This window comes from Schistocerca piceifrons, chromosome 3 (assembly GCF_021461385.2).
Source record: "Schistocerca piceifrons isolate TAMUIC-IGC-003096 chromosome 3, iqSchPice1.1, whole genome shotgun sequence".
Taxonomy (NCBI): domain Eukaryota; kingdom Metazoa; phylum Arthropoda; class Insecta; order Orthoptera; family Acrididae; genus Schistocerca; species Schistocerca piceifrons.
The window spans coordinates 696875369-696947457 of record NC_060140.1 but is presented as its reverse complement, the minus strand read 5'-3'; the positions used below and the strand labels follow the sequence as shown (position 1 = coordinate 696947457).

The window sequence follows — 72089 nt, the reverse complement described above, 5'->3', positions numbered from 1 at the left end:
TATATTTTTGACATTTGGTGCTATTTGTATTTTACACTCTGACAACAGCAGAGAATTTGTTAATTCTGTCATAAACGAGCTGGCTGTATTTTGGTGTGAGCATAAACTCCTTCACAGGGAAACCGGGGCACAGCCAAAGCCAAGGTTCTGTTGAGCCCACCAACCAAGATGTTGAAAAAATATTGGCTTCATGGATGTAAGACATTATTAGCACCAACTGATCAAATGGTGTTCACTTTGTACAGTTTATGAAAAATTGGGCATATCATTCTGGTATCAAGCAAACACCTTACAAAGCTATGTTTGGCACAGAAGCACGAGTAGGGCTTATGACTTCAAGTTTTTCTCTAGATGTTATTAAGGAGATACAAGATGAAGATAATCTTAAAGAGGCTTTAAATAAAATTAATGTGGTAGACGCGGTAAATGAGACACTCAGAGGAGATAGTGGTTATGGCTAGTAGCAATGGACAGATTACAGCTGCAGCCAGACAAGAAGATGCAAAAGCTTTGCCTGGTACAAGTATACAGTCTCCAACAGCAACAGCAGCCAATCAAGAGGACCCAGAAGCTGTAGCTAGTACGAGTGCAGAGCCTCAAATAACTCCAGCTTGTCACGAAGATCTAAAACCTGAAGCTATTACGTAACGACAATCTCAAATGTGAACAGCTAGAGAATACGCTCATGAAAATCTGACAAAACAGGCCAAAAGAATGAAGATGGCTTGCGATTCAGTACACACCACTGTAGAAATCAGTGACAATATAATCATACTGATTCCTGTTGTCAATAGAGCAAAAGCAGATCTCCCCAATATTATTGAAGTTGTTCTTCAGAAAGATGAACATAGCTTGCACCAGACTGGAACGAAATATGGGATACTCCACAAATTGTATTGCAGGTGCATATTTCTGGATTGATTTCAATAATTAAGGACAAATGTCTGACATATTCATTAGTTCATTGATTTAATGCTCTGAAAATGTTGTAATATATTTTATAATATGTATTAAGTACCTAATCGTCTTTCAAACAAGCTAATTTAAAGTTCTCTTCCAGTTCCGAATTCGACGTGTCCAAAGAGAATTTCTTGCTGCTGGAAGACGTGCCAGAGACAAAGGTATCATTAACAACTGCTGCAAAGATGGCAGCCTTAGAATCATGACAAGGATTTGTTCGCTGTATGTGTAAGAAGGCACGTATTTCAAAAAGGTGCTTTTGTAGGAAAAAGGGAAACCTTTTGTAGGCGACTTGCCTCCTACAAATAATTGCATAGCCGTCTGATATTATGTGTTAACGAAAAAATATTTTTTCGCAAAAACTCACAATGAGAAGAAACTAAAAAAACAACAGCTAAGTAACAAAAACTAGGAGACTCTATAGTCTTATGGCAAGGATAAAAAAACAACACATGACCAGAAAGAAACTCTTGTGCACTTTTGATATCACTTTGCACCAGACATGAAAAATATCACTGCTACACAGCCCCCCCCCCCCCTTAAAGTGCGGAGCCACAGGGATATCTTGATACTTGAATTTTATTCGACATCCAGCTCTGGTGTGCATTGGGTGTCAAGGGGGCGGTGACATTGTTGTTTGTTGTGGTGATTCACCTGCCTCGGACGATGTAGTGAGCAGTGTTTCGGTATGCTCTGCGTCCATCATGTGTTGATGCATAGGCATGGTGTCAGAGGTTGGAGAGGGTAAAACCCATGCTGACTTGACATGTTCAATCGATACCTTTGTTGGAACACGATGGTACATTATGTCCACGGTATGCTTATTTCTACTCAGTACCTGAAATGGGCCCGTATATGGTGGTTGTAAAGGCGATTTGACTGAGTCTGTTCGCAACATTACGTGAGAGCAATCGTATAAGTCTTTGTGTACAAACACCTGACGGTTGCCATCGCGAGAAGGTGGCGGGCAACGTATATTTGTGAAGTGACGTTTTAGCTGCTGCCCTCTGATCCAGGTAGTGAGGTTAGTAGTAAATAATCTGCAGGAATCTGTAGCGGCTCGCCGTAAACCATCTCGGCAACTGATGCGCCAATATCGGGTTTGTGAGCTGTCCGCAGGCCTAACAACAGTAATGGTAATCCTTCTGTCCATCTCTCTTGATGAGACATCAATGCTGCTTTGAGTGTTCTGTGCCATCGTTCGACCATACCATTATTAGCAGGGTGATAGGTAGTCGTGTGGTGGCGTTGGAAACCGCACATTTTGGATAGCTCGAGGAACAATGTAGATTCGAACTGACGTCCTTGGTCAGTTGTGACATGAAGGAGGCATCCAAAACGGGCAACACACGTACACAGAAACGTCTTTGCAGTAGTTTTGGCTGAAATATCGACTATTGGAGTTGCTTCTGCCCATCTTTAGCACCTATCTATGGCCATAAACAAATATCTGTAACCCTCTGAGTGTGGAGAGGTCCAACCAGGTCCACGTGAACGTGTGCGAATCTAGCAGAGGTACCTTGAAAATCTCCAATATCAGCACGCACATGTCGTCCTACCTTACTTTGTTGACAAGGAATGCAAGATCGTACCCATAGGCGCGCGTCTCTTTTCATAGAAGGCCACACATAGTGGTCTGTCAGCAGCTTGATTGTAGCGTTGGCTCCTGGGTGCGATAGTGTGTGGACAATGTCGAATGGCGTCTTGCGCAATATTTCTGAAATGAATGGTATTGGTCTGCCTAGAGAAAAGATCCCGCAAATACGTGAAAAATAGTCAGCCACTAAATTTTCTGCGCCTCAAAAATGGCGTATATCTGTCGTGAACTGACTTATGAACTCAATATAATGGAACTGTCTTGGTTAGCACCTATCACTGGTGTTTTTAAAAGCCGATGTTATGGGTTTGTGGTCTGTAAACACAGTCACTGGTCTAGCCTCTATTTGTGGGCGGAAGTATCTAATTGCTTCGTAGATCGGGAACAATTCTCTGTCATACGGGCTCCACTTCTGTTGTGCAGTCTGTAACTTTTTAGAAAAAACCGTAGTGGTTGCCATTGCCCTTCTACACGCTGGTGTAGCGCCGCCCCTATTGCTGACTGGCTCGCGTGTACAACAATAGCTAGCTGTGCGTAGTGAACTGGGTGAGCGAGCAACACTGCTTTGCTGAGGCTTGCTTGAAGATCATTAAATGCTTTGTACATTTCTTGTGTCCACTTCATTATTCGTCGACCTTTGGCGTCGCGTCCCTTGAGTGCATCAGTGAGTGGTGCTTGCACCGTAGCCGTTGCTGGCAGATGACTTCTATAAAAATTTATTACTCCCATGTATCGTCGTAGCTCTTGGTAGTCTGTCGGTTTCGGAAGGGCCTGCATCGCCGCGATCTTCTCTGGCAGAGGCAATATACCTTCTGATGACACAGTATGGCCGAGGAAAGTGACTTGGTTCTTGTGCATGTCGCATTTATTTTCGTTTAAAACGACTCCGTAGTCAGATAGACGCTTGCGAAGTTGACACATATGCTGTTCATGTGTTTGACTATCCGGAGAGAAAACCAATATGTCATCAAGATAAGCAAAGCAAAATGTTAATCCTATATTACTTCGTCGATAAAACGCTGGCAAGTCTGTGCTGCGTTCTTAAGTGCAAAAGGCATAAATAAAAACTCGAATAATTCAAATGGTGTCTTCTGAACATCTCTTGGAGCCACCGGTATCTGGTTGTATGCTTTCTTGCAATCGAGGACGCTAAAATTTTTCGCGCCGGCCACAAGCACATGTGGAGTCCTGTATATTAGGTACTGGGTATCTATCAGCAATGGTTCTTGAGTTTAATGCTCGGTAATCCCCACACGGTCTCCATGATCCATCTTTCTTGCGTGCTAAGTGTAGGGGTGAAGACCACAGACTGTCTCACCGGCGAATTATTCCCGACTGTAGCATTTCCTCGAATATCGCCTTTGTTTCCGTCAATCTCTCTGGTGCGATTCTACGTGCCCGTCGTGAAACTGATTGTCCTGGCGTGGTACGAATATAGTGAACAGTACTATGTTTAACCTCTTTTGTCTGTCTGTCAGAAATCTCTGATTCTTCTCTTCGTCATGTAGCTCTTCGGCCACAGAGTTGCCAATTGCCTGTAGCTTCTCACAAGTTGTATGCCCTTTAGTGCTTGATATTGCACTGTTGTCTGTCAGATTTAACAAACGTTTTCCTTGTAAGTCGACCACCAACTCGAAATGTGCCAGAAAATCAGCGCGCAAAATAGGTTCTGATATACCAGCTATCACAAAAGACCAGGTAAACTGTTTGGAAAAACCCACATCAATCTTGCACACATTACATCCGTACGTGTTAATCACCGAGTTATTCACTGCCTTCAAACGTGGCTGTATGTCTTTTTCGATGTGTGGCGCATGTCTGACAGGAAGCAAACTAATGTCTGACTCGGTATCCGCCAAAAACCTTGTACCCGTAAGTACGTCTGATACATACAATCTTTTCGAAGGAGGAGGCATATGTATTGACTATTGCTGTCGCTGACATGAAAACACTGCACTGTTTCTGTACATACCTTGGTTGTCTGAGTAGGCGCACGGTGATGTACATCTTGTTTATGGTACCAACAAACCTTACGCTCGTCCTCTTGTTGACTCCGTGTTTCACGCCCAGCCCGCTCTCTCTCTCTCTCTCGCGCTTAAAGATAACTTGTGGTCGCTGTAGCGTGCGTTGCTGCGTTCGCAAATCCTCTATTGCAGTTTTTAAATCTCTAATTTCGTTTGAACTCTTTGTTGTTTGTCGCATTGCGACAGTGGCACAGTTTACTGTTATATCGTCAGTTTGGTCTTGCTGGTAACGGTAGTTATCGTACGTGGCATCTGTCGACGTCATTGCGACTATTGCAATAGGGTCGTGCATCTCGTAGGTTCTGTCTGCAGCGAGCAGCAGTTTGTCAACTGATCTTTCGTCGTATATAGCTAGTGTAGTTCTTACTTGCGTTGGTAGCTGTTGTTGCCATACGTGGAGTAACAATGTATCAGAGACTGTCGAACTATCTACCAGGCTGCATAAATGACGCCAGTATTCTGACAGGGTCGTATCTCCCCGTTTCTCTTGGTACAATACTTGTTTGACTCTGATGTTGACTGACTTCACAAACCGAGAAATTAATTCTTCTTTCAGTCTACAGTATGCTCCTTCTGTAGGCGGGTTCACTATAATGTCAGATATCAAAGCCGAGGTCTGATGGTCCAAATTACTTATCACCAAGGTGAACTTCTCGTGGTCACTGACCATTCTTTGTTGTAGAAATATATTTTCCATTACCACGAACCATGTGTGCGGCTGAGAAGGCATGAATGGGGGCGCTGGTAATTGCAACCGTTGAGTTGGTGAAGCGTTGAAACCAGCGGGTAGTTCCATTGCTGTTACTTGCTGTGGTTGTGCTGCAGTAGTCCCAGTTTCCGATGATGTTGCCTTGCTGGTGTGTGCCATGGTTGTTGAACCAACGTCATTCCTTTGGTCCGGTATATGCTTGAAGTTCATATCTTTCGAAATATGCAACTGTAAAGTTTTTATCTCATTCTGAAGCCTATGAATTTCTTCCGTTATCGAACCGTATCGTTTGCCATCGTCGTTCATTGCTTTTGCAGTTAATGTTCGACGTAGCTAACGAAAGGTTTAAAGTTCCTTAATTGGAGGTTACCAATTATGTAGGTGACTTGCCTACAACAAATACACTCCTGGAAATGGAAAAAAGAACACATTGACACCGGTGTGTCAGACCCACCATACTTGCTCCGGAGACTGTGAGAGGGCTGTACAAGCAATGATCACACGCACGGCACAGCGGACATACCAGGAACCGCGGTGTTGGCCGTCGAATGGCGCTAGCTGCGCAGCATTTGTGCACCGCCGCCGTCAGTGTCAGCCAGTTTGCCGTGGCATACGGAGCTCCATCGCAGTCTTTAACACTGGTAGCATGCCGCGACAGCGTGGACGTGAACCGTATGTGCAGTTGACGGACTTTGAGCGAGGGTGTATAGTGGGCATGCGGGGGGCCGGGTGGACGTACCGCCGAATTGCTCAACACGTGGGGCGTGAGGTCTCCACAGTACATCGATGTTGTCGCCAGTGGTCGGCGGAAGGTGCACGTGCCCGTCGACCTGGGACCGGACCGCAGCGACGCACGGATGCACGCCAAGACCGTAGGATCCCACGCAGTGCCGTAGGGGACCGCACCGCCACTGCCCAGCAAATTAGGGACACTGTTGCTCCTGGGGTATCGGCGAGGACCATTCGCAACCGTCTCCATGAAGCTGGGCTACGGTCCCGCACACCGTTAGGCCGTCTTCCGCTCACGCCCCAACAGCGTGCAGCCCGCCTCCAGTGGTGTCGCGACAGGCGTGAATGGAGGGACGAATGGAGACGTGTCGTCTTCAGCGATGAGAGTCGCTTCTGCCTTGGTGCCAATGATGGTCATATGCGTGTTTGGCGCCGTGCAGGTGAGCGCCACAATCAGGACTGCATACGACCGAGGCACACAGGGCCAACACCCAGCATCATGGTGTGGGGAACGATCTCCTACACTGGCCGTACACCACTGGTGATCGTCGAGGGGACACTGAATAGTGCACGGTACATCCAAACCGTCATCGAACCCATCGTTCTACCATTCCTAGACCGGCAAGGGAACTTGCTGTTCCAACAGGACAATGCACGTCCGCATGTATCCCGTGCCACCCAACGTGCTCTAGAAGGTGTAAGTCAACTACCCTGGCCAGCAAGATCTCCGGATCTGTCCCCCATTGAGCATGTTTGGGACTGGATGAAGCGTCGTCTCACACGGTCTGCACGTCCAGCACGAACGCTGGTCCAACTGAGGCGCCAGGTGGAAATGGCATGGCAAGCCGTTCCACAGGACTACATCCAGCATCTCTACGATCGTCTCCATGGGAGAATAGCAGCCTGCATTGCTGCGAAAGGTGGATATACACTGTACTAGTGCCGACATTGTGCATGCTCTGTTGCCTGTGTCTATGTGCCTGTGGTTCTGTCAGTGTGATCATGTGATGTATCTGACCCCAGGAATGTGTCAATAAAGTTTCCCCTTCCTGGGACAATGAATTCACGGTGTTCTTATTTCAATTTCCAGGAGTGTAATTGCATAGCCGTCCAGTATAATGTGTTAACGAAAAAATATTTTTTCGCAAAAACTCACAATGAGAAGAAACTAAAAAAACAACAGAGAAGTAACAAAAACTAGGAGACTCTGTAGTCTTATGTTAAAGATAAAAAAAACAACACATGACCAGAAAAAAAACTCTCGCGCACTTTTGATATCACTTTGCACCAGACATGAAAAATGTCACTGCCACACATTGTCACTTAAAATGTCATGACAGTTTGCCTTACAATAACAAATAATCAAAATTTAATTGTTAAATTTTTTGGTACATTTGTCTTTCATTAAGACTGTAGCAACTTTTGACAAATGTATCAGTAGTTAATATACTTTTACTGTATGATTATTTTGTTTCCACTTTCGTAACTAATACCGTTAATGTGGCTCTGTAATCTTCCTTAAAATGTTTCTTCAGTGTATGGTTATTTTTGTATTTTTGTATATTAATGAGTTAGATGTATGATCAATATTCCAATAAATATTGCATTGCACAATACAAAAATGCTGTTTTTTACTTCAATCAACATGTAGTTGCACTTAATTTTAATATTTGCCCCTAAATAAATTTAGTTACAACTAGAATTTACTGCTGCTCAAAAGCGAAAATCAGTTAAAACTAGTTTTAACTAGGCAAAACGCGTTTTGATGAAGTGGCTCGGTAAAAAATTGTTTTAACTAGTAAGAATGTGTTGTAACTAAAAACGCGTTTTGTCTGTAACGTGTGTGTTGTATATGTTACAGACAAAACACACATGCACACACACACACACACACACACACACACATACATATATATATGTATATATATGTATGTGTTGTGTGTGTTGTATATGTTACAGACAAAACACACACACACACACACACACACACACACACACACACACACACACATATATATATATATATATATATATATATATATATATATATATATATATGTGTGTGTGTGTGTGTGTGTGTGTTCTTATGTATACAGACATAAATATATCACGACACACATAATCAGCAAAATGTAAATTATTACTATATGTTAAATACCCAATCACAAAAATATGTCTTTAACATTACCTCAAAGAGACAGAGACATGGATATTAACACTTTCATGACAATATGATAATCACATTCTCATCTTCACATTTTCACAATGTTATACTTTCAGCATCACATTTCAGTAGTCTACACCACACAATGAGTAATCTCCACCATCTTACAGTCTGACAGCTTCACTTTATAGCAACACGCCTTTCAAGGTGTTTGTGATGAGCAAAAAAGGGATAGCAGCAGCAGAATCGTTCTTATATAATAAGACATTACATTTATTTTACATTTGTTCTTACTGGTTTAAGGAAACATTTATGAAGGCCTGCCTGCTTGAACAAGATCCTCTCTCCTGTTTAGTTTCTAGGTATTCATTTAAACTACATAGGGTTAAGGTAATATTATGGAAATCGAAGAGAATTAGATGAAGATGACATGGGAGATATGATAGTGAATGAAGACTTTGACAGAGCACTGGAAGACATAAGTTAAAAGAAGGTCCCAGGAGTATACAACATTCCATTAGAACTACTGCTAGCCTCGGGAGAGCCAGTCCTGACAAAATTCTACCATTTGGTCAAGATGGATGTGACAGGTGAAATACCCTCAGACTTCAAGAAGAATATAATAATACCAACCCAAAGAAAACAGGTGTTGATAGATGTGAAAATTACCGAACTATCAGTTTAATAAGTCACGGCTGCAAAATACTAACAACAGTTCATTGCAGACGAATGGAAAAACTGGAAGAAGCTGACCTTGGGGAAAATCAGTTTGGATTCTGCAGAAATGTTGGAACACGTGAGGCAATACTGACCCTACGACTTATCTTTGAAGACAGATTAAGGAAAGGCAAACCTACGTTTCTAGCATTTGTAGACTTAGAGAAAGCTTTTGACCATGTTGACTGGAATACTCTCTTTCAAATTCTGAAAGTGGCGGGGGTAAAATACAGGGAGCGAAAGGCTATTTACAATTTGTACAGATACCAGATGGCAGTTATAAGAGTCGAGGGACGTAAAAGGGAAGCAGTGGTTCGGAAGGGAGTGAGACAGGGTTGTAGCCTTTCCCCAGTGTTATTCAATCTGTATATTGAGCAAGCAGTAAAGGAAACAAAAGAAAAATTCGGAGTAGGTATTAAAATCCACGGAGAAGAAATATAAACTTTGAGGTTCATAAATGACATTGTAATTCTGTCAGAGACAGCAAAGGACCTGGAAGAGCAGTTGAACGGAATGGACAGTGTCTTGAAAGGAGGATATAAGATGAACATCAACAAAAGCAACACGAGGGTAATGGAATGTAGTCGAGTTAGGAGCAAAATAACTGATGATGGTCGAAGTACAGATGATATAAAATGTAGACTGGTATTGAAAATAAAGCGTTTCTGAAGAAGAAAAATTTGTTAACATCGAGTATAGATTTAAGTGTCAGGAAGTCATTTCTGAAAGTATTTGTATGGAGTGTAGCCATGAATGGAAGTGAAACATGGACGATAAATAGTTTGGACAAGAAGAGAATAGAAGCTTTTGAAATGTGGTGATACAGAAGAATGCTGAAGATTAAATGGGTAGATCACATAACTAATGAGGAGGTATAGAATAGAACTGGAGAGAAGAGAAATTTGTGGCACAACTTGACTAGAAGAAGGGATCGGTTGGTAGGACATGTTCTGAGGCATCAAGGGATCACCAATTTAGTATTGGAGGGCAGTGTGGAGTGTAAAAATCGTAGAGGGAGTCCAAGAAATGAATACACTAAGCAGAGTCAGAAGGATGTAGGTTGCAGTAGGTACTGGGAGATGAAGAAGCTTGCACAGGATAGAGTAGCAAGGAGACCTGCATCAAACCAGTCTCAGGACTGAAGACCACAACAACAACGTCAACAACAACAGGCTTAAGGTGACTAAATAACCTTTTAATTTGTTTCTGAAAACAGATGTCTGTTCAGTGCATTTTATTCTGAGTGGTATTTATTGTGTAAAATGCGCCCAGCAGTTATAAGATGTTTTTCAGGTAACTTGAGTCGCTTCCTGCATAGATGATAATCATCCCTATTTCTCATATTGTAATTGTGGATATCTCTGTTCAGCTGGATAGTACTATTTGCATTCACATGCATAATTGTTTCAAATATATTTGGTGAAGGGAATGTCATGATATTACGTTCCTTGATTTTATTTCTGCAGAATTGTCTTAGGGTCAGATCTGCAATGCATCTAACCATCTTCTTTTGAAGCTTCATTAACTTATGGATATGCACATGTGCAGCATTTCCCCAGACTAAAGTGCAGTATAATAAATGGTGGTAGACTAGATCATACAACATTGTTAATATTATGCCTGTGTTTAGTGTCTCAGACATCTTCCTGATTAAGAATACGTTGGTGCTTACTTTTGAGCATACTTTGCTGATATTGTCGTCCCATGTCCAATGCTTATCAACGATGACTCCCAATAACTCGTAATTCCTTACTTCTTTGAGATCTGCATTACCCAGTTCAAGGGAAATATAATCAGTCTGTGCAGATTTATTCACTTGTAATTGTCTAAATGTTGACTTATTCCCATTTACAAACATATTATTTTCACTGAAATGTTTGTAAGTTTCACTCAGATTTGCAGAAGGACTTGAGTCCAGTTGTTTTCTATGAGTGAAGTATCAGCTGCAAACACTACTACATTGTCACCTTCTGTTGATGTTATATCATTTACATACAGATTGAAAAGAAGGGGGCCCAAATCGGATCCCTGAGGTACACCATAAATAACTGCCAGAAAATTAGAGTGTGTGTTCATAGTAGCGCCACTCATTTTGGCTTCTACACACTGCTCTCTGTTTTCCACAAATGGTTTCTTACCCCTGATACCATAATAGTTCAGTTCGCAAATTAGTTTGCTGTGACAAACACCATCAAATGCCTTTGCGAAGTCAAGGAAAATGCCACAGGCTTTTCTTTGTTGATGTAATGCTCCAATAACATCGGCTACAAAGTTAGTTGTGGCTGTAGTGCTGGATCTACATCTTCTAAAACTATGCTGTGCCTAGTTTACAATGTTACTCTTCTCTATAGAATTTAATATTGTACTTTTGAAGATTGTTTCCATAATTTTAGATAAGACAGGTGTGCTAATAATTGGCCTTTAGTTTGCAGGATTTCTCTTATCACCATCCTATAAATGGGCACTACCTTACTCCTTTTCAGAAATTTAGGAAATATCACATTTTCGACAGTTGAGTTTATTACATGAGTCAGAGGTCTCACTAACCACTGAGAATAGTACTTTCCTACACTGGTATGTATCCCAGCAAGACGTTCTCTGATTTTGATCTCTAGTGTGTGCATTATTTTTGCCAACTCTGTTTCACTTATTGTCATCAGAATACTACAGTCTGCAATACTGAATACTTGGCTTTTGGGACCTATTGTTATTTCTTTTTCCACTACTTCAACATTATGTATATTAAAAATATTGCTGACATCATTTGAATCCATGCTTTCTGTACCATGTTTCTCTAAAATTATATTACTGCTACCTTGCCAAACAGGCCCTTTCCTGTACCCATTTATGAATGACCATACAGTCTTAGACATATTTGTAGAAGTTGAAATTTGATTCTGGTAAAATTTTGATTTAGTTTCTCTTATAATTCTACTATAGGCTCTCTTCTTGTCCTTATATGTGTCAGTGTTAGCCTTAGTGTATATTATCTGGTAATTTTCATATGCCGTTCTCAGATCCTCATTTGATTTTATATCTGATATGAATCATTTCTTATTAACTCCCATATTTAGACTTCTCGATGCAATGGGACAAGCAACATTTATGTAATAGCTTAGTGGTGAGCAAAAATACTCACTTCTCTCCTCAACATTATTTATTGAGTCTGTTTCCTTCCAGTCTTCCCCCTTTCATAATGTTTGTAGGCTACTGAAAATTTCTGATTTTAGCCATCTAGATTGTAGCATAATTTTTTCACAGTTAACATGTATTCCTGACATTTCTAGGTCTTGTCAATAACAGCCTGAGATAGCAGTGTTTGTTACTTGATCTGTTTGTCTGCTCTGACGAATATTAGTAGTTACATGATCTGTCAGTGTTTGTGAGGTATGGCAGCATCTCGTTGGCCTTTGTACCTCTAACTGGCAGTTTTGTACACTGGGCCATTTGTAGTTACTAAAAGCCCATATCCAGTTGCATATAGATTAGCCTACCCTAATATTGGAAACGAACAAAGGACTTTATCCACACAAGGCTCTAAGAGAATTTGTATACTAAAGGATTGAACAAAAGTCAAACCTTACTTCAAGTACTGTAAATGAACAAAAGAACTATTTCAGTGTAATATGTATGTAACATTTGTTCATTCAGTTTTAAGAGAAAATTTTAATCATATTTATTTATATGTTTTTAAATGGAAGCATGGTAAATTATAGTAATTTAAGATTTTGTTTAATGTCAAAAGGCTATAAGAAGCCTAAAACTCAAACATGATTGCAGTGGTGCTGGTTAATTCTAAAATACGTACTTTTTCCAAATACAAGGTGGTAATGCACATGAGATGTAAACATGTGAAGTAGCATTATGAGAGGGAGACGATGTGCAGGCATAGTAGGAGCTAACACATAGGTCAGCGACCTCAGTGCATGTGCAGAAATAGTTCAGTCCAACATGCTGCTTAGCACACCGGATGCAACACAAACTTGGCACCTAGCTGCTAAATAAGCTATATTCTGTAGGTTTTAATATATGTTAATTTTATTAAAATGGAGGATTCTACACTATGAGGATAAAATTAATACAGTAAGGAGGTTTAAAATAAGAGAAGATTTACAGAGGAAGAAAGACTTGCTAACTACAGAAATATATCTACAAACTACTCTACTATTTACTGTATATACAAATTTACACGGTAGTTATATACACAATGGATAAAACAATGTAAGGAAAGTATCTATATACAGTAAAAGAAAGAGTAATTGTAGAATATGATCACATTCTGGACAAACTACGAAAGATAATGAGTTTTTGCTTGTCTATAACAGAACTTATTAATTGCAGGTGTAATCGTAGTATAAATATGGAAGGAATGAAAAACGAAAGTCGAAACGATGACCATGCTCTGAACATTTGTGCTCTTATAAAAGAAGGAGTGGTTTTGAGGATTAAAAAGGAGTTGACGTACTGTATTTACATATCCATGTACTTAAAGTAAAAAGATATGTGTCGGAGGAGAAAAATCATATGTTAGTCAGGCATTGACCAACTACATTCTTAGTTTATAAGTTGTTATTAATTATCTCTTCCAGGTAGCGATGCAAGGACATGGCCTGGCAAAGACAGGGAGGAGAATTTAGTATCTGATACCAAAGAAAACGGCTCACACTGCAATGTTAGTAATTACATGCATATAAATATGTGTATGAATGTGGCAGTGTGTATATAAAGTGATTACAGTATGTAGAATGTTGTTAAATGAAGTTTAGTTCATTACAACCAAAGCAAAAATGGGTCAGACCACATATTAAAAAGTGTAAGCTACCGATATAAGCATCAAGTATGAGTATTCATGATGCATTTACACATGTTCACGATTTATCTGAACGTTCTTCTCAATATTTTTCGGCACAACTTTCATAGCTACATATTTAAGTATGTTATATCCATAAGTGTGGTATCTTGATGATTAGATAGATTAAATTACACTCACTACTGGTACTACAGGTACTTTCAAACAAGTAATATTGATAATTGATGTGACATGGTACTGTCAGATTTCTACAATTAGTTCAGCAAACACTCAGTAAGTAGTTTCACAAAGATACAAAAAGTGTGCACAAAGAGTTTACTCAAGTATTCTATGCTGTGTAGACAACAGATGTTGGCAGCAGAGAAAAAAATTCTTCTTTCCATTCCCTGTCACCTTTCCTTGTGGATCAGTTGATGCTTTCGTAATAGACTTGACAGAAGTGATTCCAAGTAAAGTTATGTTGGCTTATTCTCTTTCATTAGCAATGTGGATTTATAGGTGCATGAGTCAAATGAAATGTGAGGACAGTGGTTCATCAGACAGTATATATGTATACTGTCCTTTCAACCTTGAAAGCGAAAAAACGATTTTAGTTGGTACTCTGTGTAAGGTAATACTATTGCATGAACTCAAAGATTAAAGGAGTTATCTGCTCAAGATAAATCAATATGAGACAAGCAGCCTTCGAACAGTTAGAGAAAATGTCAAGTATGTGCATTTTTAATTTCATAACACGTTGTTATGTGCTTTCTAAGGTAAAATCTTAGGGGACAAACAGTGGTACTGATATGTTGTATTGTGCATAAGTTATAAATGTTATAATGAAACTAGATGTGAATATGTAGAAATTGTACCATATATGTACCAGACACGTCAGCAACATTTAGATGTAGGCTTATGTATGCTTAGGTTAAATCAAATGATGCTGAACTGTAATGCTTATTTTGTGTATGTTATGTGGAACTATATGTGTATCGAAACTTCGTAGCAGATTAAAACTGTGTGCTGGACTGAGACTCGAACTCGGGACATTTGCCTTTCACAGGCAAGTGCTCTACCATCTCAGCTAACCAAGCACCCAACCTCACAAGGTTCAATTCCGCAAGTACCTCGTCTCCTGCCTTACAAACTTCACAGAAGCTCTCCTGCAGACTTGCAGAACTAACATTCCTGGAAGAAATGAAGAGTGCTACTTTTGCATGGTCTGCAAGGGAGCTTTTGTGAACTTTCGAAGCTAAGAGACGAGGTACTGGCGGAACTGAACCTGTGAGGGCGGGTTGTGAGGAATACTTGGGTAGCTCAGATGGTAGAGCACATGCCCGCCAAATTCAAAGGTCCTGTGTTCGAATCTCGGTCCAGCACACAGTTTTAATCTGCCAGTAAATTTCATACGAGCGCACACTCCGCTGCAGATTGAATATTGCATTCTATATACATGTATTGACAAAACAGATCCAATTATCAAACACTTAGCACGTTCTATAAAAAGGTCATATTTACGAGTGTTATAGTGAGTGAAAGTGTGGGTGCCTGCAATGACCGAAATGTTTTTGGTTTGTTTGTAACAGCGATGGACGCCAGACTTTGCTACAAGGGACCATATAAGGTAAAAACGTTTATGGAGTTACCTGAAATTTGGTGAGATCTCGATGTGATGCTGAATGTACAGGCTAGCCTTAAACATTGAAATATGTGACACACGATGTGATTCCAGTAACACAGGTCAGAAATGATGGACCTTTCTCTTGCAATATCCGAAACTCATAATCACGCACATGCTACAGAGCAGCTCTTTGGGTATTTTGACGACATGTACAGTGAAGCGCCAAAGAAACTGGTATGGGCATGTGTATTCAAATGCAGAGATATGTAAACAGGCAGAAAAGGTGCTGCGATCGGTAACGCCTATATAAGAATTAAAGTGTGCAATGCAGTTGTCAGACAGGATACTGCTGTTACCATGGCAGATTATCAAGATTTAAATGAGTTTGGACGTGGTATTACAGTCAGCGCACAAGTGATGGGACACAGCATCTCTGAGGTAGTAATGAAGTGGGGATTTTCCTGTACAATCATTTCAAGAGTGTACCGTGAATATCAGGAACCTTGTAAAGCATGAAATCTCTGACATCACTGCGACTGCAAAAAGGTCCTGCAAGAACAGGACCAACGTGATAGAAGTGCAACCCCTTTGTAAATTGCTGCAGATATCAATACTGGGCCATCAACAAATGCCAGCGTGGAACCATACAACGAAACATCATTGATAAAGGCTTTCAGAGCCGAAGGCCCACTTGTGTACCCTTGATGAATACACGACACAAAGCATTACACCTCACCTGGGCCCACCAACACTGACTTTGGACTCTTGATGACTGGTAATATGTTGCCCGGTTGGACAAGTCTCGTTTCAAATTGTATTGAGTGGATGGACGAGCATGGATATGGAGAAAACCTCATGAATTGATGGACCATGCATATCAGTAGGGGACTACTCAAACTGGGAGGCTTGTATTGGTGTGGGGCATGTGCAGCTGGAGTGATATGGGAGCACTGATACGTCTAGATACGACACAGACAGGTGACATTAACGTAAACATCCCATCTGATCGCCTACATCCATTCATGTCCATCGTGTGTTCCAATGGACATGGGCAATTCAATCAGGAGCATGCGACATTCCACATCCATAATTGCTACAGAGTGGCTCCATGAAAACTCTTCTGAGTTTAAACACTTCCTCTGGCCACCAAAGTCCCCAAACATGAACATTATTGAGCATATCTGGGATGCCTTGCAACGTACTGTTCAGAAGAGATCTCCAGCCCCTCGTACTCTTGCGGATTTGTGGACAGCCCTGCTGGATTCACTGTGTCAGTTATCACCAGCACTACTTCAGACATTTGTCAAGACCATGACATGTCGGCACTTCTACATGCTCGCAGGGCCCCCTATACAATATTAAGCAGGTGTACCAGTTTCTTTGGCTCCTCAGTGTAATTCACCATTATGTAAAAATTGTAAAAACGTACTGTACTGCCTAGCCACGTTCCATCAACGGACTTATGAGGTGCAAATGAAACAAACATCGCTTAACATATGTGACCGTAGCACTGCGAGAGGCATGTAGCGGTTTTTCCACAATGATAGCGCCACAGACTTTAACTTTGAACATGTGCTTTGTGTGCTTTGTCATGGCATGGACATGGAAAATTAAACTTTCAGCATATGTAAATAAAACTGTAAAATAAGTGCGAGCTGGCACATCCAGGGTATACATTAAAATAAGGTCGACCATCAATAAAGGTATTTTAAATTCTGCTCAGGCCAAAGATACAATATAAGTTATAACTGAAAAAAATTTAATATGTTATGATTTTATGTAGAAAGGGCACCGCTATTGTATACTGTCGTCCATTAATCGTGGACCACGTCATTAAACAGTAGGGTCAGGGGGGGGGGGGACGATGAGCAGTTATATTGGATCATACGTTGATTTATCAATATACGTTTTGCTTATTCTTATCCATTCATTTGCCTGAGTAGTTTATGGGAAGGATTAAAATGTGGAATACCCATAGCAATTAACCTCACAGAGAAAGTAAGAAAAGATTCTATCTAAATCCGAATCCCGCTCCAACTACTGCTGGGTCTGGATGCTGATGAGTCTCCTCCATTTGGTTTGGTCCTTCCACCACTTTTCTTCCTCCACTTGCTGCCAGATCACACCTCTCTTTTCTACAGATATTCTCACTCCCATTTTCCATCATGGGTGCCCTCTAGGTCTTTTCCCATCCATCTTTAGTTCTTCCATAATTTTGGGGAATCTCTGCCCATGCATCCTTTTAACATGCCCATACCATCTTAATCTCTTTTTTTCAATTTCTTCTCTCATACTTTTTGTTTAAGGTCCTTTCTAATCTGTACATTCCTTACTCTGTCCATTCTTGTTTTTCCTTTAACTGTTCTGAGAAATTTCATTTCCCCTGCTTACAGTCTGCTCCAGTCCCTTTCTGTCATTGTCTATGTTTCTCCACCATAGGTGACAATAGGGAAGTAATAATTCTTATACATAAGGCGTTTTGCTTTTTCTGAAACTTCCTTATTCCAAATCAGGTGTTTTCTTGTTTGGTAGAAATTGCTTCCCTTCTGTAACCTCCTATTGATTCCGTTAGTTATTCTTCCATCCCTAGAAATTTCACTCCCAAAATAAGTGAAACTTTCTACCACTTTGAGGGGTTCTCCATTCAAGGTAATATTTCCGTTGATCCCTTTCTCTCTTCCAAATACCATTACTTCACTCTTATCTTTATTTATTTTTATCCATACCTTTTCATTATTTCCTTCCACACATCAAGCTGTAACTGTACATCTACCTCTTTATCACCCCATATTACCATATCATCTGCAAAAATCATCTTTTCGTCGTTTTCTTTTACTGTATCTTTAATTGCCCTGTTCATTCCCTCCATCACAATATTAAAAAGTGCAGGAGATAGAATACTTCCTTGCTTAAGTCCTTGTCTTATTTCGAAGCATTCAGAGTTCGCCAATTGTGTTCTAATTGTACAATTGTGTCCTCTGTACATTGTCTTTATTACATTAATGTAACCATCTTCTATATCTATCTTCTTCATTTCTTCCCATAGTCTTTCCCTGTTAACTGAGTCATATGCCTTTTCTATGTCTACAAAAACCATTATCAGCCTTTTGTTATACTCCCAACTTTTTCCATCAGTTGATGGATAGAAAATATCAGGTCGATCATGCTTCTTCCTTTCCTAAACCCATGCTGTTCTTCACTCAGTTCCTTTTCTATCTTTTCACTTATTCGATTTAGTAAAACTCTTTCAAAAATCTTGGCTGTATGACTCATAAGGGTTATTCCTCTGTAGATTTTACAAATTTTTTTATTGCCTTTCTTGAAGATAGGAACAATGTCTCCTGTTCTCCAATCATCAGATATTGTACTATTTCTCCACCGCTTGATAGTACTCTATACAGCCACTGCATTCCCACTGGACCTGTTGCTCTTATCATGTCCACTGATACTTCATCAGGTCCTGGGGCTTTCCTGCCATTCATCTTCTTTCCAGCTTCTCCCTTTCTTCCCGTGTAATTTGTCCTAATTCTGCTTCCCAGCTTCTCTCAATTTCTCCATTATTTGTTGTTTCCTCAAGTACCTGCTCCTCAGCATTTAACAGTTTCTTAAAATGTTCTTTCCAAGGATGTTTTATATTCCCTGGATCTTATGGCACCGTCCTCTGTTTCCATCTTTACTGGTACTTCAGAAGCCTTCCTTTTATTTTTCATCATTTTATAGAACATTTTCTCATTCCTCTTCACATCTACTTCAAGTTTTTTTTTGTTAACTCTTCCCATGCCTTTTTCTTTGCTGTTTCCACTATCTTTGCACTTCTTCTTATCCTCTATATATCTTTTATGGTTTTCGTCATTTTTAGTTTTCCACCACTTCCTCCAAGCTCCATTTTTTCTTCTAACTGCTTGGATTGTGGCATCATCCCACCAACTTGTCTGTCATACTTTTTCCTTTCCAGATGTTCTACCACAAACTTTTTGTGCTGCTTCTACTTAAGTGTCTTTGAATGAATTCCATTCTTTTTCTACATCACAGAAAACGTCTTTTGGAAATTTTTGTGTTATTAGTTCTCTGTACTTCTCAGCACATTCACTCTCCTTCAGTTTCCAATCCCATGTCCTCATCACTTTCTTCTGTTTTCTATTTTTCACACACTGATTCATTTTCCATTGTCCCACCAGTAATCTATGGTCTCCATCTGCACTCACACTTGTAATTACCTTCACATTTGTTACTTTCTCTCTACACTCCCTATTTACTAGAATATAATCAATTACACTCTCGTTTCTGCCATCCCAACTGTATCTGGTGATAACATGACTTTCTCTCTTCATAAATCAGCTGTTTGCTGTTTTCATTCCATTTCTCTGGTACAAATCCAGGAGTCTTTCCCCTTCTTCATTTCTGCCTCCATATCCAAAACATCCCAACACTTGCTCAAATCCCTTTCTGTCTTTGCCTACCTGTGTTAAAATCTCACATCACTATATTAGCACTCTCTCAATGATTTTCTAACACATTTTCAAAGTCCATCTTCTTTTCTTCGCTACATCCCACTTGAGGTGCATAAATCTGGATTAAGAACATTAATTTTCTTATGTTTGCAAAAATTTGAATCAGATGTTTCATCAATCTTGTTCTGTGTTTCTTTTCCTGTCTATGAGTGAGTGAGGGCGTGGGTTTCTGTTTAGTTCGCTAATAATGAGAAATTCATTAATTCCTTTACTACAAAGTGCAGTTAGTTTACCAGTTCCTTATTTCACCTAATGTAACTATCTGTGTTACCAGTATCTGTAATACTTTGAAGAAGCAAGCTCGGCATCGTTACATCATCTTCAAAGAAGAAAAGGAGGTAAATAGCTTGAAGAATCGAAGAACTACCATCTAATAATCCAGTATTATATGCTACAGATTTTACATGTAAACGAAAAATCATCAGCTTGACTGTCTGGAGTGTGCATCACTATGGGTCAATTAGCTAAGACACAAAGTCCCTATCCAACTCACTATTGGTACGCCTCTTGCGCTGCACCAGGAAATTTCCATCACAATTATTGTTCCTAAAATTAATTAATCAGTAGAGACACTGAGCAGGGTTAAACGCCGAATTAAGTGTAGTAAACTTTTAATCAACATTGGTGCAGTCAGCAACAAGTGTTAACAATGAAGACAGAACTGAATTAATTTTATTTAAGACGTCTTGGTGCATTTTCCTAATAGCATCTACCTTTGTGCAGGTTCCAGAGTTTTGCAGTAATGTGAAATCCAATTAACGTTTTCAACCTTGCAAAGATGCAATATGAAGAATGTGGTACAGAATCAAAATCACCTACTTCTCCTGAAGACCTATATAGATGTCATTTATTAATTAATTCTTGGACATTCATTCCATTGAGTCGATATTTCGTTAGAAATTGTGGAAGAATCAGAAGAAACAGGAAATAACTTAGGCGATTCCGTGAACTGTGTTTGAAACGATAGTTGGTTTGCTAATTGAAGTCCAGAACGAAAACAAAATACCACCCAAGACCAAAGAGAGTATGTACAGTAATAGCTTTGCGTTAGAAGGAAAACGCTGTAAAATGTAAATAGTTTGGTTAAATGAAGGAGGAAGAAAACGCTGAAAGCTATGCAGTGCGCAAAGCCAGTTTTGTTTCATAACATATCAATATGAATTGTACAGATGGAAGAAAAATTTACATGAAGTACAGAATATTAGCCGAAATGAAACACACAGAAGTATCAAAGAAATACTACTCAAAAAATTTAGAACTGGTTGTGAGAGAAAAGCATAATTACCAAGAGAGCTCTACGACAGTGGGTACACTGAATGCAAAGTGGGATGAACATTACTGATATCCTGGCTTTTACGACCTGTTTGAACAGATTCAGTAAATTATATGGAAAAAGGAAGTTGAAAAAGTAGGAAGTTTACCTGAAGTAAATGTCTGGAGGATATGTCATTGCAAGGTAATATTACAGAGTAATTTATAACTAACATAAAACGAAGCTTCTTATTGCGTCTAAAATGCTGTGTATAAAGCCAATGAGTCAGATTTGGTGAAAACCGCAGTTTACCATTTCAAGCGAAAAAAGACAGAGTCGCTTGTGCAGACAGTGAGTGCCCATGACACATTCAAATACAACAATACGAATGATAACATCAGCGGATTAAAATTTGCACAGTTTTGTCTCTGTCTTCAGGAACATCGAGACAAATAGGCACCAATTTTTTTTAAAAAAAATGGACTGTTTACTTGCAAAAATCCTGCAAAATCTGGAAAAATTGTAGGCCATAATGGTCAGTGTTACATCCGTAGTGACCTTTTAGCATTTTCAGAAAATAATGCATTTCTTCTATTGAATCTTTATCTGGATACAACACAACTTCTGTCATTAGGTAGACGACGAAATATGTATAATTATATTCAACCCACAACTAGTAATGTGATTTAGCCGTTCGATAATGAACATGTGAAGCATTTTTCAGAAAATTGTCAGACAGCACAATTTCCGACATCTGCTTCTCATTTCGTGTTTATGTATGGTACTGTATTGTAAATTTTCAGTCGTTTCTTAATTGTCAGTTTGCTACACCACATTTTACAGGATTAAGAATAGTTGTTAACTCTAAAGTCATAAATAAATTAGCATTTCATGGTACTATTCACTCAAAGACTAAAGGGAAAAAGTGTTATCACTACACCACAATAAAGAGATATACTTACAGCACTAACTGTTCTGTGGTAAAACGAATCTCAGCAAGCTCACACTCTCAGCTTCAACAGTTTTTAATGAATTTCGTCACTTCAAACGATGATGTATTACTGTGTTACAAATAACTGATTATTAGACGTTGCTTAATGCTAAATGATATTGCTGTCTAACTGTTTAGGAACATTTTTCCATTTTGTAAAGTATCTATTTATTTAGGTGAATCCTAAACCCTTTATGCTGTCATGGAGCTAAATTTCTAAAATTAACAAACTATTCCAGATCTGTGTTGTCGAACGAACCAGGGCAGAATGACAGCAGAGCCACCTATCGGCATTTGCTGAAGTTTTTCGGCGTTGGTGGGGAAAACAACATAGTGCAACAAAGAGTAGAGCGCCTTTCTACTTTCGTAACTTTTACGTGTGGTGTGCTCGAGTGCAAGTTTCCTGTTTCCATGCGTAAGTGAGTAGTTGTGGGGGGTGGGGGGGATGGTGTTCCTGTAAGAAAATTGATGCCTCTGTAGTAGTAGTAGCTTTATTCATCCGCAGATCTCTTTTTACCAGGATATAGGAGATGACAAAGAATTTACAAGTTTAGATAAATTTAAAATAAGCTAATTCGTATACACATACATTTACAGAATTCTAGTTAGAGACAATCACTAGATTTACTCCTGGTATACAATACTTTTCGTACAAATAACTTATTAGATAATGTAATGCCACACTGTTCACTCATATCTCACTATCAGTCACTGCACACACTATACACACATTGTTTCATAATACTTCACTGACTACACACACACACACACACACACACACACACACACACACGCACACTGGTGATCTCTGAGTCATTTTCTGTACCGCAACTTCCCATTTGCTATCATTAAAAAGTGTGTCAGCATCCCTCCATAATGAACAAGATGTTGAGCTCAGAAATGGAAGAGGTGTTAGTATTGTGGTATGCATAGCTTGGGGGTAAGTATTTCTAGAAAGGAAAGAAGAAGGAAAAAACAAAGTGAAGTTGTTATGTGGAATGTTGGATGTTTTATAATCATTATTATTATTATTATTATTATGTATTGTTATAACATTTTTTATCAAACCCCTACTCTGTTTTATCTAAGTAATCTTCAATGTATTAAATATATTGCATAACAGGTACTTTTAGCTGCCTTTGTAAATAAGTGTATTTTTGCAATTTCTTTAATCTCTTTTGGTAATTTATTGTACAGTTTTATTCCTTGGTAGAAAATGCTGTTTTGAGTTTTATGTTTATTTTTTCTTGGTAAATGTAAGTTGAGTCTATCTCTTATTGCATGGTCATGGACAGAGCTGTTTGTGCAGTAATTAAAATGTTATTTTTGATGTGTACAACTGACTGGTAAAGTATTCACATGAAGCAGTTAAAATCCCTAGTGTTTTGAATAGATCTTTACAGTGAGCTCGACTAGTATTTTTGGTTATTATTCTTATTGTTCTTTTCTGGAGTTTGAAAAACGTGTTCATATTTTGTGCGTTTGTTCCCCAAAAAAGAATGCCATAGCTAAGAATGGAGTGTACATTTGAATAATAGGTAACTAAAAGACACTGAATGTTACACACTGATGATGGGATTCTAAGGGCGTAACATGCTGATGACATTCTGTTTGCAAGTACCTTTGTGTGTTCACTCCACTTCAACTGAGATACAATATTCATTCCCAGAAATTTTGCATTTGTTACACAGTCTATAGAGGTGCCATCTACACGTAATTTAACATTGTCATTTTTCCTCTTCAAACTGAAATTCATGGCATTAGATTTCTTTATGTTCAATGTCACTTTATTGCTTATTGACCAATCATAAACTTCCTTGAGAGTTTCATTTGCTTTTTTGGCAAGGAGTTCTCTTGTTTTCTCAGTAACTATAAATTACTGTCATCAGCGAAGAGAATTTTTTCACCATGAGTAACACTACTGGGGCCAGCCGGAGTGGCCGAGCGGTTCTAGGCGCTACAGTCTGGAACCGCGCGACCGCTATGGTTGCAGGTTCGAATCCTGCCTTGGGCATGGATGTGTGCGATGTCCTTAGGTTAGTTTGGTTTAAGTAGTTCTCAGTTCTAGGGGACTGATGACCAAAGAAGTTAAGTCCCATAGTGCTCAGAGCCATTTGAACCATTTTTGAACACTACTGGGAAAGTCATTGATGTATGTCAGGAGCAGTATTGGTCCTAATATGCTACCTTGTGGAACCCTAATTTAATGTATTTTGATTCTGATAAGTCTTTTACTAAATGTTTAGATCTATTTGAAGTATGTGTTATCTCTACTCTTTATACCTCTGTTAGGTATGCTCGAAACCAGTCATTAGCTACCCCTCTTATTCCTAATGCTTCTAATTTATTTAATAGAATCTTGTGGTCGACTGTATCAAATGCCTTAGAAAGATCCAAAACTATGCCTGTGACACACTCATTTTCATCAGGAGCATCAAGTAAAACTTTTGTGAATTCTACTATAGCTATTTTTGTCACTTCGGAAACCAAACTGTAATACGCTTAAAAGAATGTATTTATACAGTTAATTCATTAATCTGTCTTTCATAATTGCTTCTATTGTTTTTAAGAATGCTGACAGCAGGGAAATGGGCCGGTAATTTTCTATGACTTCTGCATTATCTTTCCTAATCAAAGGTACAACTCTTGCCTGTTTTAACTGCTCTGGAAATGTCTCTGATGTGAAGAATTCATTTATTACATTTGTTAAGGAGCCTTGTATAATCGCTATGCATTGTTTCAGTACACACATTGGTACTTCATCTAAGTCTACTGATTTTTTATGTTTTAGTTTTTGAACAGTTTTATTAACTTCATTCTCTGTGGTTGGAAGTAACATCATTGTATTTAGTGCAACATTATTTACAGGTGTTATATTTTTTGGGGGAATTTTTGCTGTAACTTCTCTGCAATACTTGAAAAATGCTGGTTTACATAGTTTGCTAAGTGTTGTGCATCATTTATTACCTTAGCACCCTCCCTTAGCAGTATGTTATTCTGCATTTGTTTGCCTCTCCCCATTTTTTTATAACATCCCAGACTGCTTTGCTTTTATTCTCTCCATTGCATATTATTTTGTCATTAAATGACTTTTTCAGCAATCAGCATCTTCCTATAGATCTTTTTGTATCTAGGATAGAAATTTAAGAATTCTGGATCATTGTGAATCTTTTTCACGGAACTGATGTTTTTATGTGTTCAGGAGGAGTTCTTAATACCTGCTGTTATCCGTCTGTTTTTGTGAGATGTTGATAAAGACACGCATCCTTTTGGAAATGCTGTTTCAAAGTTCAATTTAAAGAATGTGGAGAATTTAGAGAATTTCATATTCACATTGGTTTCCTTATACACTTCATCCCAGTTTAGTTTTTCTAGCTCTTTTGAAAAATCTTTTATTTTGATTGGTGATAGATGTCGTTGGTAGGCTAGGCTTGTAGTTTAGGAAATAATTAGTTGCCTGATTTTACTGTTGTTATTTGACAGAGATGGTCTGATAGTCCGAGATCTTTTACAGCTACATCACATTTTTCCCTGTCCATATTTGGGGGCACATTAGAGGTGGCAAAACATAACGTGATAGAAATAACCGGTTACTGAGAAGTAATGGTTACTGCGATAACCGTTCCTCCGATTCTGGCAGTTATTTCAATAACTGTTTAGTGTCAACAGTGCCTCGCGCCATCTGTTGACCGAAGATCGTACTGCGCATTTGGAAGGTGTTCTATAGACCATGGGAATAACTGTGAGACTGCGCGCCATCTGTTGATAAGAACTGTGTACTATTTCGTGGGCCTTCGTTACTTTTAGCATAAACAATTAAATAAAGTTAATGTCCGAGTCGTGACTGATAGGAGCTGCAGTACAGGCATTAACAAGTACGGTCGTTCCCTTAAGCCACCACCTTACTTGTTAATTTAGCTTGGACGGGTAGTACAAGGAAAGTTACTAAGGAATTCGAGCGACTATGGAAATAACTGTCAGAGACCGGTATTCTCCTCTGGCAGTTATCGTTATTGGCTCGTAGTTCTAGTTCTCTGGTAGTTATCGCACAGTCTAACATAACAGTCGCGACACTTACTGCTGTAAAAGTTGTTGCCGTTTGACAGATGGAGCGACACTAGCGCTCCAAGCGGCAGGTAAGGTGAACGTCAGACGCGTCGTAAGCATAATGTTTGTTTGCATCGATTTCCTACGTAATTTCCGAATTATTCGAGTTATTTTCTTGCCTCCAAGAGTTTGTTTAGCACCAGAAGGCATATATGTTTCTATTAATGATTCTAAAATAAGCGCAAGTATGGACAAAAACCATGAATAGAGTGGCAAGCTACAACACATTCGCGAAGAAACACTTGTGACATTGGACAGAATTGCAGCTTAGCACGTTGATATCAAAAGAATATAAACACACAGATTCACATGTAAGAAGCACAGACATGTACCTCTACATGCAAAAGCGATCGACAGCTCGTTTATCGTTCTGTAGCCCTACTGTGTGTGTCATTGTCGCCTGTTGCCACAAGTACGACCTTAATCTTTATATTATTCTAAGTGGGTCAAGCAACTGCCAAATAGTGGCAGAAATATGCTGAAAACATTATAATGAGCTGACTACATTACATTTCACGAAAAACCAAATATTTGAATAATTTTCAAACATTGTGTCTGTAGGCACTTTCCTTGTCCCGTAATAGTTTCGCTCGATCTGCACAATCTGACACTTCACACGCTTTTGTAAGACACGAACAGCTGCACTTAACCTAACCACTTTATCGTCAAAGCACGTCTGTGGTGACGATTCGCACGGAATGTCAAACAGTGTGGGTACTGCATTCCACACGAGTTTGTTATTGTCTGCGTTCATGAACTGGTTTTCTTCGAAATGTAGCCGACAAAACCTAATATTATTATACAGGCAAACTGGGTCTTTCTTCATAAGGTCTTCTCGTCTGCTATTAACTAGCCATTTTCTGCTACTAAAATGAAACATTCATCATTTATACACATATAGTTTGCAAGTGAAGCCTGACGATTCAGTTTGGTAACATGAGGGTATATACCTCTCAGGATCCTTAGGAAACCTAAAAATAGACAGCTGTGATGTCTTCTTCCTGTTGCTGCTGCAATTTATTGCGCTACAAACGTTCCCGATGGTAAAAATCATTGTATAAATCAAAATAAACAATCACTATTTGCTTTCACGATCGCGCCGAACTCACAGTTCAACCTACCAGCCGGTTGGGGCGCTGCTCGCGCTGTAGGCAACAAAATCGAGGCGAAGTGTCGCGACTGTTATGTTAGACTGTGGTTATCGGGCTACCACCACAGATGACCTGGAAGCTGGTAACGGAATAACGTGTCTAGACGTTCCTGACTCGGTGACTCCAGTTAAAGGTCGTAGTTCCAGGTGATATTTCCAGAGAGGATAGTAACTGGAGGGAACAAATATTTTCGTACTGCTACGGAAATAGCCGCTGGCCATCGCGAATGACAAATTACATGTCAGAAAGTGTAACATAATACAGTGGAATATAATAATTATTATCATCATCATTTGTCAGGAGATTGTCAAAATATGTGAATATATCACAGTAACTGCTAATATTTACAGAATTGGTACACTGACAAAATAAAACACAGTTACATACTTTATCGTACACAGAATACCTGATCTTGACTGTTGCAACCAAGTGCTGTCAAAACTGAAATATAGCAGAATTTTTACCTAAGCTGGTCTATCAGTCTCTGTTACGATATTCATCTACAGAATAGAAGGAGGGGTCAGTGGAAGCGTCTGATTCCACCCGTTTGCTTCGACGTAAAGGTGTTGTGGTGTGTGAATGTCATTACGGCACGGTGTTTATGAGTTGGTTTTTGTGTGTGTGTTGGGGGGGGGGGGGGGCTGTCGATCTAGGTTGCAGTGCCGGAATTTGCTGGTGGTAATTATTTTTTTTTGTCTAGCTGTGATGTTTTGTATTTATGAAGTATTGAATGTGATTTAATTTATGTAGGGATGATTGATTTGTGGACTTTTGGGATTGTGGTTTTATTTTTCGCAGTTGTAGGTGTTGGTTTTTTGGCATCAGTAGCTGTGGTGGACCTATATAGGTCACCAGAAATGACCGATTCCCATTTTCATAGTTGTGTGTGTTGATGTTTTAGTATCGTCATCTGAGGTTGACCTATGTAGGTCAAGGGAAATGTCTGAATCCAATTTTCGTACTTTTAGTTGTGGGTATTGGTGTTTTGGTATGGTCACCTATAATTGACCTATATTGTTCAAGGGAAGTGTCCGATTCCTGCAGATTTTTGTTGGTGGAGCAGAATGCTGTATTTTTTTCTTTTTGTTCTTCATTTTGTGTTTTGGGATCACGGTGTGTTTTTTTTTACTAGCTTGTCCTCACCCTAAAACCCCCAACTTCCCGCAGTTGTCTCATTGGTTTGATTGTATTTTTGGTGGGAAATGTTATTGTATTATTTATATGTATCTTCGTGTTTGTTGCCATGTGTATGTAGTGACGTCATAGACACACTTAAAATAGCCATTTCTGGCATATTGATGATGGGTGGAATCAGACACTTCTGTATCAAATAGTCTTTCAAACACACTGTAAACCGTGCCTTATCTGAAACCAAGTTTTTAATGGTTGCTGACTTGCTGGCAGTTTATTGAAAATGCATGTTCCTGAATATTGGACCCCTTTTGGACCAAGGTAAGTAATTTTAGGTCTTTATGTAGATTGCTGTTCCCAGTTCTAGTACTTATATTATGTATTAAGCTATTGGTTGGAAATACTTGTAACAAATTTCATTAAGGAATAAATATACTAGGAACCAGTGGTTAGAATACAAAGTTCCTTGAACAGGTTCCTACATGATGTTCTTGAATTGATACCACGAACGATTTTTATTACACGCTTTTACGTGCGAAAAACTTTTGCTATGTTTGATAAGTTACCACAGAATATGCTCCCTTATGAAATAATAGAATGAAAAAATGTGGTATGCCCTTCCCAACTGAATTTATTATCGAGTTGTAGTCCCAGAAATGTAACACTGTCAACCTTTTCGATCTGCATGTCTTCATATGTTACAAACATGCTGTCGCTGGAGAAATCGAGCAGTTTGCAAATCTGACATAAAACTTGGATTAGCGTACTCACACTTTCCCCAATAGGACTAGCTTTTACAGCACAGGAGTAAACGAATCTGTCACATTACGTATATTTTTTGTTGTATTACAAGGCTGTACACTTTATTCTATTATGTGAGCAGCACAAGAAATTAAGCTTCGAATTTAACCTACAGTACTCAGTTTACATACTACTTCATACTTAAAAACCCACGTTGTTAACATTTTACTTAAACAGTGCTTTGGCGAAGTTCCGCGAACTTTCTGTCGCAGCTGCGAAGATGATATTTCTAATAGCGACCGATAACCTACAAACATATAATATGAAACACTAATAATCGTTCTAACATCAACTAAAATGTACCCGGAGTTAATAAGCTAAGGTTATGACACGATTCATACGACATTCCTGCTATTTCACACTACTCGCAGTTATACTGATAACTAAACTGATGGATTCCAACTATGTCGTTATTTAACTGCCGGAGTATTCGGTATTCGCTAGCGAAAAATAACTTGGCAGTTATTAATAACGGTTAACGATAACGGTTATCAAAGAATAACTGGAACTGTGATAACGGTTACTCCAGAATAACCGTTTGGCCCACCTTTAGGGCACATGGTCAATTACTGATGAAGTCGTTGTAGTGACTCTTGTTCCACTGTTGACCAATAGGTACATGCCAAAACTTTGAAGGATGTTGATGAAGGTGCTGCTATATTCATTTATGGTATTAGTGTTGATGTTAATGTCCCTACGCATAAATATGTTGACCGTTGTACATCATGCAGTTTGAGCTAGCAGTGGCGCCAATTGAGTTGCTCTTGGAAGCCGGACCGGAACAGGAAGTTTGGTAGGTTTCAGTCTACTGTTTAGTTCCGTAGTGCTCAGGAGTTCATTTGGATTGTTGAGGTGTTAACATGTGGGGTGTTCCATGTCGGTGGTAAAGTATTATTATTGTTCTTTGTCTTTCGGACCTGTTAATATTCTATGCGTTGTAATCTATAGAACAGTTCCATGGAACAGACTATTTAGGTAGGACAACTGTGTGTGTGTTTTCAAATGATTAGGATGGACGCACACATGGAAGAAAGTGATGAAAGATCAGTGGAAAGAACGTTGACAGCAGATGAACGCAGCAAATTGGAGAATCAAAATAGCAGACTAGTTCCTCAGTTTCTGGCAACGAAATTAGAATTAGAAGCAAAGAAGAATTGGGATCTTTTTTATAAACGAAACGACACGCGTTTTTTTAAGGATAGACATTGGACTGTTAGAGAATTCAGTGAATTATCAGAGTGTTCTGCAAGTGAAAAATCGAAAGTTCTTTTAGAAGTGGGTTGCGGAGTGGGAAACTTCGTTTACCCATTAATTGAGGAGAAATTGAATTTGTTCATTTATGCATGCGATTTCTCGCCGAGAGCAATAGAATACGTGAAGTCGCATTCGTTGTACGATGAGACGAAGATAAAAGCGTTTCAGGTGGACATAACAACTGATGAAATATTTCATTATTTACTATGTGGATCAGTCGATATTGTAACATTGGTCTTCGTACTTTCTGCTATTCATCCAGATAAGTTCTTGCAAACATTGAGGACATTATTTAAATTGTTGAAGCCAGGAGGAATTTTGCTGTTTCGAGATTATGGTCTTTACGACATGGCACAACTCAGGTTTAAAGCAGGAAATAAAATAGCGGAAAATTTTTATATGCGCCAGGACGGTACAAGGTAAGCACATTTTACATTGGTTGATATATAGTTGATTTAATGCTAACAGATCTGATAGTTAATTTCATGGCTGGTGGCCAATGGAAGAAGGTTGCATTGCCAAGCGTGTTAAATTACTAAAACTACAGTAATGTTGTATTCATACACAACTAGATTTGATGAGGGTGATTAACTGCTTAGACAACTGTAAAATTAATTTGACTTATTCGCATTGTAACTGTGGTACAGCAGCAGTGGGTACTTTAATGAAATTTCCAACTTGTCGTTTACAGGAGCTATTACTTTTCGGTTGAAGAAGTTCACCAGTTAGTGAAAGATGCTGGATTTCAAGTAACCACTAATTCATACATTTACAGGCGAACAGTTAACAAAAAGGAAGAAATTGATGTACCCAGAATTTTTATTCAAGGAAAATTCAGAAAAGTTCCTTCATAATAGGTAAAGTAATAGTTTTATAGTTTATTGGAAAAAAGGTATTCTTTCGTTTGGTTGGGAGACTGTAGTAACAGATGGTATTACAGTTCATTTCTGTGTACTCAATGTACCATATGTGCCTCCTCCCCATGCCTCTGTGCTGCCCCACATCTAACCTCCTGACTGCACCTACCTGCCCTACCCACTCTCCACCTTTCCCCGGACACTCCCCAGCAGCACTTCACTGTCCCCCACCCCTACGCTACTATCTCTCCTCAAACCAGCCTTATCCTCACCCCCACCCAGTTGCCACTCCCTTTCATTGTACCTATCAGTGACACAGCATCTCTGCTTTATGTTGAGTAGCAACCTTCCTTTTCATAATGTTGTTACATTCCATCCTGGATTTTCCATTGTTTGATTTTCCTTAGCATGCAAATTAATGCATTATCTACCAAGCCCAACATTTTAGCTTTGGAATGATGGAATCCAACATAGTGTTAAAGGAAGTTTTGCATTAACAACTGGCACTACAGGTGAGCAAACAAAACATAAAACATGTTTGAGGAATGCACACACTGAACTTGAAACTAATTTCCTGCACTTGCACATTAAAGAGTTTACAAATGTTGCAGGATGTTGTGGTTCTTGCTGTGCAATAAAGCCAGTTTGTAAATGTTGTCAGATGTAGTGATAATTTGCTTGAACAAAGTTATTGAGAGCACGTTCTATCAGATAATCATAATTTGATATTTTTAGTTGTACAGCTGAAATGAACGTCTCTCTCTCTCTCTCTCTCTCTCTCTCTCTCTCTCTCTCTCTCTCTCTCTCTCTCTCGCGCGCGCACGTGTGCAAACAAACCATAAAATAAGCCATAAATGTAATGCCAAGGTCTCTCTCATCAGGGCGGTACGTCTCTCTCATCATGGCTTTAGAGCAGTGGTCATCAAACTGCGGGCTGTGTGGAGCCCAAATAGAGTATTTGTGTGGCCTGTGATTGAGCTGTATTTGATAATACACATGCAGCAATTAATATCCAAATCCATAAACATCAAATCTAGTATTTGTGTGGCCCACAGTTCTCAGCCGTATTTTATAATATGCATCTTGTGGGTGCATTGTCAACAGTATTTGTGTCTTCAATTATTTTGAAGATAGCTGCATGTGATCCATATGTAGTGTTTAGTAGTGGAAGTGCAGGTAGGTTTAAGTGCCTGCAGAGACAAGGATTCCCTCTAGGTGCATTCTCACTGAAGATACTCATAAGAATCGAGGAAGTGTTAACTGGACAAAGCTCAGGCAGAAGAAGAAAATGCAAGAGTGGGCTAGGCAAAGGAGTCGGGGGAAGAGATTGCTCCAGGAAGATGAGGAAGAGAATAAAGATAATGGATATGGACAGCATTAGTCACTATAGGTACAACGATATTTTCAAAAATTGAAATAAAAACTTCTAATGTGAATTCCTGTAAACTGCCTTTTTTGGATATAGTGTACCTTTTCTCAGAAACTGTAAAAGCTAACATCCTGAAATTTGCCCTAGTTCTAAGAACTACTCAAGAAATTTCTGTTAAAATTTGAGAAAAATAGAGCAGTTCCAGGTAGCACAAAAATGAAAAATTGTCAGAGAAACTATGACCTTCAACAAAAATCTGTTCCACACGTTTTATTAGCATCTGACGAAGATGTAAATTGTGAAATTCAAGTTTTATTGCTCGGTTAGTTTACAAGGAAAGATACATCATAAAAACAACGGCAATCAAAAATTCAAAGCAAGTTATGTACAACATACTGTTTCAACGGGGGGAGGGAAATGTTTTATTGTTGGTCTTCCAATATTGACAACTCGTGGACGTGACTCATACTGATCAGCAGCTAAGATATAAATTTCAGACATGGATTTGTGAATGCATATTATACAGACAGTTATCTTTAAATGAAGTAGGCCTACATACTTCTAGCAAGGAAAATGAAATTAAGGCTATTGTAATGCAACAAAATGAGAACAAAATAAATGACATTCCCAATATTTAGTAAAAATTTCTGATCATGTAATATTGCATAATTAATTTACATGAGGAAAATTACTGCTATTAACCAATCAGTTGCTCACAAAGGCCTCACCAATACTTAGGCAATTACAGTGTCAAAACTTTTGGGTTCACTGAGGTTTGTGGCGATTTGAAATGATCAGGCGACACGAAATGTTCAGAGTGGTGCCAGCTTCTAACGATAGCCAGCATATCGTGCTCTTACTATCGCTAGTCTATTGTTGGTTTATAATGTACTAATATATGCAGATTACTAAGTTAATGATACATGCGGCCTGAGGTACCTCCCCACAATGTTGTTATTGGCTCTTAAGCAAGAAAGTCTGTTGACAACTGTTAATGATCACATGATTTGCGATTAAATGGGGCAAGGTATTGCATTGCTGTTTGTATCCATGGCCAGAAATTGGAAATCAATTCTTTACCTACATCAATTCTTTACCTACATATATAATACATGTTGATAAAGGTCATGTATTTTTTAATCATTACTTTGTAAGCTCTTACTGGTGCAGCAGGTTGCTCACTGCTGTTTCAATATACATTACGCAGTTTGAACTTGGAGGCTGGACAGGGGATTTGGTTATCCTAAAAAACTTCGAACAAAATGTCATACATTGTGCAGTATTTGCAACGGGTTACTGACTGCTGCTTTTTATGGAAGTTTAACATCTTGATATACTTTCAGAATTGTTATGAATCTATTGTTGGTTACTGATACGTATGCTTTTAATGCATAGGCCGGAATGATCACCACAGTAAAATAAGGGAAATCAGAGCTCGTACGGAAAGATATAGGTGTCCATTCTTTCCATGTGCTGTACAAGATTGGCATAATAGAGAATTGTGAAGGTGGTTCGATGAACCCTCTGCCAGGTACTTAGATGTGATTTTCAGATTATCCATGTAGATGTAGATGCATCCCCATACCATCTTCACACACACACACACACACACACACACACACACACACACAGAATTAGGCCTAGCCTTGTAGCTATGAGAAACATATAGCAGCATTACTGTGTTACCTCTCAACAGTGAATTTGTCTCCTAGACTTGAGTGTAATATTCAGTTCTGTGATGTGAAAGAGAAGCGGCTGATTATTGTTGCTGACTTTAGCTCTATCTGAGTGTTTTATAATAGAGAAGTTGAAGAATAACAGTATATGCAGGTTTTACAGTATTTTTTTCATTACAGGGTAGAGAGAGCAGCAGTGTCAAAATAGTGCTGCAGACAAGTTATTTGTGCTGTGCCTTATGGCACTCAATGGAAGAATTTGGGTTTGGCAGATGCCTGGTGAATGTTACCTGCCATGTCCACTATTAGATGCCTGGATACTTCTGATCAGAAATGTAAATATATTACATATGTGATGTTGAAGAAAAGGCCATAACATTTTGACACATGGTGTGAATGTATGGGTAGACTGCTATCTGTACTGTTTGGATAGTGAATTGTGTGCCAGCTGGTCTCGGTGGAAATTACATTAAAGGTAAGCATTTATAGATTACTACATTTGAGTTTCGTGGAAATTTTGTCTGAGTTGGTGGTTGAAATTTGCTGGTTCATGCTAATAATGGGTTTTTCATTTAAATTTGTTGGTTCATTGTAATAGTGTTCAGAATACGGTAATTCTTACCAGTGTGTGTAGTGGTGTGCATATATGGGTGGTGGAGCAGTGTGTAATGCAAGCAGCAGCGTACTAAATGCTGCAGCCAGTAGTGTAATTATGCCTTGTCTATTTGTGGATTAGGAGGGGGTGAGGGTACTTAGACACTAGTGTTCAGTGTTGCAGTACAAAGTTAGGATTGCCAACTGTCTCGTGAAGTATAGGTTTTTCTGTATTTGAGGATTGCAAACATTATCCCATATGAAGCTTATATTGGTTGCTTAAAATAATACATTTAATATTTCTATGTTGATGTACAGCATTTGTTACTCATTTCTTCACTACTAGGTGTGGCCTGTATGCTGCATTGACATACTGAAGTATCAATTATTCTTACAACATGTTTTTCAGAACAGGATATGGTACATTGCATCACTGATTCATTGTTAGACAATGCATTTGTTAGTTAGCTTTATTTAAATTGAAGTTACAAAAGTTGACAATTTTGAACGTGGCTGTATTTAAATGGGGCAATACTAACTCCAGGTCTGAGACGTGTCTAATTTACTGTTTAAGTCAATTAAATGTGTTTATCTAGAAAAATTAGAAATGTCCCTCACCAGCATGTCAAAAATAATTTGTCCAAGGCAAAATGCACAAGATATAATTTAAGTTTACCAGGATTTTTTTTTTCAGAAATTTCTAAAAATGACTGTTCATTAAAGAAACGAAATAGGCATTAGTCTACTCCAGAATAGGACCAGGGCCGTACTTACATGTTTCGGTAGGAATGTTGTTAGTGTTGCCATAGGCAGAAACTATAATTATCCTTCGTAAGAGTTGTGTGAACAATAGTGAAATTTATAATCATGATTGTCAGAGATATTCTGTTGCTGCAATTTAACCCGTGCTGTTAGGATTCTGACTAACCACACTCTTGGAAAAAGTGGCAAAAAATTTCCTATTTGTGTGTTTCTGCTTCGTAAGTGGTGTTATTGGATGACTACATAGCATGGCCTATGATCTGAATGTCTGTCATTGCTTGGTGGGTCACGTGATACGGCTGACAAAAGTGCACCATGCAGGAAATTCAGTGCTTTGGAAACTACCATGCTGTATTTGATGGAATTCATACTTGTACTTCCATAATAAAAAATATGCAGTATACATGTTGCCCTGCATCAAAGATCTTTCCAAAACATTGATAAGCTTTACAGCTCTGAGGGATAGCATGTTGTCACTTATTTGGGTGGGGGGGGGGGGGGGGTTAATTTACATACATCTGGGAAAGTGTATTTTCACTCACTCAGTAAAAAGCCTCATCGTGCTGGGAATTTTTTTCTTGTCCATACATACTCCCAGATCTTACAACACGTCTCGTATTGTGGTATGAATTGTATCAAAATTTGCCAAAATATTTGTCTGCAATGATGATATAATAGTTCAGATGAACTACTGTGATATATTTTCATGTCTTTCGCTCCTATCTGACTGTTGCGTGTAAGATACAATAATTGCTGAAAATATTATTGATGATAATGCCAATTATTCGTCGTATGTTTCAGATGGAGAAGTGAATTGGGTGCAATGAATTAAAGGTAAGTTTGGGTGATGGGGGGAAGGGGGCTCCACTCCAAGGAAGTGGCACAATCTGGATTTTCATATTTGGGTTGGATTATGTGATGATATAATAGTTCAGATGAACTACTTTGATATGTAATCTTATGTCTTTCGCTCCTATCTGATAATCATGTTAAATTATTAAATATTTACACTATAACTTCGAACAGTGAAACCACCTATCTCGTCTTGTTTCAGATGGAACACAGGTGCAGTTGCAGTAATTTAAGGTAAGGTGGACATGTTTTACTTCATAAAGCAGGAGTCAATTGATGTTTGTTGTTTGAGGTCTGTTGTAGTGTGGGTGACAGTGTAAGGAGAGTTAACTAAAATAATTGGGCAGTGAATATTTTAAAATATACAGTTCATAAACTTAAATTTTATTAAACATACAAACTATGATGAAATAATAGTTCAGATGAACTGCTGTGATATGTATTCCTATGTCTTTCGCTCCTAACTGATGCTGTGTGTGAAGTGCAGAATAATTTTGGAAAAAAATATTTGATTCTAATTTCTCACTTTATTTCCTTTCAGGTGAATGCTGTGCCAGTAACACGAAGGGTAAGTAATCATTGTGTTGCAAAAAAAGGTAGTGCTCTTTCATAGTTAGACAATGAACAGTATTAACAGTTCACATGTCTAGCAGCAGGGGAGCTCGATGCATACTCAGTTGCCAATAACAGTTACAACATATGTTGTTTCTGTGTGTAAATTTATTTATACTTACTAATACTTACCGTATTTACTCGAATCGAGGCTGCACTATTTTTCCGGTTTTTGTAATCCAAAACCCCGCATGCGGCTTAGAATAGTGCAAAGCAAGCGGAAGTTCTGAAAAATGTTGGTAGGTGCCGCCACAACTAACTTCTGCCGTCGAATATATGTAGTGCTACACAGGCATGCTTTGTAGGCACAAAGATAAATACTGGCGCCAAAACCTCTGCGTCAGGAAATATATTTTAAGAAAGGGTGGAAGATGAGCTTTTTCTCTGCCCTGAGTTTAGACCACTGCATTTTCATACATTATCCAAAGAAGAATACAAATTCCATATTGTTCATCTTCGAATGTAGCAAAATTTCAATGTACGATGAAAATCCGACTGGCAAGACTGTTACGGATGTTTGTCAATATGACCAACTCTACGTTCTGAATTTTTTTCCTACCTGAGAAGAGATGGTTGCTAATAGGAACCTGATGAAATGTGAATCAGATGCAGTATTCTCTTCACCATAAGAATAATACGAATATAAACATTTTGCCATGTATTCCTTCGTGTTTGCTGCTATCTCATTTAAATCCTGTCTGCCTAATAAACTACGAAACTAGTGAGACAACAGCAAACATGGAAGAATATACGTATTGTGTCATGTTTATATTCGTGTATTATTCTTATGCCTAATAGTGATACAGTCAGAAATGAAGCACGGCAACTGACTAGATTTTTAAATCTAAGATGACTAATTTCTGTGCAGAATTTGATGTACTAAAGAAGCGGCTGCAAAGATTTTCAAACAGAGAAAAATTTTCGCCTAACTCCAGTTCCGAACATGTTCAATCATACGCAGTCTATTTGGTTCTTGTTGATCATTATCAAAGAAAGCAGCAGTGTAAGTAACAACAAATAGCAGTCTCTTGCCATTGTTTCGCTAATGAGACGATTCCTCTTTTTTTTAATTGTAAGCGGCAGTAGTGTGCACAAAAGCAAGCAATGCCGCGAGCGGCGACAGGCCGTAAACACGCACTATCAGAATGTGACAAACAGTGCATGACACAGTACAGTCATGCATTTTCAGCTTAGTGACATAAACTCATATAACAAAGAAAATGGCACTTATCAGATCAAAGCAAAATAAGCAATCAATTCAAACCAGACGAAGCACGTGAAAAAGGAATGGTACCCTTATAAATACGGACGGAGCGCCTGACGCATAGCAATGGCTACCTGGTAAAGCTTAACTGCTAAGCTTAAGACTCGAACCAAACTACTGTAGCTGTATCATCTTCCATTCGACCTAAATTGTCTCTCATATTACAATGAACCAACTTTGTTTAGATTTGGAGGTGCGGCCTAAAACTTTTCTCTCACCTTGAATTTCAGACCTCATTTTTCAGGTGCGGCTTAGATTCGAGTAAATACGGTACATAATAGCTCTAAAAATTGCGAAGAAATGTTAGCTATCTAGCATGCCAAAATAGCTTATGATAATTCACAATGGAAGTGCAAATGATATTAGTAATATTGGGTGGCCCAAAAAGGATGGTCGGATTTGAACTGCGTAGTACCATTGAAAGGTGAGGAGGGGGGACCACTGCCGGCTGTCTGCAAGTCGGCCATTACACCCAGTTTGCCACGAGATGGCGCAGTGGACGGTCGAGCATCGTGTTTTTGCTGTGGAACAGTTTTCAGAAATGATGAATCGTTTATTACTGTGCAACGATTGTTTCGACAACGTTTTGGTGTAGCGCGTGATGGACCCATTCCAGATCGCAGATCCATATCACGTTGGGTGACTGCATTCCGGACAACAGGGTCTGTCAAAAGTGGTAAATCTACAGGGCGTACACGTACGGCAGTTACTCCACAGAACATTGATGATGTTAGAGCGTCAGTGCTGCAAAGCCCGCGTCGTTCCACTAGGCGTCGTGCTCAAACTTTAGGCCTCAGCCGTAGTTCGTTGCAGCGTATTTTAAGCCGTGAGTTACAGTTTCACCCATACAAAATTATGATCATGCAAAAGCTGTAGGATCGTGATTTTGAGCAGCGAAGACGATTTTGTGAATCAATGCTTGACATTTTGTACTCTAATAATGATATTGTGCTTCTTATGTCAGATGAAGCCCATTTCCATTTAGATAGCTATGTCAATAAACAAAACTGCAGGTATTGGGCAGCAGATAATGCTAAGGTAACAGTCTGGTGTGGAATTTCAAGATTGGGGATTGTTGGTCCTTATTTTTTTGAGGAGAACAACGCTACAGTCACAGTGAACTCGAAACGTTACGTTAACATGCTACGTAGCTTTTTGGTGCCGAAACTGCGAGAGTTACATGTAAATCGAGATCGAATTTGGTTTCAACAGGACGGGGCCACGGCCCACACAGACAATGACTCCATGTGTGTTTTAAGGCGGATGTTCCCCCACCGCATCATCTCGCGTTTTGGAGATGTCCACTGGCCCGCGAGATCACCTGACCTCTCAGCATGTGATTTTTTTCTTTGGGGGATACCTAAAGTCAAAAGTCTACGTAAAGAAGCCCCGAAACTTAATTGATCTGAAGGAGGCAATCAGTGCGGAAATTATGGCAATTCAAGAAGAAACAGTAGTGAAAGTGATGGAAAATTTCGAGGAAAGACTTGTGGAATGCATCACCGAGGAAGGACACCATCTTCCGGAAGTCATTTTCCGTACATGATTTTTTGTGGTTAGTTCTTGTAATTGGGTGCCTGGGAGCATTTAGTTACGTAATTGAATAACATTAATTTGTAAAACTGATGGAGTTAAAGTTATTTAAAATGTGACCATCCTTTTTGGGCCACCCTGTATTGTACAATGGTAAGTCAAATATAAACTGGACTTTTTAAAAAGTCTATTTGAGCTTCAGAAAAATTTATGTGCATATTAACTTACTTTCATATAATAGTCTCCTGAATGGGAAACAATTTTTTCTTAGTGGGTAGACAATTAGTTGATACCATTTTAGTAAAATGAATGTGGCTGTGACAGAAGCCAGTTGAGCACAAACACTTAGGTAGCACCATTTTCAGATGTGTCCTCAGGTGGCTCCTTTAGTGGTCCAAACAAATGAAAATAGTTGTTGGGTTAGGGTTGTCATGTTCACAGTAAGATGTTAGTGGAGGTAATCAATTAGAACAACTTGCTTAAAATAAAGAAACTGTTGTTAAGAACCTTCTGGTTTAGTGCGATGGTGTCTTTCCATCACAATGGCAGGAGAGCATGATCATTCTGGTGCTGCAAAACCTGCTTGATGTGGGTAGCTACCGGAGCACCAGCCTCACTAAAACTGTAAGCTGCTGGAGTGTATGGTGTGTCAGTGGTTGGGTTGGGTTCTGGAGTCATGTGGACTGGCATCATATCTGTCAGTGTATGACTGGGGTTCCCGGGTTCTGCTCCTGATTTTTATCCTAAACTTCCTCTCACTCTGTACTTTCCGTGTCCGTTGGTGCCTCCCATAGTTCCCCCGTGTTTAGGAGAATGGCGTTCCACAGGGCTCGATTTTATCCTAAACTTCCTCTCGCTCTGTACTTTCCGTGTCCGTTGGTGCCTCCCATAGTTCCCCTGTGTTTAGGAGAATGGCGTTCCACAGGGCTCGGTATTGAGTGTCTATTTTTAGTGGCTATTAAGTCTAGCAGCAGCTGTAGGGCAGTCAGTCTCACCATCTCTGTATGCGGATGACTTCTGCATTTCGTATTGCTCCTCCAGTACTGGTGTTGCTGAGTGACACCTACAGGGAGCCATTCACAAGAGTCATGGGCCATATCTTTGTTCTCAGCCGTGAAATCTCGTCCTGTATTTCTGTCAGTGTTGCACCCTTAATCTGGAGCCAGAACTTTACCTTAATGGCGATTCACTCACTGTAGTGGAGACATATCGATTCGTAGGACTGGTTTTCGACGCCCTATTGACTTAGCTGCCTCATCTTTGTCAGCTTAAGCGGAAGTGCTGGCAGCACCTCAATACCCTCTGCTGCCTGAGCAACATCAACTGGGGTGCAAATCTCTATATGCTACTGCAGCTGTACAGAGCCCTTGTTCAATCCCACATTGACTATGGTTTGTGGTTCAGCAGTGCCCTCAGTGTTGTTTACTTGACCCATTCTCTTGTGCATTTGGATTACTGTCTACTTTTGCCAACAATGGCGGTTCATCTCCTGCATCGGCAGCCCAGGTCAGGGCTTAAAATTGTGGTTTTCCGTCTGGTCCCTTCTGTCTGAACTGGAGTACTTGGCTTTACCACCTCTCCTCGAGGTCCATTCACGTACTCCTACAAGGTGTACACCTAGGCCGCGGATTCTCCTACACCTTTCACATGGCGCTAAGGACTCCAGTAACCCTGTGGCTCTCAGCTATCACTTCCTCTCAATTCTCGACGTGTACTGGGATCTTAAAAGTGGTTTACACTGACGGCTCAATGGCTGATGGTCACGTAGGCTTTCCGTATGTTCATGGAGGACATATTGAACAGCAGTCCTTGCCAGATGGCTGCAGTGTTTTCACTGCAGAGCTGGCGGCCATATCTCCTGCTCTTGAGCACATCCGCTCATGCCCTGGTGAGTCATTTCTCCTGTGTATTGACTCCTTGAGCAGCTACAAGCTATCGCCAACCTTTGGTAGTGTCCATTCAGGAGTCCGTCTGTGCCCTGGAACAGTCCCGTTGTTCAGTGGTGTTTGTGTGGACCCCAGGACACGTTGGAATCCCAGGCAACAAACTTGCTGAACAGGCTATATGGAAATCACTTTTGGAGATGGGCATCTCCGAAACACCTGCATTCTGTCTTATGCCATGGTTTTTCAGCTTTGGGAGACTGAATGGCATAACAGTAAGCAACAAACTGCTTGTCATTAAGGATACTACGAATGTGCACAAGTCTTTTATGCGGTCCTCTTGCAGGGAATCAGTTGTCCTCTGCTGGCTCCGCATTGGCCATACATGGCTAATGCTTGGTTACCTCCTCCATCATAGGGACCCACCTCAGTGTCACTGTGGCTCACAAATGACAGTCGTCCACCTCTTGCTGGAATGCCCACTGCTAGCTGCTCTGCGGTGGACTTTTAACTTTTCCAGCACCCTACCTTCGGTGTTGGGTGACAATGCCTCAACAGCAGCTTTAGTTTTAAGTTTTATTCGTGAGGGTGGGTTTTATCATTTGATTTTAGTGCATGTCCTTTGTCCCTCTGTGTCCTCCACCCTAGTGCTTTTAGGGTCGAGGTTTTAATGTGTTGCAGAGTGGCTGGCTTCTCCTCTTTATTCTCATGGTCAGCCACCCATGGTAATCTGTTCTCTTGTTTTGATCTCTTCTACATGTATCATGCACGTCTCTGTGGTTTACTTGTCCGATTGGTCCATTTTAGTGTTTGTTGCCCTCTGTCATTCTTGTGGTTTTCTTCTTTCTTCCAGGTGTGTTTTGTATGTCTCGATTATTTTATTCCCACTCCTGTGGAATAATTTTAATTGGAATGAGGGACTGATGACCTAGCAGTTTGATTCCTCCCCATCTTTTAAACAAACAGACCAACCAACCTTAGCATTGAATGGTTGTGTTACTGTGTAAAGTATGTAACCCTGTACAGACAGTTGGTCAATGCGATTTAAGCAACTTGCAGTCATTGAATTCTTGACAGCAGAAGGTCACCCCAAAGGAGATTCATCAGAGGATGAAAGCAGTTTATGGTAATTCTTTTGATGTGAGTACTGTGCATCATTGGGTGAGTGAGTTTAAAGATGTTGAGGCGGAAACATCTGACCTGTGTGACAGTTGGAAGTCCTGTGACAGCAACCAGAGTTTCACAAGCAAAATGTTGACATATTGATTCAGGATGATTGTTTTATCATTCAGAGAAATTGCGAGTACAATTGGCATTTCACAAGAACGTGTGGGTCACATTATTGCTTTGCTTGGCTATTGGAAGATCTGTGCACGATGGATACTGCGGATGCTGACTCCTGAACATGAAAGTGCACAAGCATCCTCCATACAGTCCTAGTTTAGCACCATCAGACTTCCATCTGTTCCCGATAATGAGTCTGTGGGGACATCATTATGCTTCTGATGAAGATGTTGAGTTTACTGAGAGATTGTGGTTGCGGAAACAGTGTCGTGGTCTTCTGTGGCGGCTTCAGAAAACTTGTTCATCGTTGGCAGAAATGTATCCAATTGGCTGGTGATAATGTGGGAAAGTGAATATTGGTAATTAAACATCGTATTCTAAGGGTTATTTCTGACTTTGATTTATTAAAATATTCCCATCCAAACCCAACCTTCCAAGGTCTCCATTAATGGCACAGTGGACACTCGCCAGTGGCTGAAGGAACCACAAACTGTTGAAGGGCTTCACAGTCTTTCCTCCATGCCTGAAGCTACTTCTGAGAGGTCCTCCCAGCAAGCCCCTAAAGAGAAGGGAGAAGGCAATCAAATTAAATAGTCGGCTAAGGAACAGGACCCGGTGGCCCCAACACCACCACACCCTACCAGTTCTGCCTCTGAGGATGAGGTGGAGATTTTAGCATCCCCCCAAGCACCTGGATCTCTGACACCTCACCCACAATGGCAATGGATGTGTAAATACTCAGCTGGTTGCAGCAGGTCATAGTGAGGTAACATGCCTCTTTGGTCACTACATGTTTTCCCCAACTCCAGAATGCGTCATCCTCCAGTGGAGTTGCGGCAGTTTTTTCTCCCACCTGGCTGAGCTTGTGTTACACCTGCTTTTTCTGTTGTTCTTCAGGAAACCCGGTTTCCTGTAATGCGGACTCCTTCCCTTCATAGCTAATGGGGTACTACAAAAACTGTACTGACTTTGACAGACTGTCAGGGAGAGTCCATACCTTTGTCTATAGTGATCTGTGCCCCTTCAAACACCTTTTGAAGCTGTGGCTGTCAGGGTGAGGACTACGCTGGAAATTACCATCTGTAACATTACCTCCCTTCAGATGGCGAAGTGCCGGCCCATGTATTGGCTGCACTAATATCCCAACCCTCACCCACCTTTTCTACTTAAGGCTGATTTTAACACCCATAACCCTTTGTGGGTTGAAACCAAGCTTACTGGCATGGTAAAGATGTTCAGGACCTACTAACTCAACTTGACCTTTGCCTACTAAATACAGGAGCCCCCACACATTTCAGTGTGGCATATGGCACATAGTCAGCCATTGCTCTCACAGTTTGCGATCCTGGCCTTCTTTCTATCCACCAGAGAGCTCACGATGACTTATTTGGTAGTGACCACTTTCCACTCCTGTCCCTACCCCCAGCGTCCCTCATCTGGCCACTTGCCCAGATGGGCTCGTACCAAGGCAGACTGTGACCCTTTTACCCTCGCTACCACTGGAATCTCTCTGTTGCATGGCAACATCGATGAGGTGATCCACACCACCACTACTACCATTGTTGCTGCAGCTGAATTTGCAATCTCTTGTTCCCCAGGTTGCCGCCCCCCCCCCCCTGCAGTGGAAATCAGTGCCCTGGTGGTTGCTGGAAATCACTGTAGCCATGACAGTAGGCAGGCCCTCCAGTGTCGTAAGCACCACTCCTTGCTGGAGAACCTCATTGCTTTCAAATAGCTCTGTGCCCAGGTCCATCTAGTCATCAAGTGACAGAAGCAGGAGTGTTTGGGACACTGTCTCCTTCATTGGAACACAAACCTCTACTTTGCAGGTTTGGACCAAGCTCAGACGACTACAGCTATCAGATCTCTGCAGGAATTTCTACATTCGGAGCTGTATCTGCCATTCCAGACATAATTGCAGTGTCTTGCCAAGCATTGTGCTCACAGCTCTGCTTCTGAGAATTACTGTCCCACCTTTCGTCTTGTCAGACAGCGGGTGGAATGAGAACTACCCCTGTTTTGCTCCATGCCTACCTTCAGTGAGTAAGAGTTTCTCAGTGCCCTTGCTAACTGTCCTGACACATCCCCTGGCCCAGACTGCCTCCATTCCCAAATGCTTAAACATCTATAAGCTTGCTCACTGCTGTTTCAATTTACATTACACAGTTTGAACTTGGAGGTTGGACAGGGGATTTGGTTATCCTAAAAAACTTCGAACAAAATGTCATACATTGTGCAGTATTTGCAACGGGTTACTGACTGCTGCTTTTTATGGAAGTTTAACATCTTGATATACTTTCAGAATTGTTATGAATCTATTGTTGGTTACTGATACGTATGCTTTTAATGCATAGGCCGGAATGATCACCACAGTAAAATAAGGGAAATCAGAGCTCGTACGGAAAGATATAGGTGTCCATTCTTTCCATGTGCTGTACAAGATTGGCATAATAGAGAATTGTGAAGGTGGTTCGATGAACCCTCTGCCAGGTACTTAGATGTGATTTTCAGATTATCCATGTAGATGTAGATGCATCCCCATACCATCTTCACACACACACACACACACACACACACACACACACACACACACACACACACACACAGAATTAGGCCTAGCCTTGTAGCTATGAGAAACATATAGCAGCATTACTGTGTTACCTCTCAACAGTGAATTTGTCTCCTAGACTTGAGTGTAATATTCAGTTCTGTGATGTGAAAGAGAAGCGGCTGATTATTGTTGCTGACTTTAGCTCTATCTGAGTGTTTTATAATAGAGAAGTTGAAGAATAACAGTATATGCAGGTTTTACAGTATTTTTTTCATTACAGGGTAGAGAGAGCAGCAGTGTCAAAATAGTGCTGCAGACAAGTTATTTGTGCTGTGCCTTATGGCACTCAATGGAAGAATTTGGGTTTGGCAGATGCCTGGTGAATGTTACCTGCCATGTCCACTATTAGATGCCTGGATACTTCTGATCAGAAATGTAAATATATTACATATGTGATGTTGAAGAAAAGGCCATAACATTTTGACACATGGTGTGAATGTATGGGTAGACTGCTATCTGTACTGTTTGGATAGTGAATTGTGTGCCAGCTGGTCTCGGTGGAAATTACATTAAAGGTAAGCATTTATAGATTACTACATTTGAGTTTCGTGGAAATTTTGTCTGAGTTGGTGGTTGAAATTTGCTGGTTCATGCTAATAATGGGTTTTTGATTTAAATTTGTTGGTTCATTGTAATAGTGTTCAGAATACGGTAATTCTTACCAGTGTGTGTAGTGGTGTGCATATATGGGTGGTGGAGCAGTGTGTAATGCAAGCAGCAGCGTACTAAATGCTGCAGCCAGTAGTGTAATTATGCCTTGTCTATTTGTGGATTAGGAGGGGGTGAGGGTACTTAGACACTAGTGTTCAGTGTTGCAGTACAAAGTTAGGATTGCCAACTGTCTCGTGAAGTATAGGTTTTTCTGTATTTGAGGATTGCAAACATTATCCCATATGAAGCTTATATTGGTTGCTTAAAATAATACAGTTAATATTTCTATGTTGATGTACAGCATTTGTTACTCATTTCTTCACTACTAGGTGTGGCCTGTATGCTGCATTGACATACTGAAGTATCAATTATTCTTACAACATGTTTTTCAGAACAGGATATGGTACATTGCATCACTGATTCATTGTTAGACAATGCATTTGTTAGTTAGCTTTATTTAAATTGAAGTTACAAAAGTTGACAATTTTGAACGTGGCTGTATTTAAATGGGGCAATACTAACTCCAGGTCTGAGACGTGTCTAATTTACTGTTTAAGTCAATTAAATGTGTTTATCTAGAAAAATTAGAAATGTCCCTCACCAGCATGTCAAAAATAATTTGTCCAAGGCAAAATGCACAAGATATAATTTAAGTTTACCAGGATTTTTTTTTCAGAAATTTCTAAAAATGACTGTTCATTAAAGAAACGAAATAGGCATTAGTCTACTCCAGAATAGGACCAGGGCCGTACTTACATGTTTCGGTAGGAATGTTGTTAGTGTTGCCATAGGCAGGAAACTATAATTATCCTTCGTAAGAGTTGTGTGAACAATAGTGAAATTTATAATCATGATTGTCAGAGATATTCTGTTGCTGCAATTTAACCCGTGCTGTTAGGATTCTGACTAACCACACTCTTGGAAAAAGTGGCAAAAAATTTCCTATTTGTGTGTTTCTGCTTCGTAAGTGGTGTTATTGGATGACTACATAGCATGGCCTATGATCTGAATGTCTGTCATTGCTTGGTGGGTCACGTGATACGGCTGACAAAAGTGCACCATGCAGGAAATTCAGTGCTTTGGAAACTACCATGCTGTATTTGATGGAATTCATACTTGTACTTCCATAATAAAAAATATGCAGTATACATGTTGCCCTGCATCAAAGATCTTTCCAAAACATTGATAAGCTTTACAGCTCTGAGGGATAGCATGTTGTCACTTATTTGGGTGGGGGGGGGGGGGGGGGGAATTTACATACATCTGGGAAAGTGTATTTTCACTCAGTAAAAAGCCTCATCGTGCTGGGAATTTTTTTCTTGTCCATACATACTCCCAGATCTTACAACACGTCTCGTATTGTGGTATGAATTGTATCAAAATTTGCCAAAATATTTGTCTGCAATGATGATATAATAGTTCAGATGAACTACTGTGATATATTTTCATGTCTTTCGCTCCTATCTGACTGTTGCGTGTAAGATACAATAATTGCTGAAAATATTATTGATGATAATGCCAATTATTCGTCGTATGTTTCAGATGGAGAAGTGAATTGGGTGCAATGAATTAAAGGTTAAGTTTGGGTGATGGGGGGAAGGGGGCTCCACTCCAAGGAAGTGGCACAATCTGGATTTTCATATTTGGGTTGGATTATGTGATGATATAATAGTTCAGATGAACTACTTTGATATGTAATCTTATGTCTTTCGCTCCTATCTGATAATCATGTTAAATTATTAAATATTTACACTATAACTTCGAACAGTAAAATCACCTATCTCGTCTTGTTTCAGATGGAACACAGGTGCAGTTGCAGTAATTTAAGGTAAGGTGGACATGTTTTACTTCATAAAGCAGGAGTCAATTGATGTTTGTTGTTTGAGGTATGTTGTAGTGTGGGTGACAGTGTAAGGAGAGTTAACTAAAATAATTGGGCAGTGAATATTTTAAAATATACAGTTCATAAACTTAAATTTTATTAAACATACAAACTATGATGAAATAATAGTTCAGATGAACTGCTGTGATATGTATTCCTATGTCTTTCGCTCCTAACTGATGCTGTGTGTGAAGTGCAGAATAATTTTGGAAAAAAATATTTGATTCTAATTTCTCACTTTATTTCCTTTCAGGTGAATGCTGTGCCAGTAACACGAAGGGTAAGTAATCATTGTGTTGCAAAAAAAGGTAGTGCTCTTTCATAGTTAGACAATGAACAGTATTAACAGTTCACATGTCTAGCAGCAGGGGAGCTCGATGCATACTCAGTTGCCAATAACAGTTACAACATATGTTGTTTCTGTGTGTAAATTTATTTATACTTACTAATACTTACCGTATTTACTCGAATCGAGGCTGCACTATTTTTCCGGTTTTTGTAATCCAAAACCCCGCATGCGGCTTAGAATAGTGCAAAGCAAGCGGAAGTTCTGAAAAATGTTAGTAGGTGCCGCCACAACTAACTTCTGCCGTCGAATATATGTAGTGCTACACAGGCATGCTTTGTAGGCACAAAGATAAATACTGGCGCCAAAACCTCTGCGTCAGGAAATATATTTTAAGAAAGGGTGGAAGATGAGCTTTTTCTCTGCCCTGAGTTTAGACCACTGCATTTTCATACATTATCCAAAGAAGAATACAAATTCCATATTGTTCATCTTCGAATGTAGCAAAATTTCAATGTACTATGAAAATCCGACTGGCAAGACTGTTACGGATGTTTGTCAATATGACCAACTCTACGTTCTGAATTTTTTTCCTACCTGAGAAGAGATGGTTGCTAATAGGAACCTGATGAAATGTGAATCAGATGCAGTATTCTCTTCACCATAAGAATAATACGAATATAAACATTTTGCCATGTATTCCTTCGTGTTTGCTGCTATCTCATTTAAATCCTGTCTGCCTAATAAACTACGAAACTAGTGAGACAACAGCAAACATGGAAGAATATACGTATTGTGTCATGTTTATATTCGTGTATTATTCTTATGCCTAATAGTGATACAGTCAGAAATGAAGCACGGCAACTGACTAGATTTTTAAATCTAAGATGACTAATTTCTGTGCAGAATTTGATGTACTAAAGAAGCGGCTGCAAAGATTTTCAAACAGAGAAAAATTTTCGCCTAACTCCAGTTCCGAACATGTTCAATCATACGCAGTCTATTTGGTTCTTGTTGATCATTATCAAAGAAAGCAGCAGTGTAAGTAACAACAAATAGCAGTCTCTTGCCATTGTTTCGCTAATGAGACGATTCCTCTTTTTTTTTAATTGTAAGCGGTGGTAGTGTGCACAAAAGCAAGCAATGCCGCGAGCGGCGACAGGCCGTAAACACGCACTATCAGAATGTGACAAACAGTGCATGACACAGTACAGTCATGCATTTTCAGCTTAGTGACATAAACTCATATAACAAAGAAAATGGCACTTATCAGATCAAAGCAAAATAAGCAATCAATTCAAACCAGACGAAGCACGTGAAAAAGGAATGGTACCCTTATAAATACGGACGGAGCGCCTGACGCATAGCAATGGCTACCTGGTAAAGCTTAACTGCTAAGCTTAAGACTCGAACCAAACTACTGTAGCTGTATCATCTTCCATTCGACCTAAATTGTCTCTCATATTACAATGAACCAACTTTGTTTAGATTTGGAGGTGCGGCCTAAAACTTTTCTCTCACCTTGAATTTCAGACCTCATTTTTCAGGTGCGGCTTAGATTCGAGTAAATACGGTACATAATAGCTCTAAAAATTGCGAAGAAATGTTAGCTATCTAGCATGCCAAAATAGCTTATGATAATTCACAATGGAAGTGCAAATGATATTAGTAATATTGGGTGGCCCAAAAAGGATGGTCGGATTTGAACTGCGTAGTACCATTGAAAGGTGAGGAGGGGGGACCACTGCCGGCTGTCTGCAAGTCGGCCATTACACCCAGTTTGCCACGAGATGGCGCAGTGGACGGTCGAGCATCGTGTTTTTGCTGTGGAACAGTTTTCAGAAATGATGAATCGTTTATTACTGTGCAACGATTGTTTCGACAACGTTTTGGTGTAGCGCGTGATGGACCCATTCCAGATCGCAGATCCATATCACGTTGGGTGACTGCATTCCGGACAACAGGGTCTGTCAAAAGTGGTAAATCTACAGGGCGTACACGTACGGCAGTTACTCCACAGAACATTGATGATGTTAGAGCGTCAGTGCTGCAAAGCCCGCGTCGTTCCACTAGGCGTCGTGCTCAAACTTTAGGCCTCAGCCGTAGTTCGTTGCAGCGTATTTTAAGCCGTGAGTTACAGTTTCACCCATACAAAATTATGATCACGCAAAAGCTGTATGATCGTGATTTTGAGCAGCGAAGACGATTTTGTGAATCAATGCTTGACATTTTGTACTCTAATAATGATATTGTGCTTCTTATGTCAGATGAAGCCCATTTCCATTTAGATAGCTATGTCAATAAACAAAACTGCAGGTATTGGGCAGCAGATAATGCTAAGGTAACAGTCTGGTGTGGAATTTCAAGATTGGGGATTGTTGGTCCTTATTTTTTTGAGGAGAACAACGCTACAGTCACAGTGAACTCGAAACGTTACGTTAACATGCTACGTAGCTTTTTGGTGCCGAAACTGCGAGAGTTACATGTAAATCGAGATCGAATTTGGTTTCAACAGGACGGGGCCACGGCCCACACAGACAATGACTCCATGTGTGTTTTAAGGCGGATGTTCCCCCACCACATCATCTCGCGTTTTGGAGATGTCCACTGGCCCGCGAGATCACCTGACCTCTCAGCATGTGATTTTTTTCTTTGGGGATACCTAAAGTCAAAAGTCTACGTAAAGAAGCCCCGAAACTTAATTGATCTGAAGGAGGCAATCAGTGCGGAAATTATGGCAATTCAAGAAGAAACAGTAGTGAAAGTGATGGAAAATTTCGAGGAAAGACTTGTGGAATGCATCACCGAGGAAGGACACCATCTTCCGGAAGTCATTTTCCGTACATGATTTTTTGTGGTTAGTTCTTGTAATTGGGTGCCTGGGAGCATTTAGTTACGTAATTGAATAACATTAATTTGTAAAACTGATGGAGTTAAAGTTATTTAAAATGTGACCATCCTTTTTGGGCCACCCTGTATTGTACAATGGTAAGTCAAATATAAACTGGACTTTTTAAAAAGTCTATTTGAGCTTCAGAAAAATTTATGTGCATATTAACTTACTTTCATATAATAGTCTCCTGAATGGGAAACAATTTTTTCTTAGTGGGTAGACAATTAGTTGATACCATTTTAGTAAAATGAATGTGGCTGTGACAGAAGCCAGTTGAGCACAAACACTTAGGTAGCACCATTTTCAGATGTGTCCTCAGGTGGCTCCTTTAGTGGTCCAAACAAATGAAAATAGTTGTTGGGTTAGGGTTGTCATGTTCACAGTAAGATGTTAGTGGAGGTAATCAATTAGAACAACTTGCTTAAAATAAAGAAACTGTTGTTAAGAACCTTCTGGTTTAGTGCGATGGTGTCTTTCCATCACAATGGCAGGAGAGCATGATCATTCTGGTGCTGCAAAACCTGCTTGATGTGGGTAGCTACCGGAGCACCAGCCTCACTAAAACTGTAAGCTGCTGGAGTGTATGGTGTGTCAGTGGTTGGGTTGGGTTCTGGAGTCATGTGGACTGGCATCATATCTGTCAGTGTATGACTGGGGTTCCCGGGTTCTGCTCCTGATTTTTATCCTAAACTTCCTCTCGCTCTGTACTTTCCGTGTCCGTTGGTGCCTCCCATAGTTCCCCCGTGTTTAGGAGAATGGCGTTCCACAGGGCTCGATTTTATCCTAAACTTCCTCTCGCTCTGTACTTTCCATGTCCGTTGGTGCCTCCCATAGTTCCCCTGTGTTTAGGAGAATGGCGTTCCACAGGGCTCGGTATTGAGTGTCTATTTTTAGTGGCTATTAAGTCTAGCAGCAGCTGTAGGGCAGTCAGTCTCACCATCTCTGTATGCGGATGACTTCTGCATTTCGTATTGCTCCTCCAGTACTGGTGTTGCTGAGTGACACCTACAGGGAGCCATTCACAAGAGTCATGGGCCATATCTTTGTTCTCAGCCGTGAAATCTCGTCCTGTATTTCTGTCAGTGTTGCACCCTTAATCTGGAGCCAGAACTTTACCTTAATGGCGATTCACTCACTGTAGTGGAGACATATCGATTCGTAGGACTGGTTTTCGACGCCCAATTGACTTAGCTGCCTCATCTTTGTCAGCTTAAGCGGAAGTGCTGGCAGCACCTCAATACCCTCTGCTGCCTGAGCAACAGTGCCCTCAGTGTTGTTTACTTGACCCATTCTCTTGTGCATTTGGATTACTGTCTACTTTTGCCAACAATGGCGGTTCATCTCCTGCATCGGCAGCCCAGGTCAGGGCTTAAAATTGTGGTTTTCCGTCTGGTCCCTTCTGTCTGAACTGGAGTACTTGGCTTTACCACCTCTCCTCGAGGTCCATTCACGTACTCCTACAAGGTGTACACCTAGGCCGCGGATTCTCCTACACCTTTCACATGGCGCTAAGGACTCCAGTAACCCTGTGGCTCTCAGCTATCACTTCCTCTCAATTCTCGACGTGTACTGGGATCTTAAAAGTGGTTTACACTGACGGCTCAATGGCTGATGGTCACGTAGGCTTTCCGTATGTTCATGGAGGACATATTGAACAGCAGTCCTTGCCAGATGGCTGCAGTGTTTTCACTGCAGAGCTGGCGGCCATATCTCCTGCTCTTGAGCACATCCGCTCATGCCCTGGTGAGTCATTTCTCCTGTGTATTGACTCCTTGAGCAGCTACAAGCTATCGCCAACCTTTGGTAGTGTCCATTCAGGAGTCCGTCTGTGCCCTGGAACAGTCCCGTTGTTCAGTGGTGTTTGTGTGGACCCCAGGACACGTTGGAATCCCAGGCAACAAACTTGCTGAACAGGCTATATGGAAATCACTTTTGGAGATGGGCATCTCCGAAACACCTGCATTCTGTCTTATGCCATGGTTTTTCAGCTTTGGGAGACTGAATGGCATAACAGTAAGCAACAAACTGCTTGTCATTAAGGATACTACGAATGTGCACAAGTCTTTTATGCGGTCCTCTTGCAGGGAATCAGTTGTCCTCTGCTGGCTCCGCATTGGCCATACATGGCTAATGCTTGGTTACCTCCTCCATCATAGGGACCCACCTCAGTGTCACTGTGGCTCACAAATGACAGTCGTCCACCTCTTGCTGGAATGCCCACTGCTAGCTGCTCTGCGGTGGACTTTTAACTTTTCCAGCACCCTACCTTCGGTGTTGGGTGACAATGCCTCAACAGCAGCTTTAGTTTTAAGTTTTATTCGTGAGGGTGGGTTTTATCATTTGATTTTAGTGCATGTCCTTTGTCCCTCTGTGTCCTCCACCCTAGTGCTTTTAGGGTCGAGGTTTTAATGTGTTGCAGAGTGGCTGGCTTCTCCTCTTTATTCTCATGGTCAGCCACCCATGGTAATCTGTTCTCTTGTTTTGATCTCTTCTACATGTATCATGCACGTCTCTGTGGTTTACTTGTCCGATTGGTCCATTTTAGTGTTTGTTGCCCTCTGTCATTCTTGTGGTTTTCTTCTTTCTTCCAGGTGTGTTTTGTATGTCTCGATTATTTTATTCCCACTCCTGTGGAATAATTTTAATTGGAATGAGGGACTGATGACCTAGCAGTTTGATTCCTCCCCATCTTTTAAACAAACAGACCAACCAACCTTAGCATTGAATGGTTGTGTTACTGTGTAAAGTATGTAACCCTGTACAGACAGTTGGTCAATGCGATTTAAGCAACTTGCAGTCATTGAATTCTTGACAGCAGAAGGTCACCCCAAAGGAGATTCATCAGAGGATGAAAGCAGTTTATGGTAATTCTTTTGATGTGAGTACTGTGCATCATTGGGTGAGTGAGTTTAAAGATGTTGAGGCGGAAACATCTGACCTGTGTGACAGTTGGAAGTCCTGTGACAGCAACCAGAGTTTCACAAGCAAAATGTTGACATATTGATTCAGGATGATTGTTTTATCATTCAGAGAAATTGCGAGTACAATTGGCATTTCACAAGAACGTGTGGGTCACATTATTGCTTTGCTTGGCTATTGGAAGATCTGTGCACGATGGATACTGCGGATGCTGACTCCTGAACATGAAAGTGCACAAGCATCCTCCATACAGTCCTAGTTTAGCACCATCAGACTTCCATCTGTTCCCGATAATGAGTCTGTGGGGACATCATTATGCTTCTGATGAAGATGTTGAGTTTACTGAGAGATTGTGGTTGCGGAAACAGTGTCGTGGTCTTCTGTGGCGGCTTCAGAAAACTTGTTCATCGTTGGCAGAAATGTATCCAATTGGCTGGTGATAATGTGGGAAAGTGAATATTGGTAATTAAACATCGTATTCTAAGGGTTATTTCTGACTTTGATTTATTAAAATATTCCCATCCAAACCCAACCTTCCAAGGTCTCCATTAATGGCACAGTGGACACTCGCCAGTGGCTGAAGGAACCACAAACTGTTGAAGGGCTTCACAGTCTTTCCTCCATGCCTGAAGCTACTTCTGAGAGGTCCTCCCAGCAAGCCCCTAAAGAGAAGGGAGAAGGCAATCAAATTAAATAGTCGGCTAAGGAACAGGACCCGGTGGCCCCAACACCACCACACCCTACCAGTTCTGCCTCTGAGGATGAGGTGGAGATTTTAGCATCCCCCCAAGCACCTGGATCTCTGACACCTCACCCACAATGGCAATGGATGTGTAAATACTCAGCTGGTTGCAGCAGGTCATAGTGAGGTAACATGCCTCTTTGGTCACTACATGTTTTCCCCAACTCCAGAATGCGTCATCCTCCAGTGGAGTTGCGGCAGTTTTTTCTCCCACCTGGCTGAGCTTGTGTTACACCTGCTTTTTCTGTTGTTCTTCAGGAAACCCGGTTTCCTGTAATGCGGACTCCTTCCCTTCATAGCTAATGGGGTACTACAAAAACTGTACTGACTTTGACAGACTGTCAGGGAGAGTCCATACCTTTGTCTATAGTGATCTGTGCCCCTTCAAACACCTTTTGAAGCTGTGGCTGTCAGGGTGAGGACTACGCTGGAAATTACCATCTGTAACATTACCTCCCTTCAGATGGCGAAGTGCCGGCCCATGTATTGGCTGCACTAATATCCCAACCCTCACCCACCTTTTCTACTTAAGGCTGATTTTAACACCCATAACCCTTTGTGGGTTGAAACCAAGCTTACTGGCATGGTAAAGATGTTCAGGACCTACTAACTCAACTTGACCTTTGCCTACTAAATACAGGAGCCCCCACACATTTCAGTGTGGCATATGGCACATAGTCAGCCATTGCTCTCACAGTTTGCGATCCTGGCCTTCTTTCTATCCACCAGAGAGCTCACGATGACTTATTTGGTAGTGACCACTTTCCACTCCTGTCCCTACCCCCAGCGTCCCTCATCTGGCCACTTGCCCAGATGGGCTCGTACCAAGGCAGACTGTGACCCTTTTACCCTCGCTACCACTGGAATCTCTCTGTTGCATGGCAACATCGATGAGGTGATCCACACCACCACTACTACCATTGTTGCTGCAGCTGAATTTGCAATCTCTTGTTCCCCAGGTTGCCGCCCCCCCCCCCCCCCTGCAGTGGAAATCAGTGCCCTGGTGGTTGCTGGAAATCACTGTAGCCATGACAGTAGGCAGGCCCTCCAGTGTCGTAAGCACCACTCCTTGCTGGAGAACCTCATTGCTTTCAAATAGCTCTGTGCCCAGGTCCATCTAGTCATCAAGTGACAGAAGCAGGAGTGTTTGGGACACTGTCTCCTTCATTGGAACACAAACCTCTACTTTGCAGGTTTGGACCAAGCTCAGACGACTACAGCTATCAGATCTCTGCAGGAATTTCTACATTCGGAGCTGTATCTGCCATTCCAGACATAATTGCAGTGTCTTGCCAAGCATTGTGCTCACAGCTCTGCTTCTGAGAATTACTGTCCCACCTTTCGTCTTGTCAGACAGCGGGTGGAATGAGAACTACCCCTGTTTTGCTCCATGCCTACCTTCAGTGAGTAAGAGTTTCTCAGTGCCCTTGCTAACTGTCCTGACACATCCCCTGGCCCAGACTGCCTCCATTCCCAAATGCTTAAACATCTGTAAGCGGATTATCAGCACCACCACCTTGCTGTCTTCAACTGCATGTGGACTGATGGTATATTTCTGTCACAGTGGTGGGAAAGTATCATCATTCCAGTGCTAAAGACTGGTAAGAACCCATTAGGTAGGGGTAGCAATCAGCCTTGCCACCATTCTGTGCTAGCTGTTAAAACATATGGTGAGTCGGCAGTTGTATTAACTTCTTGAGTCTCGGGGTCTTCTGGCTACTGCCAAGGGTGCTCCACTAAGACGAAAGTATGCATATACACAAATGATTGCATCTATACTTTATTTGGTAATATTATTTTGGATCATAAGTGCATTTACTGACCTGAAGTTAAGCATGGAGTTCTTTTACCTCCAATGTTTAATAATATCATACTGGTGTAAATTATGTGCAAATACTCCCTTGTTTAAAAGTGTACCGTATACTGTATCTCTTGATATAGATGTTTCGAGCAATGATGAAATGTATATTGAGAATATTGATTTATTTGCAGGTCAATAATGGAAATCTTGTAGGACCTAATGACAACTATATGGACTCTACTTCAACTGACAACAAATCCTGTGAATCTTCACATCTGGCTGTATATGGTGACATCTATGATGTGTCAATTGGATGAGGACACACCATAAAGATATTACTTTGCCTATGTCATGAAAGTTTTGTGGAAACTAGACACTCATTTTGATTATTGGAGAGTGTTTGAGGTTTTCTTAGAAGCTGTGAAATTAGTGGCAGTTGGTACTTCTCTGATGTTATTACCTTCTGAAATGTCTGAAGCTTCTGCAATTTGTAGAGAACTGGGTGGGTATATTTGTGCAGCATGTTAGGAGAAATTGTATAATGGAAATGAGGATGATCACATCCACACCATTCACGATGGCAGTTACTCCATGAGGTGATGCTGGTGCCGATTCAGATTTAGCCCACTGCTTTCATCACATAGCTAAAAACTTTAGGAAAACATGAAGGATCACAGCAACGTTGGACATTGTCTGGCTCAATGTACTTCTCTGTATGTTCAGGAGGTATGGCAACAGAAAAATTTGGTTTAGAGGAAGTAAGAGGGGATTACGTACTGAGCCTAAAGCTTTACAATGGGCCTCTAGCTTTGCAAGACATTTCACAGTATTGGAAGCGGAAGAAAGCAGAGCTGTTTCCGAATGTATCAAAGTAGTCCAAAATAATGGAATTGGTTTACAGCCTCATGGCAGAAGCGAACCAATCTTTCGGAAAGAGAGCAACCATACTGCGATCATGAAAAAGGTCTTATCCATTCTTTTAAAATATAACTGTTTCATCTGAAAATTTGTGTTATAATAATTACACGTGCTTATACCATTAATTTGATTGATCCAAAGTTTGCCCAATTTTTTTCAAATGGGGTTAGAATTATATAACAAAATTATCAATGATTTGAATTGAGAGGTACAGAACATATTGTCATCTGGATAGGAAGAAAATGTATTTTGTAACATATGGTATTACTGTTACCATTTTGGTGATTCACTTTTATCGCTAAATAAATTCCTCTTTATTCAATGTGATGAGTATACTGATAAAGCATGTCAGTTTCTGACAAATTTAGTTCCTTAGTTCAGTAAAAAGGATGGTATCAATGGAAAAGACGATAATGTTGATGTATATGTATCTAATACAAAATTAAATATATTATGTGTTGTTGGTACTCCAAACAGTAGTAAAAATTGGTTCTTTGACTTCTGAATCTCTTGCATTACGTATTGGCCATATAGAAAGGTGTAATAACAAAACTAATGAATTGGCATTACAAGGTGCAGCAAATGGACTGCTAATTATTGTTAATGAAATATCAATTGAATGTGGTGCTCTAAAAGATTTTTAAAAAAGTATGTGAAGGAATTGCTTGTAATGTTAGAATGAAGTTAAGAGGTGACCAAATTCTGTGATGTACACATGTTTTACTTATCAGAATTTCAGAGCTAATCAGAATTTCAGAACTAATCAGAATTTCAGAACTAATCAGAATTTCAGAAGTATTCGTGTTACATATAAATGGAAAGGTATGATGAATTAAAACATGCTTGTAAAAAGCCATATCCAATGGCATTCTTCCAATTATTGGAAATGTGTAATGTGTCTTATTAAATGGATTTGGCATTTGGGAATGGAAATGGAAACATTGTATTTTGAGTAACAATAAATGTTTATTCACAAAACTTGTTTTACATCATTGAATTTGATATTGACCTCTATACAAACTCGCAATTTCATTGCGAATTATAGCATTAGGGCATTAGGTATGTAAATGATATAAAACAAGTTAAAATTTTGAACATCAGCCCTTGGATAGCATGTTTGTAACCCAGCAAAATGAATAGTACATTCTGCAATAAGTTCAATCATCATTTGAGTATCAGTGTACTTGTATGTGTAACTTGGTCCAGCTGGAGCTTGCCACTCGATCGCCCTTCTCCCAGTGACACCACATTACTGCTGCCTTCCTTGACCTCACGAAGGCCTACAATACCCCTTGACAACACCATATCTTCACTGCTCTGCATGTGTGGGATCTCTGCCGCCCCCCCCTTTTCGATTTTTATACAGAACTTGTTGTTCAGCACTTTCAGAGTTAACGTCAGTGCTTCCCACTGTGCACCCCATATAAAAGAGAATGGGTCCTGCAGGACTCTGTCTTTGGCTTCCCCTCTTTTTAATTGGCGTCAATGGTCTTGCACTAGCAGTAGGGTCCTCAGTATCTCGCCTTCCATATGCTGACAATTTTTCTATGTCTAGCTCTTCTATTGGTGTTGCTGAATGCTGGCTGAAGGGAGCCATACAGAGAGAGTGCAGTTGTCGGCCTTCACAGCTTTCAGTTATCAGTTGCCAAGACTTGGTATACACTTCTGTCGTCGTACTGTCCACCCCCATCCAGAACTTTACCTTGGTGACCAAATACTTAATGCTACTTTTGGGACCAGTCTTCAACGCCCACATAACTTTGCTTCCCCGTCTTCGTCAGCTTAAGGACAAGTGCTGGCAGCATCTTAATATTTGATGACTGGAGTGCTGATCATCCCACACTGCTGCAGCTGTACAAAACTCTGGAGTCCCATATTGATGAATGGAGCTTGGTGTATAGTTCAGTATGGCCCTCAGTGCTGTCTGCAGGACCCTATCCACCACTGGATTTCAGTTTGCAATGGGAACTTACTGAATGGGCCCAGTGAACAGCCTCACTGTGGAAGCTAGAGTTCATCCTTTGTGGCAACTACTGCTTGCAAATTACACTGTTCCCACACATAGTTTGCCTTGCCATCGAAAGTACCGTCCCCTTTTCACTGGTCGCTTTTTACTGAACTCTATGCTTTCCCCTCTACCACCTTTCCTGTGGGTCCACTTAATGTACACCTCCATGGTGCATGTCTCTGCCACAGCTTCGTCTGGAGCTTTAAGGCCCAAAAGGCTGTTCCAGGTCGTCCCTCTGCTGGCAATTTTTCTCTCTCCTCAGTGAGTTCATGGATCAGAAATAGTCCACACCAATGGACCAGTGGTTGACGGTCTTGTTGGCTTCACTTACGCTCATATTGGACATACTAAACAGTGCTGCTTGCTGGATGGCTACAGTGTTTTCACTGCAGAGTTCGTAGCCATCTGTCGCACTCTTTGAGCATATCTGTTCCTGCGCCAGTGAGTCCTTAGTCTCCTGTAGTTACTGCTTAAGCACTGTAAAAGCACTTGACCAGTACTTCCCTTCACATCCTTTGGCAGTGACTATTCAAAAGTCTGTTCACATCCTCGGCAACAGTGGATGTTAAAGTGACCTTCATTTGGAGCCCAGGACATGTCAGTATACCAGGCAATGAACTTGCTGACGGCCTATCCAAACAGGCAATTCTGGAGAACGGCCTGTAGACGATTGATTTGAGGTACTGAATGGTGCACCAAGTACACCCAATAAACTCCGTGATATCAAGGAGATAACAAATGTGTGGGAGGTACCCATGCGAGCCAATCGCACGAGCCTCTGTTGTCCTTTGCTGGTTCCGCATCGACCATATGTACCTAACCCATGGTCACCACCTCCATCTCGAGGACCTACCTCAGTGTCACTGTGACTCCCATATGACTCATCCACATCTTGTTAGATTTCCTGATTTTAGCTGCTCTGCAGTGGACTTTTACCCTTCCCAGCAACCTAATTATGGTATTGGGTGAAAATATCTCATGGCTGGTGTAGTTTTTTAAGTTATATTCCTGAGGGTTTTTTATCGTACAATTTAAGGGTTTCCCTGTGTCTGTTCATCTCGCCTTGCCGTTTAGGCTGGAGATTTTAGTGTGTTGCTGAGTGGCTGGCTCATCCTCTTATTCTTGTTATCAGCCAGCTCAGGTCATCTGCTATATGATTTTAATACCTTTCCCTACTTTCCCTTTTAGTGCAAGTTTTCCTGTTGTGGTTCGCTTATTTACTTTTTTCTTTCGGTGTGGTTCCCAGTCAGTTTTACCCCTTTTATTTTCCCCAACCCCTTTTGGGAAGTGTTTTACTGTGAGACTTTGTTGTGTGATGAAAAAAGGAATGATACCCTGTAGCTTGTCCTTTTATACCCCAAACAGACCAACTAACCTCAGTATCAGTTTCAACAACCATTAACCCTAGGACTCACTCTGCTAAAATTTCCCTAGTACTCCATCTGGGGTCATACATGACCCCAATCAATATATAATTGACTGTGTGTACTAATCATTCAGAGAACAACGTACTGTTGTTTAATACTGTTTACATTTTATTTATTATTTAGACACATTTCACAGCTTTTTTAACAGGTATGTACATAGTAGAATTAAATTGCATATGGCAGAGTAATTACATATCAGAAGGCACAATATTACTCTAAGTCATAATTTGTTTCACTCATAAATGTTTCACAATGGCTTCAAATTTACAGAAAATGTGATGAACAGCTCAACAGGAAACATAATTCTAACTGGAATCTGTACCATAGTCATCTGCACATATTTTGCAAGTAGTAACTATTTCAGAATGTTCCTTGCAAACAAATTTGTTACACTTTTTGCATGTTGAACTGTATTTTGTGTCCTTTGATCGGGGGCAAATGGAGCATCTGCCTCGCTTTCTCTTCTGATTGTCGGGTATTAAGTATGGATGTCCATTGTCTTAACAGATCATCAAATCCACACCGTTTGGTACTGCTAATAATATCCTTGTTCCTTGCTTGTGGTAAACTCAAACGACGTTCAACTTGGGGCTTTGCCGTTTATTTGGCCAACTTCATTACAAAAAGATGTCTATTTTTTTCAACAGCAACACAGAAGAGTCTGTAGGGATTGCGTGCAGCTAGATCGACAAGATCATAAAATACTGCTAATGGCCAACGTTTTGTACCCTTTTTCACAGAATAGTAAGAGTTCATTTGATCTAGTGTATCAACACCTGATTTTGTTGAGTTGTAATACAATACTACTTCTGGTTTTTGTTTCAAGTTGTTTTCCTTGGGCACTTCAAATGATTGGTGTTGTGTTGACAGGAGTAACACAGCCTTATTTCTTTTTGGAACATACAAAACTAATAGGGTTTTACCACTGTATGCAAATCTGGTAGTGCATTCTTCCCTAGTTTTCGAAGGCAAAAACTCTTTTGGGACTTCTTTTCTTGCAGAATGTAGAGTACCTACAAGTGTCAACTTCATTTTCAACAATTCTTGGCCAAGGTCATAGCTCATGAAAAAACTGTCAGTTGTAATATTCCTACCACTGCCAGCCAGATGACGCACTAAATCTAAGACCACTCTCTTGCCTTGATTCACTTCTCTCACATCACCACTCCTTCCAGTGTACATTTGAAGATTTGTCAGATAACCAAGTTCACAGTCTACTGCGCACCATATCTTGATGCCGTACTTTCCTGGCTTTGAAGGAATGTAGACCTTGAAACTGCACCGACCTCTGTATACGCAAAGATGTTCATCAACAGTAATGTTGCTGGAAGGTATAAATGTTTGACATTGCACGGCAAACAAATCAAATATTTCCTGTACAGCTTCAGCCTTATTTCCAGTCCTCTCTTTCCTTTCAAGTCTTGTGATGCGGTCGTCAAAACGAAGTGAACGCAGAATGTCCTGATATCGCCTCCTCGGCATGGTAGCACAGAATAGAGGAGTGCCATATTCAGAGTCCCAAAATTCATCAATAGGTTTCCCCTGGCTCTTCTGGACGCCATACAGAATCAGCAAGCCTAAAAATGAAAGAAGCTCGCATCTGTCTGTATCATGCCAATCAACTAATTTTCCAGACACTTTCAATTCATTTCCTCGTTGATTTGTGAACTGTACTATTATATCCAGCAACTCATTAGTAATAAACTACCTGAAACAGTCAACAGCTGAGGTAACACTAACTGTACTAGGAATACCTGCTGAAAATCGTATGTTGCGGATTGGAAATCTACGAATTGATAGTTCTTTTGTACTCCATGCAATATCCCGACCCCTGCTTACCAGTACTGCACTTTCATCTTCTCCACTGTCATCATTTTCAGCAAGAATATCATTTTCTTCTAATTCATGTAAACAAATTTCATCACTTTGGTCTACCTGTGTCTCTGTTCCATCATCTTCGGCGTCACTACCTTCTGAATCACTACTGCTACGAAATAAGTCTTCCATAGCTTGTTGTACACTATAGCCAGGAGCAAAACATATTCCATCCATGCTGAAATTACACTGCAACAACAAACGTACAAATGAACTTCCAGTTTGAGGTTAGTTCTGAGTAACACCCGAATAACACCTGAATTCAGTGTTACCAACTCAAAATACCTAAGAACGAGATTGATAGTTGATAATCTATACATTCTACGAATGTTACATATAATCTATCTGGGGTCATAATTGACCCAGACAGTAGTTTTTGTTAATTATTGATTTAAATGTTGTGTCAAACGCTCTAAAAATTTTTGTGAGAGAACTACAATACTGTGTGGTAAGTCATACAATTCTGGATTTTTACAAGAAATAGAAATATTATTTTATCCATAGTAAAGATGATTGGGGTCACCTATGACCCCAGAGTGAGTCCTAGGGTTAAACCATTATTCACTGATTGTCTTCACTGAGTTGGCTAATAATGCGAACTTTCTCATCAGTAATGTTGGTCTTCAGGTGATGACAGTGAGCTGTATTCTAGATTGTTTCTTATCCTTGTAAAAACTGTTTGTGCCATGCATACGCTTGAATCTTCCTCAGGGTGTTCCCGAACTGTGCAGTCTTCAAAATTTTGGATCGCTTTACACTCTACGTTGTGCGAAACTTTACAATAATGTGATGCACAACAGATATCTCTTGCTTTGACATTGCTATTCTGACGAAATAAATGGTACATTGATGCTCTAGCTGTGGAAAACATTCACTGGAAAAGGAAGCAACAATGAGCAGATTTACAAAAAGACGCAATAAACAAAAATTATGTTTTATATTTTATTCATCCTCATTGCAGTGTTAAAAGTTTGTTTTAATTGACCCAGGTGAATGATCTATATTTCCACATAGACTTCAATAATAGTGTAGTTGTTGGCTGTCTCCATATGAAACCTCCATTGTTCACTATATTTCTTCAAGTGTCCCTATCACTTGACTTGCGGCTTCCACAAACTTCAGGGATAGTGAACATTTTGTTGTTTGCAGCAGTATATAGTTTTATTTGTGCCATGCATCAGGAGTTGCAGTAATTTCCAAGAATGATTGACTATCAAAGTCATGGGGTCTAAACGACACATATCGAACGTGCGATTGTAAATTGATCATGCGAGTCTCGTGGCGGACGTTATTATGTTTACGGCGGTCACTACAGCAATGACAAAAGAAGAGAGTTAAAAAAAAAAAAAAAAAAAAAAAAAACAAAAAAAAAAAAAAAAAAAGTGTGATTACAAAGGACACAACTTATTCGTTGTCTGTGTTATCGTCATGTTAAAGTCCATGTGTTGTGTATGCTACAGGGACAACTCCTAGCGTGGGTAAACTCTGCCACTGCCACACAAGAATATTGGCAGTGTGTCACGTGTGTTAACTTTTCCCTGCAAACGCAAGTTGTGGAAGTAGAGGCACTGAAATAAGTACCGTTTGTCTCTTTGTCCCGGATGCCCTTCTCTTTTAATGGAAGACTTGACAGATTTCCTTAGCATCTCAATATTCTGTGTGTGGACACTGGGGTCATCCGAAGACACAAACTCCACAGAGTGGGACAAAAAGTTTCAGCAGCTTGCTCCCCAAGTAGTTTCATAAAGTTTCTGAGATACGAGGGTAATCCCAAAAATAAGGTCTCCTATTTTTTATAAGTACATAGATCTGTTTATTTCTACAATGGTTTACATCAGTTTACAGCTTGAACATTTAGCTATTTTTTGACATAATCACCATTTCTGTCGATGCATTTTTGTAGATGCTGGGCAGTTTTTGTATGCCCATGTCATACCAGCTCGCCACCATGCTGTTCGTCGTGAATTTCGGTTTGACTAGCTGCAAACTCTCTACACCACTTAAGAACATTTTTGAAATCCATGCAAGACTCACCATACACTTCCGTCAATTGGCGATGGATTTTAATCGGCGCAGTGCCCTTTGTGTTGAAAAACCGAATAACTGCGCGCAATTCGCACTTGGTGGTAACATCCAACGGGCGCTCCATTCTCAACGGCTGCCAAGCCAAGACTGAGTGCCCCAGCATGGTGTGCGCATGTTTACACATAGCGCCTGAAGCACTCTTCATAACAGTGTGACCAACTGCCACACAAACAGAGTTCTATACTTATAAAAAATACGAGACCTTACTTTTGGGATTACCCCTGTACATAATTTTGAGTTGATATTTTTGCTGTGATATTCTTACATAAAGGAAATACGTTGAGAATGTGTTAAAATGTCACCCCTAGATAGTTTGTGACGTTCGCCTGCTTCACTTCATCATTGATAATCCTTCCTGAAAAATGGGGTGTGGAAGTAAATGATTTAGCTGACAGTTGCACAGTAATTAGTGGGTGGGCAAATATCAATTAGGAACATTACGTTTGTAGATTGTGGACAGTTGGGAATGTGGGTCTCAGGGGAAGTGTGCAAGGGATAAGTCCCTGCAGTCGCGCTATTCATCTGTGTCCTCTGTGGCTCGGATGGTTAGAACATCTGCCATGTAAGCAGGAGATCCCGGGTCGAGTCCCGGTTGGGGCGCACATTTTCAGCTGTCCCCATCGAGGTATATCAACACCACCTGTCGGCAGCTGAGGGTTTTAATTAATTATCATTTATTCTAGAGAAGCTGCACAGTCATCAATGGTATGTGTTCTTTCGGGAACAGTTACTATCTTCATATAATGTTCCAGTGCCTTGACCCAATCTCAAAAATGAGTTTCTTCCAGGCCTGCAAAATAGTTGTCAACTCTGGCTATCAATTCTTCATTTGAAGTGAATCTTTGTCCACCAAGAAGAATTTCAGTTTCTGGAAGAAATGGAAGTCTGACAGGGCCATATCAGGTGAATAAGGCAGGTGTGGCAACAATTCATACCTTAGTTCGTGTAATTTTGCCATGGCGACGGGATGTGTGCGTGCGCTCATTGTCTTGATGGAAGATGACTTTATTCCTTGCTAAACCTGGCCTCTTTTCGCGTATCTTTTGTTGCAGATTGTCCAGGAGGTTAGCATAGTATTCTCCAGTAATTGTTTGCCCATTGGAGAGATAATCTACAAACTGAATCCCCTTCACATCCCAGAACACTGATGCCGTGACCCTTCCTGCTGAAGGAATTGTTTTTGCTTTCTTTGGTGGCAGAGAATTAGCATGTTTCCACTACTTTGACTGTTGTTTTGTCTCTGGGGTATAGTAGTGCACTCAAGTTTAATCTGTGGTCAAAAACCAGCGCAAAAAAACTTTGTTCGTTTCTCGTGAAACGGGCCAAACATTGTTCAGATATGTCCATTCTCATGTGTTTTTGATCCAGCATCAAGAATCACAACACCCATCTTACAGATAATTTTTTCATTTCTAGTTCTTCAGTTAAAATATGATGTGCCCTTTCAGATGACATCTGGCTAGCATGAGCAACGTCACGCACTTTCAATCGGTGATCCTGTATGACCATTTTGTGCACTTTTGCAATGATTTCTGGAGTAGTGACACATCTGGGCTGACCACTGTGCGGATCATCATCTAAGCTCTCCTAACCAAATTTAAATTCATTGTTCACTTGACAACAGCTGAATATGAAGGAGCAGAGTCCCCCTGTGTATTCTGAAAATTGGCATGAATGTCCTTTGATTTCACACCTTTTTTTTACAAAGTACTTAATCACTGCTCGAAACTTGATTTTTTCCGTCTTCGCAAATCACTACGCGGGCACAACAACAGAGCCACATCACTGCCACAGCTCTCTTCCAAGAGCACAGATGTGGCATGTGTTTACAGGCAACAGTCCAATGAATATCACATGAACAACTCATGCTAGCGCTGACCTCTCGTGGTGATTCCGAGAACTTTTCAAACCACACTCATACCTAAGGTGTTGATGCCTGGTAACAACAAGTGTAGTCTGGTCGGATTCCTGCTTGTTTTGATGGAAGATGTCCTACTTGTTCTGGTGGAAGGTGTCCTATAATGGTATCAGAGATGCTGTTCAGCATTCAAGAACCTTATAATATGTACATATGAGCAATGCCATTCGTATATAGTTTTGAGGAGATTTGTACACATTAAAAGAAGGTTGTTACTAGGACATGTAGACATGTTCTGGTGGTCACGTTTCCTTGTGCACATCATGAGTGTAAGGGATGCTCGTGGAGGCATCTTTTACTGGTGAAATGTGTATTGACAGCAAGTTAAGATAGGGAAAATGCTGGTAAAAATGAAAAGTTATAGTGGCTGTGATGACACAGGGAACTGTCTTCAGAAGAATGAGCAGGGCAAGAGTTGGATTGGAAAATGAACTTGATGGGCATGCACAGCTAAAGTTTTGGTTGAAATCGACTGAATGTGACCATCGCGGAGAAATGAACTCATTGAATTTTGGTAAATAGTTTTTGGAGATGATGCTGTCAAATCTTCTACCCAGTTTTATCATTGTTATGGACAGTGCTCCTTGCTGTTGTAGGCAGGTCGACAAAATACCCATAGTATAGTACTCAAGTGTTATACTCACTGAATAGCTGCAAAAATGGATGGTGGAATGCAGGATGAGCTGTATGCTTTAGTGCAGGCAGACAAATGTAATGAAAAGACACAGTTGATGAACAGGTTGCACTGTGGTTCATTTTACACTATAAAATTGTGACTTGAAAGCAACTGAACTGGCATAGGTGGAGACCAGGGAGCACAGTGACCTTAGTGACAGGCCAGCAACAAACCTTCCGAAACTAACACTGTCTTTCACTCTATTTTTGTAAAAAACTGGGAAGGGTACAGCAAAACAGTGTGTGAGCCAGAGGATTATTATATGAGGTACAGTGATGTCTTTCACATTTCTCTGACTGGTATGGACTTTGTAGCAGTAGACGTCTTCATTGATAATTTCAATTGGTATGGCAGTTTTATGAAAGAAAACGCACACGACACAGGTGTAATATCTTATAAATTTACTATTATTTTGTTACAAACCAGCCTTAGCTTTGTACCTGATGTTGACATAACAGCTGAAAGCTAATATGTAACAATATTGCAAAATATTACACCAGTGTAGTGTGTGTTTTCTTTTATAACGTATGAAATATTTTATCAGGAACAGATGAAACAGTCAGTGCATGATTGTTTTAATTTCCATTACATAAAACATTGCAGAATTTGCTATAATCACATCAGTTCTGCTTTTGCTGAAGCACAACACCCAAATGTACACAAACTGTCCTGCAAATGGGAAGCTGTGAAGTACCACTGCACTTCACCTTCTTTCTCTTTGACTGGTTGAAGACCTCATTTGTTTACATCTGAGGCCTGTCCACAGTATATCCATGGCTTCATTCAGTACCTTCCCAGTGGCACCTATAGTTCTGAAGGGATATTTCCATGGCTTCCTTCTGAACATAAAAATGATAAAGAGATTCAGACTTACTTCCCCAAAAAATCAGACTATATGTAATAACAGACACAAATAGAGCATGGTACAATGTGTACATTAGGTGCCCCTCTTACTGATCACAGTAAGAAACAGTCTTTGCTGTCATTCTTCATAGCATATCTGTATTTAATTTTCGGCTTAGTGTACGAGTATTGTGTAGTCCAGTTGGGTGTCATGTTGCTAATGTTGTTCCCAACAATATGGGCATGTGGACCAGAGAGAATGACACTTCTTCTTTTCTGGAAGCTTGTGCGTTTTTTGTGCATTTATCAATACAGTTTGCATCAGGCCAAGACTACTAGTGGGTTGTGTTTTCATAGACTGTTTCTAGGAGTGTTGCTGCTGCCTGTTACACTTAGATTTGTGTTTACATAAAAGAATGAATTCACTTGTTCCGGAAGATCATTTATAAACAGTGTAAAGAGGATGGGATCGAGAACTTAGCACTTTGGGCACCATAACTTGTAAAAAGTATTTATGACCTTTAGGATGCAGGCAAGGAGGAGGTGACTGAGAAAAAGATGGAATAACAGAGAAAAGGATAATGTTCTAAGAGTAGAAGGTGTGGAATGCCGGAAGTTTGAACATGTTAGGGAAGTGAAAATCTGAAAAGGGGAATGTTGAAAACCAATCTAGATATAGTGGAGATCTGTGAAATGTAAAGAAGACAAGGATTTCTGATCAGACAAGTATGGGGTAATAGCAACAGCATCAGAAAATGGTGTTACAGGATTAGTATTTGTTGTGAATAGGAAGGTAGGGCAAAGAGTGACTAACTGGTGAACAGTCCTGTGATAGGGTTGTTCTCATTAGAATCGACAACACAGCAACTCTGACAACAATGGTTCAGGTATACATGCCAATATTGAAGAAGATAAAGAAAATGAAGAAACTGAACAGTTAATCCAGACATAAACGGAGATGAAAATCTAAGTCATTCGGGAGGGGGGATTGGAATGGAGCTGTAGGTGAAGGAGCAGGAGGAACAGTTACAGGAGAAATATTGCTGTGATAGTAGAAATGAGAGAGTGAGGTGTAACCTGTAGCCCCTCCAGAGGTATGTTCAACCTATTCCTCGCTGTTAAGATGGTGTAAAAGCATAAATAGCTTAGTAGTAGATGGGAGCATCCCACTCTTAGAGATTGCTGTAATTTGTAGGTAACTTCCAGGAATTGGGATGCATACAGAATGTCTACAAGATGCAGCAGTACCCTAGGAGACCTACTAGTGTGAAGGTTTAATTGTGCGGTGCCGTCACTATTTTTGGACATCTCGGAGAAGAACAGCCACCAATAGTTGTAAAAACAAGAGTACTGAAAAAAGATTTGTTTATTACTAAGTTAAACCTTGGTCACAAGATGTGACACATACACACTGATTTGACAAAATTCATGGGATACTTCCTAGTATCGTGTCAGGCCTACTTTTGCCTGGGGTAGTATTGCTGCCCAACCGGGCATGGGCTCGACAAGTAATTGGAAGTCCCCTGCAGAAATATAGAGCCATACTGCCTCTTTAGCTGTCCATAATTGAGAAAATGTTGCTAGTGCGGGGTTTTGAGCACAAACTGACTTCTCCATTATACCCCACAAATATTTTTGATGGGATTGATGTTGGGCGACTTGGGTGGCCAAATTATTCTCTCAAATTGTCCAGAATGTTCTTCAAACCAATGGTGAACAATTGTTTCCATTTTCGTGGTGTATTGTAATACATAAATATTCAATTGATTTCCAGTCACTGGTTGCTTCAATTGGACCAAACACACTATTATGGGCCCACCAGCAGCTTGCACAGTGCCTTGTCAGTCAACTTCATCTGTGGCCTTGTGGGACCTGCACCACACTTGAACCTACCAACAGCTCTTACCAACTGTAATTGGGACTCAACTGGTCAGGCCTGGTTTTCCAGTCATCTAGGGTCTAATTGATATGGTCACGAACCCAGGAAAGGTGCTCCAGGCAATGTCATGCTATTAGCAAAGGCACTTGCATCCCGTCGGCCGCTGCCATGACCCTCTAATGTCAAATTTCACTTCACTGTCCTAATGGGTACGTTAGTAATACACCCCTCACTGATTACTGCAATTACTTCATACAGTGTTGCTTCTACCCAGGAGCAGATAGATACTCAGATCACAATTTAATAATGATGAAGAGTAGGCTGAAGTTTGAGACTAATCAGGAAAAATCATTTCGCAAAGCAGGTGCGATGCAGAAATACAAAGGAATGAAGAGATAGACTTGAAGTTCTTTGAGTCTATAGATAGTGCGATAATGGGCAGTGTAGTTGAAGAGGAATGGATGTCTCAAAAGAAATCACAGAAGGTAAAAAAAAAAAATAAAAAAAAAGAGGGAAGATACAAGGGAGGTAATGCAAAGAAACCATGGGTAACAGAAAAGAGACTTCAGGTGATCAATGAAAGAAGTACAAAAATGTGCTGGGAAATTCAGGAATACAGAAATAAGTCATTTATGAATGAAAAATAGGAAGTGTGGGGAAGCTAAGGTGAAATGGCTGCATGGAAAGTGTGAAGAAATTGAAAAAGAAACGGTGGAGGACTAACTCACCATACAGAGAGTCAAAACAACCTTTGGTGAAATTAAAAGGACAGTAACATGTAAAATGCAATGGAAATTCCAGTTCAAATGCATGGGGGACTGAGCACGCACGTGGAAAGAGTACATTCCCAGGCTTCTGAGGGTGAGGTCTTGTCAGATAATGTAACAGAAGAAGAAACAGGAGTCGATAGGGAAGAAATATGGGATACAGTTTTAGAATCAGAATTGAAAAGAGCTTTGGAAGATGTAAGATCAAATAAGGCAGAATAAATAGATTACATTCCATCAGAATTTCTAAAATCATTGGAGAAAGTGGCAGCAAAATGATTGTTCATGTTGGTGTGCAGATTGTATGAGAGTGGTGTGCATCCATGGTGCTGACAAGAATGATACACAGAAGAATGGAAAAGAAAATTGAGGATGTGTTAGATGATGATCAGTTTGGCTTTAGGAATGGCAAAGGCACCAGAGGCAATTCTTACTTCGTGTTTGATAATGGAAGTAAGACTGAAGAAAAATAGAGACATGTTCATAGGCTTTGTCAACCTGAAAAAAGTGTTCGATAGTGCCAAATGTGCAAGATGTTCGAAATCTTGAGAAAAATAGACATAAGCTATAGGGAAAGATTGGTAATATACAATATGTACGTGAACCAAGAAGGAGCTATAAGAGTGCAAGACCAGGAATGAAGAGATTGGTTTAAAAATAGTGTCAGAGGGTGATGTAGTCTATTGTCCCTACTTCAGTACATACATTGGA

The 72089-nt window shown here is 40.2% G+C and overlaps 2 protein-coding genes and 6 non-coding genes across 8 annotated transcripts; 7 read left to right on the top strand and 1 right to left on the bottom strand.

Moving 5' to 3' along the window:
- Window positions 1-18791: 18791 nt before the first annotated feature.
- LOC124788974 lies at window positions 18792-19644 on the bottom strand. Its single transcript, XM_047256263.1, has 3 exons — window positions 19351-19644; window positions 18991-19245; window positions 18792-18917 (listed from the first exon to the last, which is right to left on the bottom strand). The coding sequence occupies exons 1-3, from the start codon at window positions 19642-19644 to the stop codon at window positions 18792-18794; spliced, it is 675 nt and encodes a 224-aa protein (XP_047112219.1).
- A 10412-nt stretch (window positions 19645-30056) lies between these two features.
- On the top strand, window positions 30057-58847 carry LOC124787816 (tRNA N(3)-methylcytidine methyltransferase METTL6). Its single transcript, XM_047254748.1, has 11 exons — window positions 30057-30930; window positions 31203-31368; window positions 34594-34888; window positions 36571-36603; window positions 36824-36855; window positions 37163-37189; window positions 46029-46323; window positions 48002-48034; window positions 48256-48287; window positions 48595-48621; window positions 57174-58847. Exons 1-2 carry the CDS (start codon window positions 30260-30262, stop codon window positions 31363-31365), a joined length of 834 nt encoding a protein of 277 aa, XP_047110704.1. The 5' UTR covers window positions 30057-30259; the 3' UTR covers window positions 31366-31368; window positions 34594-34888; window positions 36571-36603; window positions 36824-36855; window positions 37163-37189; window positions 46029-46323; window positions 48002-48034; window positions 48256-48287; window positions 48595-48621; window positions 57174-58847.
- On the top strand, window positions 36425-36505 carry LOC124791145. The gene has a single exon (XR_007016562.1). It is a non-coding gene; the product is annotated as a small nucleolar RNA snR60/Z15/Z230/Z193/J17 (small nucleolar RNA).
- Window positions 36676-36758, top strand: LOC124791142. Its single transcript, XR_007016560.1, has one exon. It is a non-coding gene; the product is annotated as a small nucleolar RNA snR60/Z15/Z230/Z193/J17 (small nucleolar RNA).
- LOC124791147 lies at window positions 37015-37097 on the top strand. The gene has a single exon (XR_007016564.1). It is a non-coding gene; the product is annotated as a small nucleolar RNA snR60/Z15/Z230/Z193/J17 (small nucleolar RNA).
- LOC124791143 lies at window positions 47856-47936 on the top strand. Its single transcript, XR_007016561.1, has one exon. It is a non-coding gene; the product is annotated as a small nucleolar RNA snR60/Z15/Z230/Z193/J17 (small nucleolar RNA).
- Window positions 48108-48190, top strand: LOC124791140. The gene has a single exon (XR_007016558.1). It is a non-coding gene; the product is annotated as a small nucleolar RNA snR60/Z15/Z230/Z193/J17 (small nucleolar RNA).
- Window positions 48447-48529, top strand: LOC124791146. The gene has a single exon (XR_007016563.1). It is a non-coding gene; the product is annotated as a small nucleolar RNA snR60/Z15/Z230/Z193/J17 (small nucleolar RNA).
- Window positions 58848-72089: the final 13242 nt, after the last annotated feature.

Bases quoted from the DNA above. Each gene is read 5' to 3' on its own strand.
- LOC124787816 (XM_047254748.1), top strand. From the start codon at position 30,260: ATGATTAGGATGGACGCACACATGGAAGAAAGTGATGAAAGATCAGTG. The intron at 30,931-31,202 runs GTAAGCACATTT...TGTCGTTTACAG, and splicing joins ATGCGCCAGGACGGTACAAG to GAGCTATTACTTTTCGGTTG.
- LOC124788974 (XM_047256263.1), bottom strand. From the start codon at position 19,644: ATGAAGAGAGAAAGTCATGTTATCACCAGATACAGTTGGGATGGCAGA. The intron at 19,246-19,350 runs GTTTTCTGTGAT...AAAGTATGACAG, and splicing joins CACAAAAATTTCCAAAAGAC to ACAAGTTGGTGGGATGATGC. The intron at 18,918-18,990 runs GTAAAGATGGAA...GAACATTTTAAG, and splicing joins GGAAGGCTTCTGAAGTACCA to AAACTGTTAAATGCTGAGGA.